This window comes from Stenella coeruleoalba (genome assembly GCF_951394435.1).
Source record: "Stenella coeruleoalba genome assembly, chromosome: 5".
Taxonomy (NCBI): Eukaryota; Metazoa; Chordata; class Mammalia; order Artiodactyla; family Delphinidae; genus Stenella; species Stenella coeruleoalba.
The window spans coordinates 128,502,640-128,574,728 of NC_137150.1; positions in this window are offsets into that span (position 1 = coordinate 128,502,640).

Consider the following 72,089-nt stretch of genomic DNA (forward strand, 5'->3'; position numbering starts at 1 on the left):
CTAGCCTCAGAAGTTCCAGAACATCCCTTCTAATTCATTCTATTGTTTGAGCAAGTCACTTATGGAAATAGTCTTCTTGTTATGATGTGGGTGGTGATAAGGTCTCATTAAAGAAGAACATGAGGTGTGGGAGATAATCTAACAGCCGTCTTTGGAAAATACAATCTTCCATAGAGGGTGGCTTGGAAATATGGTACAGAGCTTGCTTCTATTTTCTACGAAGGGAACTTGGAAGGGAATGAAGAAGGTATCCAGGATTCTGGGAATGGGATAAGATAGGCCCAGTAGGTTATACAGAAGGTAGCATTGGGAAATTCTGAGAGGCCAGCCAAGCCCAGATCCCTGTGGTTCAGCGTGCCTTGGTGTTACAGAAGAGGGAACAAAGGAAGGGAGTATTCATTACCTATAAAAATATGCCAGGGGTGAGGATTGGGGGGGGTGCAGAAGCCCACACTGCACCACTTCCACATGGAGTGAATAGACAGCACAACTATATGTACACATACCCCATGCTGATGACAAAGAACAACACAAATGTTCTCAAACAATCCTTCCTCCTCAGGCATGGGATGGGATGCAGCTGGGAAGTGCCCAGAATGCACACAGACACGAGGGGCAAGAATAAGAGGGAGTTACTGAAAGAGAAAGATTGCCTTTCCTTCTTCTCTACTAAGTTCCTTGAAGTTGGACAGAAGATAGTTACAGAAGACAGTGATTCTTGAATATGAATGAATATGTGCTTCCATGAGACTGAGAGCTTAATAATGAGATTAGAATGCAAAGCACTATTCAAGGCTGAATTTATCAGCATGGATACCTTAATGGTATTTTATACTTTTCTTCTATGTACCTCCTCCCCACCTACCCCCTAAAGGCAGGAACAAGGGGTTGTGAACTTGAAAAATTATAATAACAGCTTAAAAAATCCACTCCATGTTTGAGTACTATAAAAATGCTCAAGCAAACTTTCTATATGCAAATACTTCTTTGAAATAAAAAATTTGACTTACCCTCCAATAAGAAGATCCTGAAAATTAGACCTAATTGTTATGTCAGAGCAGGTTCTCTGGCAAAAAGGATGTGAAATGTGGGGTGTTTTTGGTTCCATAGAGATACCTGTTTCAATCCAGGAATAGTGCCATGTGGTCATTTACAAATGTCTGCCCCTGCCATTAGTCTGTAAGCTCCCTGAGGGCAGGAGACCATCGACTGTATTTCTATCATCCAACATGGTACTTTGCATAGGAAGGTATTCAGTATTTGTTGAGTGAATGATTGAGTTGAATTGAAGAGTCAAAGAGGCACAGAACTCTAAAGGTAAAAGAGACTTTTGAGACCATTTAATTCAACCTTCATCTCCCAAATTATGATTCTGATTCCATAGAGCTTGAAGAACCTACTCACCATAATGATGAATGTTGGTGTCAGAGCAAGGACAGGAATACATGTCTCTTGTCTCTGCATCCTGGGGTTTCCTAACCAAGTACATTTCTTTCTCCACACTGTGGTGACCGAGGAGAACTGGGTATTAATCACATGGGTTCAGTCTGGTTGTGTCTCCAAGTTAATATCAACAATATTTCCTTGCTTTTCCCCTCTCACTTCAAAGGCATATAATTTAATTAAAAGAAAAGGTTCATAAGTAGAAAAAAATGTCCACGAAAACTATACCCATCTAGAAGGAAGAAATAAGGGCAGAAAGGGGGTTCTTGTCTGACCTGATTTAGCAATAAGTACATGGTATATCAAAGAAACAAATCATATCACCTCACTGAAAAATATCTAAATTCAGTTATTCATTCAACCATATCTATTGACCACCTACTATGTGCCAAACACTGTTTTAGGAGTTGAGGAGCAGCAGCAAATAAGACAAAGTCCTTTCTTCAAGTACATTATACTCTAGTTGGGGAGGCAGAAGTAAATACACAAACAGGAGAATTTCTGAGAGTTATGAGTAATCTGAAGTATAGCAATATCATGCTGGGTTATGGGACAACTGCTGGATGAGAGTTTCCTTTGGTGTGGATGGCCAGGAACGACCTATGAAGAGGTGATATTTCATCTGGGATTTAAACAATAAGAAGGAACTTGCCATGCTAAGTGCTGAGGAAATATTGTTTCGAGCCAAAGGAACAGCAAGTACAAAGAAGTAGAGGCAGTATGATTTTGAGGAAAATGAAGAGAGAAATGGAGGCAGGGGAAAGAGCTTGAGAAAAAGCAATATAATAACAATAATAAAATTTTTAGTATGAAAATACATGACATGTTTGGAAACAAGCAATTCTGATGTGGCTGAAATAGGATATGGATGGGAATGAGACTGAAAACAAGGCTGAGAAGCAGTGAAGGGCATTTGAGAGTCTAGACTTTATTCTTCAAATAATAGGAAATAAAGGGATTTGTTGGAATGGATGAAAACAGACACTGGGTGGAAGCATGAAGAGACTAGAGGCAAGGAGTACAGATAAAAGATATTGATTAACATGGTCCAGTTAATACTGGGAAGCAGAAGTAGTAGAGTGGCACTGGTCTAGGAAAGGAGGAGAGAGAATTAAGGGACATTTCAGGGATGGGATTATAATATGTGTAGGTACCAATTAGATGTAAGGGTTGAGGGAGGGGAGGGATCAGAAAACTTTATGGTTTCTGGGTAGTGGTGGAGGGGGAACCAGTAGTTAACATACATAGGAGCAATTATTTGAGATGAGTTCAGTGCAGGTCATATCTAGAGGGTCAGACATCTGTGGAATAGCCAAGGAGAGCTGTCTGGCCAGCTATTGGGAGATGAGGTCTGGTTTTGAGAAGGAAGGGGTAAAGATGCAGTTGTGGATGTCATAGGCATATAAATGAGAGTTAAATCCGTGGGAATGGATGAGGTTACTTAGAAGAGGAAGGGGGTTGAAGAAAGAGAACGTTGAGGAGAAGAGGGCAGTAAAGACGAGTAGAAGAGAACCTTAGGAGACAATTTCATTTAAGGTGTAACCGAGCAAAAAAGAGCCAGTGAAGTGTACTAAAAAGGGATGTAGAGTGGTAGGAGGGAAATCAGAAGAAAGTATTGTGTCAGAAGTAATTGGATGAAAAAAGAAGGGAATCAAAAGTGTCAAAAATACTGTCAAGAAGAGAGTAGACCATAGCTGGAGTTTTATAATTATTATTTCTGTAGATTGACCAAATTCTATCCAGAAGGATAGTTAAGGATACATTGCTATTCTGAAAATAAATATAAATTGTGCCAAAGTGCATAGTTTTCTGCTCCAATGAAAGCTTTGCCCACTTTCAAATATGAGCACTTTTAAATTAAAATAAGGACCAAGTTCACAGTTAGAAGTATTCCTTCCTCCCTCCCTTCCCCAATTGCATGTAAATGATGAATAAATAATGTAGCAATTTAATAAGTAACTGTACTTTGGAACTTACCTTTAATAGGAATCCACCAGAAGAGTGATTTTAAAGAAACACTATAAAAATATTCTGCTTATGTTTAGTCAAATTAAGGCTTTTAGGGAAATAAATGAAGGAGATAAATAAGAGGAGTTTACTAGTTTACTAAAAATAGGGTACTTTGAACAAAATAGAAAGCGGCATGCATGTCTTATGTATACAATTGATACAAAGTAGTGTTATTTAGCTTCTAACCATTGTTACCTGAATGGATGATCATCTATGAATTTTTAATTGCAAGTTGCAATCTGAGCTCAATCAAAATTAATACCTATCAAAACAGTAGATTTCATTTTTGTCTGCACAGTATAATTACCACATTGACGTAGTACCTTGCATGGCATGTTATCATGAAGGTCAGACCATGGTCTTTCAAACACATCATTTTCCTTGGACTCTATCTTAACATCAATCACTTCAGAGGACCTCTGCTAATGTCATTACAGAGACATAGAAAATAAGGTCTGCCACGTTATTAATGTGCCATTATTTTGCAAAAGAGAAAAATCTAACAAGAATTTAAAGAAAAGAGGTAGGTGGGAATGGGAAGAAAAACATATCAAAATGTGAAAATCAAGGAAGACAACTTGTTCAGATTCCAACAGTCCACAACACAGTACATTATACCTGTCTCATAAATTTTCCTTTAGCTTGGGATAGAAAATTAAGTTACCACATTTCTGTGATTTAAGATCTTTGAATTTGATTTGAATAACTGTGTCTCTGAGGTTGTTTCACTACATTTTTTCCTAATAAGGTAAAGCTTTTTTATTATTTCAAGAATTATTCACACCACATTTTTGATCCTCTAAGATCTTAAAATGCAAATAGTGTTTACTGATTTTATTAAAACATTAAAATGAATGCTAGGTAATTGTCATAGATACTGTTGATTACCTACCCAACAAGTCTTCCTTCTTTCCTATAAGAACCATGATTTTATTCAGCCATTCACCCTCCCCTCTTCCTTGGAGAAATCCTAATTAGCCTAGCCTAATGGTGAGCCTATCATTGCCCAGGAAAATGATATTGGTCCCAGGATGAGCCTATGACCTAAGATGGCCCAATCAAACTGGAGAGAAGGCTTATACTCTCCATCTTTCCCCTAATAGACACCAGCAAGGAAAATAATCTCCCAAATGTCACAGAGAGCCATCTTGGTTCCCCTGAGAACCATTCTTCAGATCAAGAATGGCAGAGCAGAGTTACAGAAAAAAAACCTGAATTTTCAATGACTCCATTGAACTACGGTTTATTATACCTGGACCCCACTTAACCCTTTTGATTACCAAAAATGGAAGAAAATAAATGTCCTTTCTGTTTAAATATATTTGGCTTGATATTTTCTGCTATATACAGCCAAAAGCATCTCAAGTAATTTTGTAATTTACCTAAACTCTTAAATTAAAACAACACTGTGTATTCACTTTATTCTTTCCTCACATATTTAGGTGACATATTTTTAATGTATTTGAGGATATAGAGGCATGCTAAAGCCAAATTATGTACCAAATATAATCTAACTAAGTTATGATTAAAATTCCCAGGGCCTAACATGCCAACAACACATATTCCTTTAAGATATGTCATTTCCTTATGGCACCAGTCACAATTTTAGTCTCACAATCAATAAGATTTAACATTCACAAGCATCCCAAACTCCTCTAATTTGCAATATTCCTCTAGTATCACTTTAATCCAAGTTACCATAATAATCCCTCACCTGAATCCCTATAATTATCTTCTAGCTGCTTCTAGTGCTGCTGTCTCTAAAATTTGTATTATACTTCCCACAGCAGCCAGAATGACCTTCCTAAAACATAAACAAGATCATATCACTTATTCAATACCTTCTAATGTCTTCCATCACACTCAGAATAAAACCCAATCCCCTTACCCTGGTTTACAAACACCTAAGTGGTCTGTTCCCTTCCTACCCCTTGGACCATGTCCGAACACTCTTTCCACACTCACTAGACCCCAGCTACACTAGACTTCTTTTCTGTGCCTCAAATGCTCTCCCCTTGTATCCAAGTTAAGGACCTTTGCCATAGATATTCATCGCTCCTGGAAATTTCAACACATAATCTTTTCATAGCTAATGTCTTCTTTTAATTCTGATTTTTTTTAATTTTTTAAAAAATTATTTTTTTATATGGCAAGTTCTTATTAGGCATCCATTTTATACACATCAGTGTATACATGTCAATCTCAATCTCCCAATTCACCACACCATCACCCCCACCCCCACCATTTTCCCTGCCTTGGTGTCCATAGGTTTGTTCTCTACATCTGTGTCTCAACTACTGCCCTGCAAACCAGTTCATCTGTACCACTTTTCTAGGTTCCACATACATGTGTTACTATACGATATTTGTTTATCTCTTTCTGACTTACTTCACTCTGTATGATAATCCCTAGATCCAACCACGTGGCTACAAATGACCCAATTTCATTCCTTTTTATGGCAGAATAATATTCCACTGTATATATGTACCACATCTCCTTTATCCATTTTTCTCTTGATGGGCATTTAGGTTGCTTCCACAATCTGGCTATTGTAAATAGTGCTGCAATGAATATTGGGGTGTTTTTGTCCTTTTGAATTATGGTCTTCTCTGGGTATATGCCCAGTAGTGGGATTGCTGGATCATATGGTAATTTTATTTTTAATTTTTTAAGTAACGTCCATACTATTCTCCATAGTGGCTGTATTAATTTATATACATACCAACAGTGCAAGAGGGTTCCATTTACTCCACACCCTCTCCAGAATTTGTTGTTAGTAGATTTTCTGATGATGCCCATTCTAACTGGTATGAGGTGATAACTCATTGTAGTTTTGATTTGCATTTCTCTAATAATTAGTGATGTTGAGCAGCTTTTCATGTGCTTCTTGGTCATCTGTACGTCTTCTTTGGAGAAATGTCCCTTTAGGTCTTCTGCTCACTTTTGGATGGGGTTGTTTGTTTTTTTTAATATTGAGCTGCATGAGCTGTTTATATATTTTGGATATTTATCCTTTGTCCGTTGATTTGTCAGCAAATATTTTCTCGCATTCTGAAGGTTGTCTTTTCATCTTGTTTATGGTTTCCTTTGCTGTGCAAAACTTTTAAGTTTCATTAGGTCCCATTTGTTTATTTTTGTTTTTATTTCCATTACTCTAGGAGATGGATAAAAAAGATCTTGCTGTGATTTGTCAAAGAGTGTTCTTCCTATGTTTTCCTCTAAGAGTGTTATAGTGTCTGATCTTACATAAGTTCTCTAATCCATTTTGAGTTTATTTTCGTGTATGGTGTTAGGGAGTGTTCTAATTTCTTCTTTTACATGTACCTGTCCAGTTTTCCCAGCACCACTTATTGAAGAGGCTGTCTTTTCTTCATTGTATATACTTGTCTCCTTTGTCATAGATCAGTTGACCACAGGTGTGTGGGTTTATCTCTGGGCTTTCTATCTTGTTCCATTGATCTATATTTCTGTTTTTGTGCCAGTACCATATTGTCTTGATTACTGTAGCTTTTTAGTATAGTCTGAAGTCAGGAAGTCTGATTCCTCCAGCTCTGTTTTCTTCCCTCAAGACTGCCTTGGCTATTCGGGGTCTTTTGTGTCTCCATACAAATAATAAGAATTTTTGTTCTAGTTCTGTAAAAAATACCATTGGTAATATGATAGGGATTGCATTGAATTTGTAGATTGCTTTGGGTAGTATAGTTATTTTCACAATATTGATTCTTCCAATCCAGGAACATGGTTTATCTCTTCAAATGTTGGTATCATCTTTAATTTCTTTCATCAGTGTCTTAGAGTTTTCTGCATACATTTCTTTTTTCTCCCAAGGTAGGTTTATTCCTAGGTATTTTATTCTTTTTGTTGCAATGGTAAATGGGAGGGTTTCATTAATTTCTCTTTCAGATTTTTCATGATTGGTGTACAGGAATGCAAGAGATTTCTGTGCATTAATTTTGTATCATGAAATTTTACCAAATTCACTGATTAGATCTAATAGTTTTCTGGTGGCATCTTTAGGATTCTGTATGTATAGTATCATGTCATCTGCAAACAGTGACAATTTTACTTCTTCTCTTCCAAATTGTATTCCTTATATTTCTTTTTCTTCTCTGATTACCGTGGTTAGGACTGCCAAAACTATGTTGAATAATAGTGGTGAGAGTGGACATCCTTGTCTTGTTCCTGATCTTAGAGGAAAGGCTTTCAGTTATTCACCATTGAGAATGATGTTTGCTGTGGGTTTGTCATGTATAGCCTTTATTATGTTCAGGTAGGTTCCCTCTATGCCCACTTTCTGGAGAGTTTTTAATAATAAATCGGTGATGAATTTTGTCAAAGCCTTCTCTGCATCTATTGGGATGATCATATGGTCTTTATTCTTCAATTGGTTAATATGGTGTATTACATTGATTGATTTGCTTATATTGAAGAATCCTTGCATCCCTGTGATAAATCCCACTTGATCATGGTGTATGATCCTTTTAATGTGTGGTTGGATTCTGTTTGCTAGTATTTTCTTGAGGATTTATGCATCTATATTCATCAGTGATATTAGCCTGTAATTTTCTTTTTTTGTAGTGTCTTTGTCTGCTTTTGGTGTCTGGGTGATGGTGGCCTCATAGATTGAGTTTGGAAGTGTTCCTTCCTCTGCAATTTTTTGGAAGAGTTTGAGAAGGATGGGTGTTAGCTCTTCTCTAAATGTTTAATAGAATTCACCTGTGAAGCCATCTCGTCCTGGGCTTTTGTTTGTTGGAAGATTTTTAATCACAGTTTCAATTCCATTACTTGTGATTGGTCTGTTCATATTTTCTATTTCCTCCTGGTTCAGTCTTGGAAGTTTATACCTTTCTCAGAATTTGTCCATTTCTTCCAGGTTTTCAATTTTATTGGCATAGAGTTGCTTGTAGTAGACTCTTAGGATGCTTTGTATTTCTGCAGTGTCTGTTGTAACTTCTCCTTTTTCATTTCTAATTTTATTGATCTGAGTCCTCTCCCTCGTTTTCTTGATGGGTCTACCTAATGGTTTATCAATTTTGTTTATCTTCTCAAAGGACCAGACTTTAGTTTTATTGATCTTTGTTTTTGTTTTATTTGCTTCTATTTCATTTATTTCTGCTCTGGTCTTTATGATTTCTTTCCTTCTGCTAACTTTTGGTTTTGTTTGTTCTTCTTTCTCTAGTTCTTTTAGGTGTAAGGTTAGATTGTTTATTTGAGATGTTTCTTGTTTCTTGAGGTAGGCTTGTATAGCTATAAACTTCCCCCTTAGAAATGCTTTTGCTGTATCCTATAGGTTTTGGATCATCGTATTTTCATTGTCATTTGTCTCTAGGTATTTTTTGAGTTCCTCTTTGATTTCTTCAGTGATCTCTTGGTTATTTAGTTACGTATTGTTTATCCCCCATATGTTTTTGATTTTTATGTTTTTTTCCCTCTAATTGATTTCTAATCTCATTGCCTTGTGGTCAAAAAAATGCTTGATATGTTTTCAGTTTTCTTAAATTTACTGAGGCTTGCTTTGTGTCCCAAGCTGTGATCTATCCTGAAGAATGTTACGTGTGCACATGAGAAGAAAGTGTAATCTGCTGATTTGGGATGGAATGTCCTATAAATATCAAGTAAATCTAGCTGGTCTATTGTGTCATTTAAAGCTTGTGTTCCCTTATTAATTTTCTCTTTGGCTGATCTGTCCATTGTTGTAAGTGAGGTGTTAAAGTCCTCACTATTACTGTATTACTGTCAATTTCCTCTTTTATAGTTGTTAGCAGTTGCCTTATGTATTGAGGTGCTCCTATGTTGGGTGCATATATATTTATAATTGTTATATCTTCTTCTTGGATTGATCTCTTGATCATTATGTAGTGTCCCTCCTTGTCTCTTGTAACATTCTTTATTTTAAAGTCTATTTTATCTGATATGAGTATAGCTACTCCAGCTTTCTTTTGATTTCCATTTGCATGGAATATCTTTTGCCATCCACTCACTTTCAGTCTGTATGTGTCCCTAGGTCTGAAGTGGTCTCTTGTAGACAACATATATATGGGTCTTGTTTTTGTATCCATTTAACAAGCCTGTGTCTTTTGGTTGGAGCATTAACCCATTCACGTTTAAGGAAACTATCTATATGTATGTACATATTACCATTTTCTTAATTGTTTTGGGTTTGTTTTTGTAGGTCCTTTTCTTCTCTTGTTTTTCCCACTTAGAGAAGTTCCTTTAGCATTTGTTGTAGAGCTGGTTTGGTGGTGCTGAATTCTCTTAGCATTTGCTTGTCTGTAAAGTTTTTAATTTCTCCATCAAATCTGAATTAAGTCCTTGCCAGGTGGAGTAATCTTGATTGTAGTTCCTTCCCTTTCATCACTTTAAGTATATCATGCCACTGCCTTCTGGCTTGTAGAGTTTCTGCTAAGAAATCAGCTGTTAACCTTATGGGAGTTCCCTTGTATGTTATTTGTCATTTTTCCCTTGCTACTTTCAATAATTTTTCTTTGTCTTTAATTTTTGCCAATTTGATTACTATGTGTCTTGGCATGTTTCTCCTTGTATTTATCCTGGATGGGACTTTCTGTGCTTCTTGGACTTGGATGGCTATTTCCTTTCCCATGTTAGGGAAGTTTTCAACTATAATCTCTCAAATATTTTTTCAGGTCCTTTCTCTCTCTCTTCTCCTTCTGGGACCCCTATAATGCAAATGTTGTTGTGTGTAATGTTGTCCCAGAGGTCTCTTAGGCTCTCTTCATTTCTTTTCATTCCTTTTTCTTTATTATGTTCCACAGCAGTGAATTCCACCATTCTGCCTTCCAGGTCACTTATCCGTTCTTCTGCCTCAGTTATTCTGCTATTCATTCCTTCTAGTGTATTTTTCATTTCAGTTATTGTGTTGTTCGTCTCTGTTTGCTTGTTCTTTAATTCTTCTAGGTCTTTGTTAAACATTTCTTGCATATTCTCGATCTTTGCCTCCATTCTTTTTCCGAGGTCTTGGATCGTCTTCACTATCATTATTCTGAATTCTTTTTCTGGAAGGTTGCCTATCTCCACTTCATTTAGTTGTTTTTCTGGGGTTTTATCTTGTTCCTTCGTCTGGTACATAGCCCTCTCCCTTTTCATCTTGTCTATCTTTCTGTGAATGTGGTGTTTGTTCCAGAGGATGCAGTACTGTAGTTCTTCTTGCTTCTGCTGTCTTCTTGCTTCTGTAGTTCTTCTTGCTTCTGTTCTTCTTGCTTCTGCTGTCTTCCCTCTGGTGGATGAAGGCTATCTAAGATGTTTGTGCAAGTCTCCTGTTGGGAGGGACTTGTGGTCCCAATCATTTTTTTTTTTAAATAAAACGTCCTCACAGGGGCCTCCATCAATCACCCAAGCCAAAATAATTTCTCAGCCAACTGTTTATTACTTTGCATAAACCTTCATACCACTTGACAATTTTCTTGTTTGTTTAGTATTTTATTTGACTAAATTAATAAATAAATGAAAGCATCCCTGCTTCAGTATATATCTTAGGCCCAGGTAAATGTACTCTTTTGTGCTTAGTTCAGGCATATGATAATGAGTTTGGAAATCCCAAATGTCATTGGACTCAGTCTAATGTATGTACCAGCAATAGAATCAGATATCATGGGAAAAAATGCCTAAGCCCAAATGATCATTAGAAAATATGTTACCATGATTAACAAAAAAAGAAAAATTAAAAGAAAAAACAAATGTTCAAACTAGCTTATCCCTTGGAGTCATTAGCTTTAAGTCAGAAAGACCAATGAGATAGGATAGCCCCAGACATTGACTTGCATTGGAACTGTGTTCACCAGTTGGAGTTATTGTTGACCAGTGAATGGTATTTGAAAGCCATTAACAAAAATCATGTCATAATTATGGAGTGAGCAGAACGTAGAGCAACCATGAAGAGGAAGATCAGATGAAACTCTGTGAAAATATGTGGGTTTACTTCATAGAAGATTGCAGTGATCTCACTGTCTTACTCTAAGGCAATCAAAACAGGTCCTTATAGTGAAAGAGGATCGAGTTAGCTATCTATCATGATCATTATCTTTATAAGCCATCAATTTAGTAATTTTAAAAAGAGCCAGACATTTTGTGCAAGTAGGAATCATCTCTGCCTGTACACACTCTGAAAAGCAGATATGTCCAGTAACTTTTTCCGTGGTTATCTGCAGCGATTTCTTTCTCTGCTTCACTACTCACTTTGGAAGGGAAGGAGACTGAATGTTATCCTCAGACAAATGAGGATCTTTTTAATAATGGAATATGCATAAAAAATAGAGATCCCTGAAACTATTTTTTTCACCCTCACATCAAGGAAATCCTGAAAATTTTTCCTGAACAGATGGTCTCTCAAGTAGAATTTGTCAGGACCACCTTCCATCCATTTAGAAGAAATAGCTGATTCACTTTGTTATACAACAGCAACTAACACACACAACAATGTAAATCAATTATACTCCAATAAAGATATTTTTTTAAAAAAGGAAAAATATAATATACACTTTTTAACCTACTCTTCTTAACCTTCCATTTTTCTAGAAACCCAGGTTTGCCCAAACCAAAACCTTACCACAAGTTCAGACATATTAGAACAAGTAAATAAAATCTGCTTGCAATTCATAGTTTTAGTATAAAATGCCCAATTTTAGAAAAGTGTTTCTGCATGTTAGGTTGACATTCTAGGTTATATGTTCTTTGCAACAGAATTACTGTAGGTTTCTGAGAACACAAGTTTGGCAGCCTAAAATTCCTTATACCAAGGATATGAAATGCTTAATGTATATAAGCCAATTTCCAACTGCTTACTTCATTATCTACTTGGCCCATATGTAAAAGATATGTACTTGATGAAAACATTGTCTTTTACTCTCATCACTCACCTCATGCTGTATAAATATCTATCTTTAGAGTTTACTGAACTCACCTGGAAGCTAATTCATTTTGAATTCAAACATTTGCCAAAGAACTTCAATCAGTAGACAGATACTACAGAAAAATTACAGGTGTTCCTAAAGCACATTTTGGACCTAATATGCTTTAGAAATATCTTTTTTTCTTTTTTGAAATATTGAGTCAAAATGTTCTATGTTGGGAAATACATAGGTTCTTTGCCTTCCTGTACTTGTCTCCTCTATTTTTCACCCATTTCAGTGAGTACAAAAGTTCTTCACTTGAAATTTGTTTTTGACAAACAAACACAGGGAGGAAAATGAATGAATAAAAACTATTTGGCTAGATGCAATTGCTTGGAAGCAAGATAGTGCCTAAAGGAATAAAAATTTGCTATAAATAAGGAAAAAAGTGAATCTGACCCTAAGTTGTTTTTAAAATAATCCATTTGAATTCATCAAGGAGAGTAGGGGATATGTTTTCTTTTCCAAATCCATTGAATTAAAAATTCTTTGCGGACAGGAAGCAGCTTAGACCAGTGGATAGAACAAATTTGAAAATAGATAAGAATAGTAGCCCAGGTTTTAAACCACCTTGTTAGCTCTGTTATGTAACTTATTCTCTCTGGGCGTGAAGTTCCCATCTGTAAGATAAGGATAATACTATCTATCTGATGAGGGTTTTGGTGTGAATTGAAAATCTAAGCATCTGATTCATGGTAAATTCTCAAGAAGTATTTGCTCTCTATGGATTCCCCAGCTCAGGGTTTTACATAGTTCTTACTCAATGGATGTTTCCTGAACAAAATAAAATTGAAACTATATCCACGCTGTGAAATATGTACTATTACATAAGGAATTATGACAATTACTGGGGCTTTTTTCAACTTTAGATTCTTCTAAACTTTAGATTGCTTCCAGTTTCTCATTTGTACTTATTCTATCTTCCCACTCACTCCTACATCAAAATGGAAAATTAGTGTATCATTACAATCTTTTTAAATGTATGAAAAGTCACATTTTATATACCAATCTTGGTTTAGTCAGAAAAACAAGGTCAACAGCAGCATTACAAGGAAATAAATGAAATATAGAAATTAAGAGTACACAAATATAAAATGATGCAGCATTGAAGGCTTTAGAAGATGGTGGGGAAAGCCATCAATCCCTAGGAAATTTGAGAAGCTGCCACAGCTATGAAGTGGGACCTTGTAGAGAGATCTGGAAACCACTTCCTCTGCCACAACCTAGAGAAATCACAATCTAGAGAAGTCAAAAAAAGTTCCAGAACGACCAAGTGGAAGCTTGTAGAAAGGTCTAGACACCAGCTGCATCTAACCATCAAGACCTTCCCAAGATAAAAGTTTTACTTCACTTATACCTTCCAAATATCACTCAAGTTCCTCTTATTGGTAAATTCTAACCCAGCACCAGGTAAAGGGATTCAGGTCAATGTGTTTCACTGCCTCAGAAGGGGCTGTTAGTGATGGTGCCAAGTTGAAACAACCACAACAAACCCAGCACGGTCCATACAGTATCCTTGTTAACTGATTAACTCATCATCCATCCTATCACTATAACTATCTTAAACTTCCAAATGAAGAAAATGACATCATGCTTCCACCTAAACTAATGCAACTAATCTTCATACAATCAATGACATTCTAATCATCTAATGGAAGAGGAGATAGACAAAAGGTCCACATCACTGCTGATACTTTTTTTAAATTAATTTTTATTAGAATATAGTTGCTTTACAATGTTGTGTTCATTTCTAATGTACAGCAAAATGAATCAACTATACATATACATATGTCCCCTCTTTTTTGGATTTCCTTCCCATTTAGGTCACCACCATGCATTACATGGAGTTCCCTGTGCTATACAGTATGTTCTCATTTGTTACCTATTTTATACATAATATAAATAGTGTATATGTGTCAGTCCCAATCTCTCAATTCCTCCCACCCTCCCCTTTCCCCCTTGGTATCCATATGTTTGTTCTCTACATCTGTGTCTCTATTTCTGCTTTGCAAATAATATCATCTATATCACTTTTATAGATTCCACATATATGCATTAATATACAATATTTGTTTTTCTCTGACTTACTTCACTCTGTATGACAGTCTCTAGGTCCTTCCATGTCTCTACAAATAATCCAATTTCATCCCTTTTTATAGCTGAATAATATTCCATTGCATATATGTACCACATCTTCTTTATCCATTCATCCGTTGATGGACATTTAGGCTGCTTCCATGTCCTTGCTATTGTAAATAGTGCTGCAATGAATATTGGGGTGCATGTGTCTTTTTGAATTATGATTTTCTCAGGGTATGCACCCAGTAGTGGAATTGCTGGGTCATATGATAGTTCTATTTTTGGTTTTTTAAGGAACATCCATACTGTTCTCCATACTGGCTGTATCAATTTACATTCCCACCAAGAGTGCAGGAAGGTTCCCTTTTCTCCACAACCTCTCCAGCACTTATTGTTTGTAGATTTTTTTGATGATTGCCATTCTGACCACTGTGGCTACCTAACTACCTATGAAAACTACCTCACTGTAGTTTTGATTTGCATTTCTCTAATAATTAGTAAAGTTGAGCATCTTTTTGTGTGTTTGTTGGCCATCTGTATGTCTTTTTTTTTTTTTCTTTTTTTTTTTCTTTTTTTTTTATTTGAAGTGGGCCTCTCACTGTTGTGGCCTCTCCCGTTGTGGAGCATAGGCTCCGGACGCGCAGGCTCAGCGGCCATGGCTCATGGGCCCAGCCGCTCCGCGGCATGTGGGATCTTCCCGTACCAGGGCACGAACCCGTGTCCGCTGCATCGGCAGGCAGACTTTCAACTACTGCGCCACCAGAGAAGCCCTGTATGTCTTTTTTGAAGAGATGTCTATTTAGATCTTCTGCCCATTTTTTGATTAGGTTGCTTGTTTTTTTGATATTGAGCTGCATGAGTGGCTTGTATATTTTGGAGGTAAATTCTTTGTCAGTTGCTTCATTTGCAAATATTTTCTCCCATTCTGAGGGTTGTCTTTTGGTTTTGTTTATAGTTTCCTTTGTTGTGCAAAAGCTTTTAAGTTTCATTAGGTACCATGTGTTTATCTTTGTTTTTATTTCCATTTCTCTAGGAGGTGGGTCAAAAAAGATCTCTCTGCAATTTATGTCAAAGAGTGTTCTGCTTATGTTTTCCTCTAAGAATTTTATAGTGTCTGGCTTTACATTTAGGTCTTTAATCCATTTTCAGTTTATTTTTGTGTGTGGTGCTAGGGAGTGTTCTAATTTCATTCTTTTGAAATACAAAGTAGAGGCAATGTAAAGCAAGGACTTCTGTGTAAGAAAGACTTTTTAAGTTCAAATCCTGGCACTCCTTTTTGACCATTGTGTGACCTCTGATAAATTTTGTACCTCTCGGAGCCTTAACTTCTCCAGCTGAAAACTTAGAAAACCTATTTTCTAAGACTACTGTATTATCAAACATGAAATGTCTAGCTCATAATAAGTGCTCAGCAAGTATTAGCTCTTATCAATATTTAAGTGGCATGGATAAGTAAACGTTTCTCGCTGATAACATTTCCTGATGCTCAACAGTATATTAAATTGTTTTCATACCCAACTATGTATATGTTTGCATATTGCATAAACTTTCTAAAAGAAACATTTGATGAAATTTCCAAAATTAAATGATCAATTTCTTGTTCCTGGTTAGGTAGTCTAAATATAAAGATACAGAAGAGTGTGATTAAACAGTCAAGAGTTGGCAGCAAAATCTAAGAAAAGGAAAGGCTAAAGATCTGAATCATATACAAATTGCAAGATCAGCTCCTGAATAATAAGAAATTAACTGTTTACCCAAAAAATCAGCAGTCCTATTGTATCTAAATTATGGCAAGGGTGACTTCAGGGAGGAATCAACTTTCCCTACTACAAAGATCTAACCCATAGGTTTGTAACTTAATGCTCTGACTTCATGTCAGAGGAGAAAAATCTCAACTCAATTATCCTACCAGAAAACACAAATTTGTTTACACTGGCAGGCTACAACATCATGAAAAATTATAACTGGAGAAAAAGACCAAAAAAAAAATCTGTGGCAATCAGAATATTTGAGATGTATCTCTTCATAGCTTGGATGGTTATTCTTTTATTTGGACAAAGCATACTGAAGGTTTTTCAATGTTTGTACTGCAACTCATCCATACTTATGATATAATATCCAAAAAAGCAGCCAGCAATCCCAACTTCTAAGGCTGCCAACCACAAAAAAATTACTTAGCACAACAAAGATCTTTCTTAACCATAAATGACATTATCTTAGGCCAAACTTCCTAGACAGACTTGGATTGAAACAGTTCTTTACCCTAGGGCTATTGACTGTGTAACAGGCATACTGAGGGGGGAAAGGCAAACACAAAATGTAAGTGAATTAGATTAAGTCTTCAAATACCTCAAATTTTGAATAAATGAGGACATGGACTTTTTGAACAGCAGTTCTTTGAGTTAAGCCATTTCTTGCTATGTGTGCTCTGTGTGCAAAAATCCTGGAAAGTGTAGAATGCTTAAAATCATGTTTATCGTTCAAAAAAAATCAAGGTTGCAAAAATATAAACTGTATAAATAAATATCACCTAACCTCAATATGGCATTTGGCTCTAACATTAAAATAACAGGACTTATGAGAAAAATAATATTAACCCAAACACTTTGAAACCAGAGTTTCTCCTATGGTAACCGAAACCCTTTCATTTTAGGACATTTCTAATGGCTGCAAACTTTTCCATCCATAGCAAAGACATACATATCTACCCACCACTGTTTCTAATTTTACTTCCTGGAAAACTGAATAAAAGTACTTTTCTATTTGATAAGAACTCCCGAAATGACACCATGTCTTCTTTCATCTAAACTAAATGCATGCAATTTTTCTTAATATTATTTAGGTTTCAAATCCTTTCTTTATTCTGCATGCCTTTCCTTGAAAAACTTTCAGTTTATCAGTATCACCTTCCCAATGTGGCATCCAAATAGTGTGACAAACGATGTGAGATATAGTTAGTGGGTTATTATTACTCTACCTGTCACCTCCTTGTCACTGTGGCTACCTAACTACCTATGAAATCTAAGGTTGAATTAGGTTTTAGGCAGACCCATTACATTATTGACTTATGAGTTCATGGCTGACAAAAAACCCTCAGTCCTTTTCATAGAAATTAATGTTAAGGTACATCTTGGCTAGTCTATATTTGTTCAGTTGATTCTGAAATCATTGTAACATCTTTCTTTAATCCTATTACATTTCATCTTGTTAAACCTGGTCCTTTATTTCAACCTGATTCGGGATCCCGATTCTGTCATCCAATATAATAGCTAAACCTCCAAAGTCCATGTTAACTTCGTGTTTCCTAAGCACATCCACAATATTGAGTAGGCAGAGTCTTAAAAACCTGTGGCATGTAACCAGAGACTGACTCTGACATTCAAAGATACTGATTACTTTTCATAGGTCAACCTAGTATTTAAAGATCCTGACCACATTTTTCTTTTTTGTCCACAAAGGTATTATCTCTAAACCATAACAAGCTGGTATATCTGTAATATTTATTTATTTATTTTTGGCTGCGTTGGGTTTTCGTTGCTGGGCACGGGCTTTCCCTAGTTGCGGCGAGCAGGGGTTACTCTTTGTTGTAGTGCACGGGTTTCTCATTGTGGTGGCTTCTCTTGCTGTGGAGCACTGGCTCTAGGTGCATGGGCTTCAGTAGTTGTGGCACACAGGCTTCAGTAGTTGTGGTTCACGGACTCTAGAGTGCAGGCTCAGTAGTTTTGGTGCATGGACTTAGTTGCTCAGTGACATGTGGGATCTTCCCAGACCAGGGCTCAAACCCGTGTCCCCTGCATTGGCAGGAGGATTTTTAACTACTGTGCCACCAGGGATATCCTTATCTGTAACATTTTCTTCCTCATTAATCAACCTATAAGCTTTATTAAAAAAATGACTTTTGGATATTTGAAAGGCTTATTCTAAGTGAATTCATAATCACTTGTAGCAAGTACTTCCGGTTTTCCAAAGGGCTCAAAAGAAATCTTTGAGTTAATCTGTTGGAATATTTTGTCCCAAATTGATAATCAAGCTCATCAGTCCATAGTGTTCAAAATCTATTTGTTTTCATTTCAGGATGTTAGTATCTATTTTGTCAGCGTTCACTCATTTCTAGTTTTTTAGCACCTCTATCATTGTCCAAGACATTTCACAAAATGCCAGAAGTTGGAATATAAAAAACTTAGTCATGGTATAATGTATTGCTAGATTTGGTTAGTGATTATATTGTCTAGGATTTTTGGTCATTTGTTAGTGTAAAATTGTACTGTACATTTTCATCCTTTGACTGGTTTGGTAACAAGGTTTGGAAAACTTCCATAAAATGAGATAGTTTCCCCATTACTATTTTTTGGAAGGATTTGTGAATGATTGCAACTAAGTCTTTTTTAAATATTTGACAGAAATAGGGAAGCCATGTGAGCCTGGAGTTGTCTTTGATGGAAAAAAAGTATAATTCTGAGTCAAGTGTTTAATAGTTAAAAGACCATTCATATTTTCTACTTTTTTAGGATTAGTTTTAGTAAATTGTTTTTTCTAGGAATAGGCCGATTTCATCTAAATTCTCAAGATTATTGATCTTGATATACTCAAAATATTTTTATTGCCTTTCTAATGTCTGATGGATCTATAGTAATATTTTCTTGTTCTTATATGACATTTATTATTTGTGTCTTCTCTAATTTTTCCTGATAAATCTTCTGAGGGATTTACCAACTTTATTAATCTTGTCACAAAAACTAACTCATGACTTTCTTAGTTTTCTCTATTATATTTCTATGTGATTAATTTCTGTTCTTATCTGGTTTTTTTTTTTTGGAATTTCTACCATCTTTGCCTTTTACTTGCTGTTCTCTTTCTAGCTTCTTGAGATGATGCTTAATTTATTAATTTTCATATTTTCTTCTTTTCTAAAATATTTAGTTGTCTCTACATATGCCACTAATAACCTTCAATTTAGATATGAAATGTTTCATTATAATTTCATTATCATATCATTCACTTTCAAATATATGATGGTTTTCTATTTTTTTATTGGTTTTTAAGTTAATTGCATTGTGATCAGAGAATCTCTATTTTTCAGTCTTTCTTGAGAAGAGCTCATCCTCAGTATCTTCCAGTTATTTCCTGTTTCTAAAGAAGATCTTCCATTCATGTTTCCCCTCTACTTTGAGGACCCCTTATTTCTCTAGCCCAGCACTACCCAAGAGAACTTCCTGTGATGACAGAAATGTTCTATATCTGCACTGTACAATGCAGCAACCAGTAGCCTCATGTGGCTATTGAACACTTGAAATGTGCCTAATAAATCTGAGAAACTGTGTTTTTAATTATATTTATTTTTAAATTAATTAAATTTACATTTACGTAATTAAGGTGACTAGTGGCTACCATATTGGGTTGCACACCCAATCAACTTTTTTTCTGTCTGTTAGTTAGGATCCAGTCAGGAAGGAGTTATCTGAACAGAGAGAAAGTAGCATAAATAATTAACTATAAATTTGTTAAGTAGAGAAAGAGAGAGAACTCTAAGGCAACAAAATTAGCAACTGCAGGAAGCAGCTTCCATTCCTTACAACTGAGGGAGCAACAAAAACAACAAAAAGACTCCAGAATATGTAAACTTAGAAGTTTGGAGGAGAGGCCCCCATGAACTAAGACTTAGACTTCTGAAGAGGGAATAGGGGTGGGCATAAGGGGACCACATGATGAAACTGGTTTGGCAAGTATGGGAAAAACTTCAAATCGTATTCCGCTGTCATGTCATGAAGGAAGTGCTGCTGCCAGGGTGAAGGAGTGTTGCTTAGGCCATGCTCAAAAGAACTTCAAGCAAACAGGAAACTGGCGGGAACCAACAAGAAGAAAACCTCTTCAGCCTCCTCCAGCCTTGTGGTCCCTCTTGTGTCCCTCTTTGTGCTATCTGCTGGCAAAGCCTAACAGCACAAGCAAAAGGTGGCTTGCAGAGTCCAGGTCCCAACATCACCAAGCCTAGCCTACTATAGGGGAGGGTAGTTTCCAAGCTGAGAGCCAAAACTGGCACACTCTCTTATTTGCTTCTCCCTTCTCCTTGTCTCTCTTACTTTCCGCAAGCCCAATCTTATATAGCCTTTGAGAGAAAAAGCAAACCAGCAAATATGCCTCTGCGAAACTTTCAGTACTTAAACTAATCAACAGTTTCTTAAATCTTTGTTTCAATTCCAGTGAGAGATAGGGGAGAGAAATTAGCCCTCAATGGAGGTGAGAGAAAAGGAGAAGAGAATCCACAAAGAACAACCTGACTTAAATACTGCCATATTTTTACATACATTTAAAAAAAATTTTATTGGGGTATAGTTGATTTACAATGTTGTGTTAGTTTCAGTTGTACCATACATTTTATACAGATACCAGTAGAGAGAAATGTTTTCTACTGAAAAAGAAACAGAGTGAGTTCAGTAAGTGGGGACTGACACCTGACACCTAAAGTGTTAGGAAGCAGCAGGAATTGGTGGGGACCATGGAAAGTACATGCCCGTCTAAAGGGGGCAGTAGCTGCCCAACCAGCCAGGGACTGCAATGTGGTAATATGAGTCCATTTCCCAGATATCCTAATTTTCTGAGAGATGCCAGAAATCTGGATTTTTATGTGAAAGCTTCCAATTTCAAAATGTTGGCTCACAGAAGTTTTAAACACTGTATAAGCCAAATGAAACACTGAGATGGGCCAAATCTAGCCTGTGGCTGTGGTTTGGGACTTCTGCAGTGCAGCATGCAGACGAAAGGGGATCTGCGGGAATATAGGGACCTCAAGTATCACATCACATGGCCCACAGGAAAGAACAGCCTAGTTCAACATTATGTGATAACCCAAATTTTAATGCAATGTTGGCTTCTCATGTAAGGTTTTTTCTGTTCTTTCTTTTGTTTCCTTTCCTTTATTTTTTTGGTTATGGTCATTGATGACGTTAAGACCAAGTCAACCTAACCTATCACTGTCGACCACTAAGATGATCACTCCCTTCAAAGTGGAGTTAATTTAAAATGAACACTCTGGGAGAAATAAACTGTATAAATCAAATATTTAATCATTATTCTGAAGTTTGGGAATTTACTTCAAGAGAGTTAGCACCTCTTTAGTTTCACCATGAGAGAAATGGTCAATCATTGGGATATCTAGTAGGCTATGTAAACTGGAGACAAATTGAAATAAACATCAATATATATACACATATACATGTATGTGTTCTACATATAGTATAATAATCCATTAAATCCCATGGTCTTTGGCAGAAACTTCTGTACAGCTCTATTACAAAATGACAAAGTATATTGCAAAATAAAATATGTAGACATTAAAACTAGAATTCAGAGTGCTGTGATATTTGTCAAATGTTTCAGTAGGTTCTTTGATGGTTGATTCTTTTTGTTTGAGTGTCAGAAAATCTTTTTTTACCCATATGGAAGCTGTACACATTTTCCTAAGCCACATGGAATAGACGCTTTGACTTGTATGCAAAAAATCTGTGGTCTTTGGAAAGCCATTGTATTTTCTTGTGTGGTGCAGATGAAGCCATAAATAAATATATGTACATACATTGTATAAATTGTCATATGTTTTTGAATATCTTACTTGCTCTTATTCATCAGGAATAAATCACTACATAGACCCACATTTTGAAGGAACTGTAAACAGTGGATTTCATCAAATACAATATTTCTCTTCTGGTTTTACTTCCAACCAATTCAAGTAAGTACGTTACCTACATTAACTATCATCAACTTTACCTGCACAGCAGTTTGTACTTGTAAAAGAGGAACATTAGAGAGTATTGAAAACATGATTTTTTCCTCCTAAAATTTGTCTTTTTTTAAATTTATTTTTGTAAGCTAAAGAGAGGAGATTATCACTCTGCTAGAAACCTAGAAGACTGCATCTTCAGGTTTTCCTCTATTATGCTCTACATTTTAGTAGATCCTTCATGTTTAAGTCTCTAATAATAATCATTTCAAAGGCTTAAATGCTCAGAAAGGAAAAAAAAGTAGACCTTTAGATTATAGTAAGATTTACATATTGAATGGGAGATTTTGATACCCCAAAAAGATAAACTTATTTTCAAAAGTATACTTAAGTTTTAAATATTAATATTTACTTATTAGAGTAAAATAAATTCAAAAACCTAATTCCTTCTTATACCTTTAAATTCAACATAAAAGGCTTATTACTCCATTCATAACTCCAAAAAAAATTAAGTCACTTTTAAAGAGACTGAGATTAATTTATAATCACATTTTTTAATTTACTTAGATTTCTTTAAATATTTCTTAGTTGCATTTGTATATTTAGGTACCTAATTTTCCAATTTATAGAAAAAAAACTTTCTAAACGTTTAAGTAATTCTTCTGTATGTAACAAATTAAACTTATACATATTATGGATATCAAGTTCTTTTAAATTTTCCAATATTATCAATAAACTCTAAACTTTGACCTGAAAATCACAAGTCTAAATTGATTATGCTGATTGCACATTTTAAATTAGAATTACTTAAAGAAACTGTGGTTTCTTTAAAAAGAAATGCAATTTATTTATTTTTTCTCTCTTTTTTCTTGTTTTCTCCCATTTCTTCTGAGCAGTGTGGCTGACAGGGTCTTGGTGCTCTGGCAAGGTGTCAGGCTTATGTCTCTAAGAGTTCAGGACATTGGTCCACCAGAGACCTCCCAGCTCCATGTAACATCAAGTGGCAAAAGCTCTCCCAGAGATCTCTATCTCACGGCTAAGATCGAAATCCACTCAACAACGATCAAGCTACAATGCTGGAAAACTTATGCCAAACAACGAGCAAGAGAGGAACACAAACCCACCCATCAGCAGAGAGGCTACCTAAAATCAAACTAAGGTCACATGCACCCCAGAAAAAACCACCAGATGTGATCCTGCCCACTGGAAAGACAAGATCGAGACTCATCCACCAGAACACAGGCACGAGTCCCCTACACCAGGAAGCTTACACAATCCACTGAACCAGACTTACCCACTGGGGGCAGACACCAAAAACAATGGAAACTAAGAACCTGTAGCCTGTGAAAAGGAGATGCCAAACACAGTAAGTTAAGAAAATGAGAAGGCAGAGAAACACACAGCAGATGAAGGAGCAAGGTAAAAACCCATCAGACCAAACTAATGAAGAGGAAATAGACAGTCTACCTGAAAAAGAATTCAGAATAATGACAGAAAAGAAATTCCCAAATCTTGGAAATAGAATGGAGAAAATAAAAGAAATGTTTAACAAGGACCTAGAAGAACTAAAGAGCAAAGAAACAATGATGAACAATACAATAAATGAAATTAAAAATTCTCTAGAGGGAATCAATTGTAGAATAACAAAGGCAGAAGAAAGGATAAGTGACCTGGAAGATAAAATAGTGGAAATAAAGACCACAGAGCAGAATGAACAGAAAAGAAGGAAAAGAATTGAAGACAGTCTCAGAGACTTCTGGGAAAACATTAAAAGCACCAACATTCGAATTACAAGTGTCCCAGAAGAAGAAGAGAAAAAGAAAGAGACTGAGAAAATATTTCAAGAGATTATAGTTTAAAATTTCCCTAATACAGGAAAGGAAATAGTCAATCAAGTCCAGGAAACACAGAGAGTCCCATACAGGATAAATCCAATGAGAAACACACCAAGACACATCTTAATCAAACCATCAAAAATTAGATACGAAGAAAAAATATTAAAAGCAGCAAGGGAAAAGCAACAAATAACATGCAAGGGAATCCCCATAAGATTAACAGCTGATCTTTCAGCAGAAACTCTGCAAGCCAGAAGCGAGTGGTAGGACATATTTAAAGTGATGAAAGGGAAAAACCTACAACCAAGATTATTCTACCCAGCAAGGATCTGATTCAGATTTGATGGAGTAATTAAAACCTTTACAGAAAAGCAAAAGCTAAGAGAATTCAGCACCACCAAAACAGCTTTACAACAAATGATAAAGGAAATTCTCTAGGCAGAAAACACAAGATAAGGAAAAGACCTATGATAACAAACCAAAAACAATTGAGAAAATGGGAATAGGAACATACATATCGATGACTAACTTAAAGGCAAATGGATTAAATGCTTGAACCAAAAGACATAGACAGGCTGAATGGATACAAAAACAAGACCTGTATATATGCTGTCTACAAGACACCCATTTCAGACCTAGGAACACACACAGACTGAGGGGATGGAAAAAGATATTCCATGCAAATGCAAATCAAAAGAAAGATGGAGTAGTAATTCTCATATCAGACAAAACAGACTTTAAAATAAAAACTATTACAAGAGACAGAAAGGACAATAATAATGATCAAGGGATCAATCCAAGAATAAGATATAAAAATTAAAAATTTATGCACCCAACATAGGACCACCTTAATAAATAAGGCAAATGCTAACAGCCATAAAAGGGGAAATTGACAGTAACATAGTCATAGTAGTGGATTTAACACCCCATTTTCACCAATGGATGTATCATCCAAAATGAAAATAAATAAGGAAACACAAGCTTTAAATGATACATTAACAAGATGGACTTAATTGATATTTATAAGACATTCCATGCAAAAACAACAGAATACACTTTCTTCTCAAGTGCTCATGGAACATGCTCCAGGATAGATCATATCATTGATCATAAGTCAAGCCTTGGTAAATTTAAGAAAATTGAAATCGTATCAAGCATCTTTTCTGACCACAATTCTGTGAGACTAGATATCAATTACAGGAATAAAACAGTAAAAAATACATGGAGGTTAAATGATACACTACTAACTAACCAAGAGATCACTGAATAAATCAAAAAATACCTAGAAACATATGACAATGAAAATATGATGATCCAAAACCTATGGGATGCAGCAAATGCAGTTCTAAGAGGGAAGTTTATAGCTATACAATCCGAACCCAAGAAACAAGAAACACCTCAAATAAACAACCTAACCTTACACCTAAAGCAATTAACAAAGAACAACAACAAAAAAAAAAAACCCAAAGTTAGCAGAAGGAAAGAAATCATAAAGATCAGATCACAAATAATGAAAAAGAAATGAAGTAAACAATCACAAAGATCAATAAAACTAAAAGCTGGTTCTTTGAGAAGATAAACAAAATTGATAAACCATTAGCCAGACTCATCAAGAAAAAAGGGAGAAGACTCAAATCAATAGAATTACAAATGAAAAAGAAGTAACAACTGACACTCACAAATAGAAACAGTCATGAGAGATGACTACAAGCAACTATATGCCAATAAAATGGACAACCTGGAAGAAATGGTCTAATTCTTAGGAAACCACAATATTCCAAGACTGAACCAGTAATAAATAGAAAATATAAACAGACAAATCACAGGCACTGAAATTGAAACTGTGACTAAAAATCGTCCAGCAAAAAAAGCCCAGGACCAGATGGCTTCACAGACGAATTCTACTTAACATTTAGAGAAGAGCTAACACCTATCCTTCTGAAACACTTCCAAAATATAGCAGAGGGAGGAACACTCCGAAACTCATTCTACAAGGCCACCATCACCCTGATACCAAATCCAAAGATGTCAAAATGGAAGAAAACTACAGGCCAATATCACTGATGAATATAGATGCAAAAATGCTCAACAAAATATTAGCAAACAGAATCCAACAGCACATTAAAATGATCATACACCATGATCAAGTGGGGTTTATCCCAGGAATGAAAGGATTCTTTGATATATGCAAATCAATCAATGTGAAAAACCATATTAATAAATTGAAGGATAAAAATCATGTGATCATCTCAATAGATGCAGAGAAAGCTTTTGACAAAATTCAACACCCATTTATGATAAAAACCTTCCACAAACTAAGCATAGAGGGAACTTACCTCAATATGATAAAGACCATATATGACACACCTACAGCCAACAGTGTTCTTAGTGGTGAAAAACTGAAACGTTTCCACTAAGATCAGGAACAAGACAAGGTTGCCATCTCTCACCACTATTATTCAACATAGTTTTGGAAGTTTTAGCCACAGCAATCAGAGAAGAAAAAGAAATAAAAAGAATCCAAATTGGAAAAAAGAACTAAAGCTGTCATGGTTTGCAGAGGACATGATACTATACATAAAGAATCCTAAAGATGCTACCAGAAAACTACTAGAGCTAATCAATGAATTTGATAAAGTAGCAGGATACAAAAATAATGCACAGAAATCTCCTGCATTTCTATACACTAATGATCAAAACTCTGAAAGAGAAATTAAGAAAACACTCCCATTTACCATGGCAACTGAAAGATTAAATACTTGGGAAAAAAACCTACCTAAGGAGACAAAAGACCTGCTTGCAGAAAACTATAAGACAGTGATGAAAGCAATTAAAGATAATACAAACAGATGGAGAGATATACCATGTTCTTGGATTGGAAGAATCAACATTTTGAAAATGACTCTACTACCCAAAGCAATCTACAGATTCAATGCAAGGCCTATCAAACTACCAATGACATTTTTCACAGAACTAGAACAAAAATTTTCACAATTTGTATGGAAACAGAAAAGACCCCGAATAGCCAAAGAAATCTTAAGAAGGAAAAATGGAGCTAGAGGAACCAGGCTCCTGGATTTCAGACTATACTACAAAGCTACAGTAATCAAGACAGTATGGTACTGGCACAAAAACAGAAATATAGATCAATTGAACAGTATAGAAAGCCCAGAGATAAACCCACGCACATATGGTCACCTTATTTTTGATAAAGGAGGCAAGAATATCCAATGGAGAAAGGACAGCCTCTTCAATATGTGGTGCTGGAAAAACTGGACAGCTACATGTAAAAGAATGAAATTAGAACACTCCCTAACACCATACACAAAAATAAACTCAAAATGGATTAAAGACCTAAATGTAAGGCCAGACACTATAAAACTCTTAGAGGAAAACATAGGCAGAACACTCTGTGACATAAATCACAGCAAGATCCTTTTTGACCCACCTTTGAGAGAAATGGATATAAAAGCAAAAATAAACAAATGGGACCTAATGAAACTTAAAAGCTTTTGCACAGCAAAGGAAACCATAAACAAGATGAAAAGACAATGCTCAGAATGGGAGAAAATATCTGCAAATGAAGCAACTGACAAAGGATTAATCTCCAAAATATACAAGCCACTCATGCAGCTCAATATCAAATAAAAACAGACAACACAACCCAAAAGTGGCAGAAGACCTAAAAAGACATTTCTCCAAAGAAGATATACAGATTGCCAACAAACACATGAAAGGATGCTCAACATCACTAATCATTAGATAAATGCAAGTCAAAACTACAATGAGGCATCACGTCACAGCAGCCAGAATGGCCATCATCAAAAAATCTACAAACAATAAATGCTGGAGAGGGTGTGGTGAAAAGGAAATCCTCTTGCACTGTTGGTGGGAATGTAAATTGATACAGCCACTATGGAGAACAGTATGGAAGTTCCTTTAAAAAATAAAAATAGAACTACCGTATGACACAGCAATCCCACTACTGGGCATATACCCTGAGAACACCATAATTCAAAAAGAGTCATGTACCATGATGTTCATTGCAGCTCTATTTACAATAGCCAGGTCATGGAAGCAACCAAAGTGCCCACTGACAGATGAATGGATAAAGAAGATGTGGCACATATATACAGTGGATTATTACTCAGCCGGAAAAATAAATGAAATTGAGTTATTTGTAGTGATGCGGATGTGGATGGACCCAACATCTGTCATACAGAGTGAAGTGAGTCAGGAAGAGAGAAACAAATACCGTATGCTAACACATATATATGGAATCTACAAAAACAAAAACTGTTTCTGAAGAACGTAGGGGCAGGCCAGGAATAAAAATGCAGACATAGAGAATGGACTTGAAGACATGGGGAGGGGGAAGAGTAAGCTCAAACGAAGTGATAGAGTGGCATGGGCATATGTACACTACCAAATGTAAAATAGATAGCTAGTGGGAAGCAACCGCATAGCACAGGTAAATGAGCTCGGTGCTTTGTGATCACCTACAGGGGTGGGATAGGAAGTGTGGGAGGGAGACACAAGAGGGAGGAGATATGGGGATATATGTATACATATAGCTGATTCACTTTGTTGTAAAGCAGAAACTAACACACCATTATAAAGCAATTATACTCCAATAAAGATGTTTAAAAAAAAAAAGGCCAAGCTCATAGAATTAGAAAGTAGAATGGTAGTTGTGAAGGGCCAGGAAGGTGGGAGAAATGGCACATGTTGGCCAAAGTGTACAAACTTCCAGCTATAAGGTGAATAATTTATGGGATCTAATATACGGCATGGTGGCTATAGTTAAGAATACTGAATTATATACTTGAAAGTTACTAAGAAAGTTAACCTTAAGTATTCTCACCACAAAAGTGCTAATTTTGTGAGGTGATGAAGGCGTAAACTAATCTTTTTGTTGTAATCATTTTACAATATATATGTGTATCAAATCATCACACTGTCCACTTTAAACTTACACAATGTTATATGTAAACTGTATTTCAGTGAAACTGGAATAAATTAAACTTTATAAAAGTGTATTTTCCTACATATCGTTGAGGATTTGAGAGTTATTTGTTATCATAGCATAACCACACCTATCCTGAGTAATATATAGACCAAATTCTCTTAACTATTATAAATACTTATAATACCAATGTAACAGTCTTCTCAAGTGCAATATTTACTGTAGACTTGGCCCTATTAAACATTTCTATACTTAATTCTAAATTTTTCTTAGCCTGAAAGGTGTTTGCCCACTGAATAACTAATCATCTCAAAATTTTTTGAAGTTATCTCCTGCAGTAATATTTCAGGATATCTTCTCAGCTTACTGTGATTTCTTAACCTGAGAAAGAAAGAAGGACTGGATCCTCTTTATGTCCACTGAGATGGTAAATTTAATGTGACTGCTTGGCTGAACCACAGGGTGACCAGATATTTGGCTGAACATTATTCTAGATGTTTCTATGAGGATGTTTTAGATGAGATTAAGTCAGCAGACTCTGAGTAAAGCAGATTGCTCTCCTTAGTGTGGGTGGACCTCATCCAATCAGTTGAAAGCCTGAATAAAACAAAAGACTGGTTCTGCCCCACTCCACTCCTCAAGAAAGAATTTCTCCATCAGACCGCCTTTGAAATTTGTCTACAACTTCAGCTCTTCCTGATTCTACTGCACACTGCCTTTGAACTCAGAATGGAACTCTACTGGGTCACCAGCCTGTTGGCCCAGCCTGCAGATTTTAGACTTGCCAGCCTCCATAATAACATGATCCAATTCCATATCATAAGTCTCTTTCTCTATATATACACATCCTGATCGCCCTGGTTTTCTGAAGAACTGATACACCCATGTTTTTCCCCCTATGGCCCTGGATCTTTGAGGTTGTTTCCATTTGTCTGAGCTTTGAATAGAAACAGATTGGAAATCAATTTCTTCTTACTCTGCCTCCCATCTATCTTTTTTTTTTTAATATGTAGGAAAATGTGTGATTTTTGTGAGAAAATTATAGAATACACTTTCTGCATTTAACTGTTCTATTCCCTTCAGAGTATAATATGAAGATTCTTCAAAGAAACTTTTTTCAAGCAATTTTTATTGTGCTCTTTATACCAGAAAAAGAGTTGAGGTTGCTAATATATGTCTTTGAATAATCTGGTATGCAAACATAAAAGGATTCTCTTCTAGGGATATTGTCTTCTTACAATGTTAGTGTGATAGGTAAACAGATTTAGGAACAATTTTGTAGATCAAACAACTGTTCTACACTGTGTTAAATAGAGACATGAAATGATAAGATCAGCTAGAGGAGATAGCTAAGAATCTGTCCTCCACTTAACCATTAAGGGAAGCAGAGAACAGATTGCCCCACAGATGTAGAATAGATTTGCCCAGGATGTAACAAAAATTAAATGGGCAGTAAAAAGCAGAGCAGGATTTTTTTTGCTTTTTGATTTTGTTTTTAGGAATGGGAGCTCTCGCTGTATTTAAATCCTGTTTACCACTCATCTAATAATAATGTGTACTCAGGAGAGATTATATTTATTAGTACTCATTCAATCAATTGATCTTGCTATGTAGAAAAGAGACTGAGATCTAAATCCATTTCAGAGATTTAAATAGTATGAGAATAAATCGGAAAAATTAGTTTTTATGCAGTAATTTAAGGGTTTTAAAAATAGTATTTCTTCAAAGTAAGAGAAGTGATGAGGTGTGGAGACCAGACAACACAATTTGTCATCATAAAAATCTGTCTCCACTGTTGTTCCATTACATAGCTCTGTGATTTTATTAAGATTCAACTTCCTTGCCCACAAAAGAAGATAATCATAATTTATCTGCAGGTTTGTTATTAGAAGTAAAGCTAATATCTGGAAAATGTCTCTGAGTAAGTCCTAAATAAACAGATGCTATTATTTTACACAATTTTTAAATCGTAACTTTACCCTGTGCAAGTTGCATCTCATTGACATGAACTCATGGAATATGTAAAAATGTGTTGTTTTGTTGAATTTTTATTCTAATGAAGTGCTTTGCTGGAAATTGTATAATCTGCCTTCAGGTTTCTTGGTTAAAATGAAATGAAAAGCCATAATTTCTGTTTCCCTGATGAGGGAATTAGAAAGTGGAAAAAGAAATATTCTAGACCAAAACGGGGGTGGCAGTGGAATAAAGAACAAATATTGCAACAGATAGTCTTCTCTCAAGGAAATGTTGTACCCACATTTTACTGCTGACATCTGAAATCTTTCTGTTCTAGATGGAGATTAGGCAACTTGCTTTTCTAGGAGGAGCATTAATGTGGTTTTAAATAAAAAATGGTAGCATGTGTTGAAAACTTATAGGGGCAACAACAAAGTGGTCAAGAGAATAGTTTCTGAAGTTAGACTTCTCAGAGCTATGTCGTCTGGCTGTGTGGTCAATGTGAGCCCAGCTCTTCATCCATGAAATGAGGATAATAATAGTCTCTACTTCACAGAGTTGTTGGAGAATTAAATGAATTAATACATGGAAAGTAATTAGGATGGCACTTGGCATATACTAACATTTATTATTAGTTGTTATTATTGTTGATCAAACAAACAGAAAAAGTGCAAAACCTCCTACTCTGTCTGGGGAAAACACATAGAGACCCTAAGGAAGAAAATTCAGAATCAAGACCAATTCTGAGAGTGTTCTAGATCCTGACTAAATCTCTTTATAAGCCAATTTTCTCCTTCTCTAGCATTTTCATGTAAGTTAAGTCAAAATAAAACAAACACTAAAGATAGCCTCGAATAAGTCTTCAAAAGGCATTTAAAAATCTGAGAGTAGTATGTTTTTGTCCCAGTTTAATATATGCCTCATTTACCTTGTTTGGTTGATTTGTATTTGTCAGTTTTTGCTGCAATAATATTGTATAAGATACAGTCCCAAAATCTCACTGCCTTATAACAACTAACAGTTATTTTTCACATATGAGTCTATGAGGCAGCTGCAGTGACTATGTTCCAGAATATACATCTGGTTCCCTCATTCTAGATGTACAACATCCTTCACAGGCTGATGCACCCATAACTGCCTGGGATAAGTTCTTCTCATGGCAGAGGGCAGGAACACAAGAGATAAAGTCTAACAATATAAACAAAGTTAAAACCTTACTTGAACAGGAAGTATGTCATCCCATTGGCCAAAATCAATATTATAACTACATCCAACAACTTTGGAACAAGGAAGTAATCACCTCCTGTGCAGAGGATGTAGTATTTGCTGAACAATAATGAAGTCTATCACATTTGCCGAACTGCTAGGGTTCCATCAAGTTCAAGACCCAGACTGACCACTTCAATTAACCTTATTATACCGATGTGAGTCTCAAAAGTCAAAATGCATCAAAATCACAGAGGAACTCATTAAAAATATAAATGACTTGGCCCTGCCACCACCTGTTATGATTTAATAAATTTGAAAACGGGACTCAGGATCTGCATTGTTACCAACCTCACCAGTAATCACATCATACACCAAAGTTTGAGAATCCCAGGGAAAGCTGTACATGGAGATCAGAGCAAGTCATGACTGACTGAAGTTGCCTCCCTCTTATGTCTTGCTGCCCCAGTGGAGAAGGAAGGATAACACAATGGCAACATTCCCACCTGCAGAGAAAAGAGACTGAATTGGGGTTTCTGATGGATTGAATTATTGGCTTCCAATTCTTCTCCTCTCTGTTTCCCCCACCCTGCCACTTGACTTTGCAGTTCCTCCTACTAAGTTTTCCCACCTTGTTGATGTAGGACTTAGCCATGTGACCTACTTTGGGCAGTGATATACGGGTAACAGAGTGCCAGTTTGGGCGGTGATATTTATTGAATCCAGGGATTGCATGTTGATTTTGAAACATTCATACATTTGAATCATTGTAATTATTTTTTTCCCTGAAGTGCTCGATGTAAAAAATATAATAAAAAATATTTTAAAATTTTTAAAAAATAACAAAGTGTCATTTCCAAATTTAAGTCATGTCCCTCCTTGCCCATCTGAATTTCATGCTGGAGAAGAGCATCCCCCGGTAGCTGTTATCTCTCCAGACTGAACCCCAGAATTAGCACTCATTGACAGACTAAGCCCAAGCAAGAACCCAAGCCCATCTGAACCCAAAATGAATCAGAGCTGCCTAGACAAGTCAGATCCACCAACCTCCACCTGAAAATCATAGGTGTGCAAGAAAAAAATGATTGCTATTTTGAGCCAGTGCATGTTGGAGTGGTTTGTTACTCAGAAAAATTTAATTCACACAGAGTTTAAGAGTCACTTTCTGACACTGCGTCTCTCTTCCCAATTCCAAAGTCATTTGGGTAGCAGTAGTGGGAATCATGCCTCTCTATATTGAAATGAAGCTCAGACTATAAGCTAAATATTTTTTCTCTAAAACATTAAAGATGTATAGAACCAGGAAACATTTTCTTCTGAATTCATATTATGCCATTTATTTATTTGAATATACCTGAAGAAGAAAGCACGTGAATGTAGAACAGTGAAATAAGAGGGGGGGAAAGGAATATTTAGGTCATACAACAGCACCACATATTTTTTCAAAATAGAAACAGATTGTTGTACAGAATCCAGCAATTCTGGTGGAAATACTCTGCAATGGAAGCATGTTTTCCATTAACTTAAATACTGTGTTAACCTCAATCAAAAATACACTTTCTTAAACTGAATACAGAATTTATAGTCTTGAGAAACCGTGCCTGCCATCTAAATGTGCAAAAGTCTGATGCAAATGACTTGGTCCCACATGATTTTTAAAAATTATTTTGTTAAAAAGAAATAAAAACCTAAAGCAGCATTTATTCCCCCACCCAACCTAGCACTTTTGCCAAAAGTGGGATACACAACCTGGCACTTTTGCCAAAAGTGGGATACCTTTTAAAACTCCCAAGTGTATTTTCCTTTCTTGCTGTTGTCTAATAGCTTCAGGTCTTAAGATTTCTCTCTATTCAATAAAACTACTCATGAAAAACTTCTCAAATATAGACAGGTTTTTATCACCCCAAAATTCATGGAAGCTGACATTATATTGTGATGATCTTTCTACTAAGCTAGTGAGTCCAGTAAGTGTGATGGAAAATCTCTCTTGTTAGAAGGTGACGTAACCAGTTGCCGTTTGTGTCTGAGCTTCTCTCTGGACTTTTGGGGTTTGTGGGAGCACCTCGCTATGGAGGAGGGAGAAGCATCATCATATGGACCAAGGTGGAACCTTCATGAAGAGACTGAGGCCTCAGGGGTTGCAGCCAGCTTGGGTCTTGCCAGTGATTCATGTATTTCTCCTGTGCTTCACCTTTGCCCTTTGAGGGGCCCACCAGAATGTGGGAATTATTAAGCACATCTTGGAAAGAAATGAAAACAGGCAGTGGAGGGAAATAAAGGACTGGAGTAAGGGAAAGAGGGAGGGAAATAGAGGGCTGGAGTAAAGAAGAATAAAGGTCTAAACAGATCCTGTCTCAAAACTCAAGGCAAAATGTGAGCCCTAATTATGAGTGGAAGGCAGCAGGTTAATTATAGCACTTTTCCTCCCTTTGCAGTCAAACTCTTCCTCTGGTAACTGGAAAAGGAAGAATCTCCTGTAGGTGCCCAGCCCTGGAGGTAACAAAGACCAACTCTGTATTCATTCTACATGAAATCAACAATTTATGGGATTAGATGAAGATATTTCCCAATCTGAAATGCTGTGGTGATAAATACCACCTAAATCAGCCGTCCCCAACATTTTTGGCACCAGGGACCGGTTTCATGGAAGACAATTTTTCCTTGGACGTTGGGGGTGGGGGTTCAGCCTGTAATGTGAGCAATGGGGAGCAGTGGGGAGCAATGGGGAGCGGCAGATGAAGCTTCACTTGCTCACCCGCTGCTCACCTCCTGCTGTGCAGCCCAATTCCTAACAGGACACAGACCACTACTGGTCCGTGCCGCTGCCCCGATGTTAGGGACCCCTGACCTAGAAGACTGGCAGTGGGGGGAAGAAGGTGACTTACCTACTGTTTACAATGTCCTTAGAAGACTCAGAGTGCTTAATGCTATTTCCCAAAAGGCTAAGTTTGGTACAGCAGTGCCAGGGACATCATCATTTCATAAATCTCATTTATGCCCTTAGTCACTAGGACCCTTGGCTTCTTTAATTACATATGACAGCTGCTTCCACAATCATAAACATGATCCTCTGAATCATTTCCACTCTCTGAAGATGTTGGTTTTAATGTCACACAAATTTGGTCTTAGTACTAATATTTATAATTTAATTTGCAAAATCTTTAAGCCAATAGATGGTTTTTCTATCATTTCACTGGAAATCAGAAAATTGCTCAAGTCTGTGACTTACTCATTCTACAGTGGACCATAAAAACTCTAGGTCCATCAATCATATGAGCAGTCATATCCATTTTTCATTTTTGTAACTGAAGTATAGTTGATTTACAATGTTGTGTTAGTTCCAGGTACACAGCAAAGTGATTCAGTTATATATATATTTATATTTATATTTTTATATATAGTTTTATATATATATATATATATATATATATATATATATATATATTCCTTTTCAGATTTTTTCCCTTATAGGTTGTTACAAAATATTGAGTATAGTTCCCTGTGCTATACAGCAGGTCCTTGTTCGTTATCTATTTTACATACAGTAGTGTGTGTATGTTAATTCCAAACTCCTAGTTTATCCCCCGCTCCTTTCCTCTTTGGTAACAATAAATTTGTTTTCTATGTCTTTGGGTCTATTTCTGTTTTGTGTATATAAGTTCATCTATATCATACGATATTGCTTATATGTTGAATCTTTAAAAAAATGATTCACATCCATTTTTCAAGGTGCACATTGTTTTTCAAAGAGCAGAGCACAGACATTAGAGTAGTCCCTCTTGCAAAGCAAACTCCCAAGATGGAAGCAGAAGCTCAAATTATTACCATTCTTATTACTATTACATTTTAAACATTTTCTAGTTCTCTTTCACTCTTTAAAACAAATTTTAAATCATTTGGAACTTCCTTTCCTCGAGTCCTGTCCTCCACAAAGTCTCTTCATCTGGCTTTCTCCCACCTTCAGCCTCACTCAGATTGACAAGTGCCCCATGTAGCAATCTATAGGAGATGCTATAAATCACTGAGACACTAAATCTCCACTAGAAATTTCAGAAGATGGAAAAAACAGCATTTTCCAAGGAGAGGACTGCGTATGTTTAGATGAACTGTATTATTTGTGGCCAAGAAGGCTCTAGGTGAGTCCTAGAATTAGACATAGGTGCTGTCAACTGAAAAAAAAAATGCACAGCCTAAAAGTTGAGAGTTATGTTTTATTTAGCAGACATTCTTAGGACTTCAAACCCAGGAGACAGAGTCTCAAATAACTTTGAGAAGCTGCTCCAAAGAGGAAGGGATCAGGATATATAGGAGTTTTTGCAACAAAACCAGGTAGTCAAAAGATTACTATTAATAAAAGGATATCATAGGGCTTCCCTGGTGGCTCAGTGATTGAGAATCTGCCTGCTAATGCAGGGGACACGGGTTCGAGCCCTGGTTTGGGAGGATCCCACATGCTGCAGAGCAACTAGGCCCGTGAGCCACAACCATTGAGCCTGCGTGTCTGGAGGCTGTGCTCCACAGCAAGAGAGACCGCGATAGTGGGAGGCCCGTGCACCGCGAAGAAGAGTGGCCCCCGCTTGCCACAACTAGAGAAAGCCCTCGCACAGAAACGAAGACGCAACACAGCAAAAATAAATTAATTAATTAATAAACTCCTACCCCCAACATCTTCTTTAAAAAAAAAAAGAATATCGTATATCTCTCAAGTTAAGGAATTTAGCACTTTTCTGTGTTTGGGAAGATGCAAGAGTCTGGGCTCACTGAAATCATTCTTTTGATATGCACCTCAGCTATCTGAGGGCAGTATCTTGTGTTTTCTCATCCTGAGTCCCTTTCGGGGGGCACCGTTGGGGATGGCTGCAGTGGCTGACTGCCAGATGGGCTTGGCAGTGGACAGCCCATTTATCTCTATCCTGAGCTCTCTCAGGGCTCACCATCCAGGTGGCTGTAATATGATGGCTTGATGACTGCAACATCCTTTGTTTATTGACATGGCAGGCAATATTTCAGTTCTCAGTGCTTATTCAACTGTGCCCCAGGCGGTGCAGGGTTCTCGTTTGGTAGAGGAGGACAAAGAAGTTTGGGGCCAGAGTTAAATCCCCTACCAATAGAGAAAAGAGTGAGCTCTGCCACGAGGTAGCCCTCCTCCTCTGTCGTCCCCCAAGCAGTATTCAGCCCCTCCTCTAAAATAAATATAGGACAAATATTTAAAGATGAGTGGTGCAAGGTGACACATTACCAGCCTGTCCAGGGCACCCAGGTGGTTCAAGGCACCAGGATGTCCTGTTTTATTTTTTCTCTCCTTGGCTCCTGCTCTCTCTTTCCATTTCTCCCTGTTTTTTTTAATTAAAGAAATTAAAACCCCAAAGCTTCTCTCACAGATGTGTACTAAATCTCAGCTGTTCCCTTAATCTCACATTTCCTGATTCAACTGAGCAAACAAAGCTATCTCCTTTATAACTAGTTGACCCTGGCTCTTTTATTGCTCCTTCCACACACTAAAGGCAAAGAAGAAGGAATAGGAGGAGGAGGGGAAAAAAAGAAAAAAGAAAAGGGAAGAAAAGAAAAAATAAAGATCATCTAAGTGTTTTACCATTTAAGTCAGATCCCTCATTACTATTTTCTCCAATCAGAAATTTGTCTGGCACTATTTCTCTATTGTTGTTGTAAGTGGATTTAAATCCCCTTTCTCACTCCAAAAATGAATTTAAGATACACTGCTACCCTCAGCACCAGCCCTAACTCAAACGCTTAGCTCAGATACAAACCATTTATATCACTTAAAGAAACTAGATAAGCGGAAAAAAAATATGAAAATGCAAGGTGTCTCTTGCATCATGATTGCTAATGTCTTTCAAGACTTGAAGAGAAAACCTTCATTAGCCTTACCCACTCAGATAACTTGAAGGATACCTCTGACCAGTGACCTCAAATGTGTAGGATTCACAGGAGCCTAACTCATTCAGGTAGGAGAACAGAATGATTCTCTGAGTAAGATTGTCAGGCCCCTCTAGAGATAAACAAGAGGCTCATCTACCATGTAGCTCCTTGTTTACCCACTTACATTTTTGGAGTCTTTTTTATCACCAGATTTCAGCACTTGAGAATTCTTTACGATACCCAGTAACTCTGAATGAGTCACTAACAACATAGGGCCCTGGGAACTAGACTGCATTGATAAATTATAGGAAGCTTACACTCTATGTGTGATTTTAGCCTGTTTATCGAGTGCTTCAAAACAATTGGCTGCTCCTCCATGTCTTCCACGTGTAAGAGGATAGAACAGGTGGTTACTCTAGTTTTATAGGCAAGGTTCACAGAAGTTAAATAGTAAACTTTTACTGCCATAACCAATATATTTCTCTAAATGTGATGTTCCAGACAGAAAATTGATAGGTCCCAAATTGGCAGATGTACAAATTATGTCAGGAAGACCATAGTCTGATTCATCCCACCCCAGGGTCCATCTTTCAGAAAACCTATGTTTTATTTAGCTGTTTTTCAGTGTCTTGAAAATCCAAAGTGACTGCCAACAAAATTGTCAGTGGTGGGGGCAAGGTATCCATCACTGACAAAGAACAGAGAGCAAGCTGAACAGAAATACTACAAAACAGAAACAGACGTAATACATTCCCAATCTCGCTCTGGACGTGACTTTACAATTATAAGGATGGCCCAGTGGTTAAGACTCGTGGTCCAGTGGTTAAGACTCCATGCTTCCACTGCAGGGGTTCGGGTGCGATCCCTGGTCGGGGTACTAAGATCCCGCATGCTGCGCTGCGCAGGCAAAAAGGAAAAAGAAAAAAAGGATTAAAACGATTGATGATGCATTTTAAAGGAAGTAGGTATATATAACTTTCTCCTCCCAATCTCAGTATCAATTTGGGGTTTATTTATGGCTTGCTTTCCAACTAATAGGGTTGATTTTCAGGGATGGATAATCTAGTTCAGAGCCAGAAAAGGCACAAACCTTGGACATAAGTCCATCCTTGGGGACTGACAACAGAAAGTTGAATACTCATCTTATTTCTGTGGTATTGGAACATGTGTTTTTAACTTGGAGCCAGAGAGAGTTTTCCTCACCTGCAGAGAGGAGAATAAAAATAATACAGAATGTTACATCTCTATTAGCAGTTCCTTGCAGGGCCTGGAGCTGCAGCGGGAAGTTTCTCATTTGCGAGTCTGAAGTGCCTTTTTTTCCAAAGCCAGCTCCTCCTGCAGGGTCGGCTGGACACTACACTGCCTTCTGGAACTCACTCTAACACAAAATGGAATGTTACAACGCTTAACCCCAATTCCAGTGTGTGAGCTTTCAGAGTCAGGTCCGAAGCAGCAGCAACAGATCAAGGAGAGGATTCAGGCAGGTAGAATCGGGAACAAACTTACCTGTTGCATTCGTTTTCTAGGGTTGCCTTAACAAAGTACCACAGACTCCATGGCTTCATCCAAAGAAATTTATTGTCTCACCATTCTGGAGGCTGGAAGTCCAAGATCAAGATGTCAGCAGGGTTGGTTTCTTCTGAGGCCTCTCTCCTTGGCTTGTAATGTTTGCCTTCTCCTGGTGTCTTTCTACGGTCTTCTCTGTATAACTGTCTGTGTCCTAATCTCTTCTTGTAAGAATATCAGTCATATTGGACCATGGCCCACCCTACTGACCTCATTTTAACTAAGTTATCCCTTTAAAGACTCTATCTCCAAAACAGTCACATTCTGAGGTACTGTTAGGACTTCAAGATACGAATTTTGCGAGAACACAATTCAGCCCATAGCACTTGGAATCTCCAGTGGGCCACTAACTCACCAGAGCTCTAAGTCCCCAGGTCAACTTCCCTCCCCACCCCGATGACAAACTACCTGTGGATCTGACTCAATTCTACAAGGAATGGTGCTGGGAACTTGACTGGTCATGGCCTTTGTGTCCCAAAAGCAATTGTACCAGCAAGGGAAGGAAGTTGAAGGACAACAAAATCAATCACTTCCCAGGAAGTCACAAAGAGCCAGAGAGGAAACTCCCACTTTCTTGTAAATTTAGCAAAACGCTGTGGTAAAAGGAAGAAGGAAAAAATATACTAAGGGAGCAGAAGACTTAAGAACCCACTGACTCTCAAAATTAGGCATCACCTGTAGTTGCAAACTTACTTAAGCTAGTTAGGTCCTGCACTCTTAGATTCTTGGATACAAAAGAAGGCTGAAACAGCAAGAGTATACTATTCTCTCACACCTGGCTATGCGATTTTTAATTTTTTTTGTCGGGGGGGTACACTACTCAGCATGCGGGATCTTAATTCCCCGACCAGGGATCAAACCCTTGCCCCCTGCAGTGGAAGTGCAGAGTGTTAACCACTGGGCCGCCAGGGAAGTCCCATGGCTATGTGATTTTAATGAAAACAAATCTCAGTCCAAATTCCGTCATACAGACAGACATCTATTAATAAATACTTACCAACAGAAAGTGTAAAAGAGTTTATACAACTTGTTCTACACACTGGATAAAGCCCTTTTAGTGGTCATACTATGAAAAGTTCACCTGAAGCAGACTCAGCAAGATTTGGAGGCAGGATTTTAGGTCCAGAGGGCACCATACAGTCAGAAGTCCTCCTAAACCAGTGTCTGGACTGAGAACCCATTAAGGAATCAGACATGATTGTCATCCCAAAAAGACTAGTGCAGACATCTATGGAGGCTTATACCCTGTTCAAAAGAGTGGAAGCCAATCCATATGTTCAAAATATGTTTGATTTCATCCGTGAGAACTAAAGTCTATTTCTGACAAACATCATGCTAATGAACAAACACAGGACTCAGCAATGAAAACCCAAATTTGGAAACAATGTGCTAATTCATAAAGCATCCACAGTTAATCAAAAGGATATAGAACAAACCGGAGGGTAAGACAGGGGTGGGATAAATTGGGAGATTGTGATTGACATATACACACTACTATATATAAAATAGATAACTAATAAGGACCTACTGTATAGCTCTACTACTCAATACTCTATAACGGCCTATATGGGAAAAGAATCTAAAAAATAGTGGATATATGTATATGCTTAACTGATTCACTTTGTTGTCCACCAGAATCCAACACAACACGGTAAATCAGCTATACTCCAAAAAAAATTTTTTTAAATCATTTACAGATTATTTTTTTAAAAAGGATATAGAACAAAAGGGTGTATAGAAGCTGCTTCCAGAGTGGATCCACTCTCACATAACACCACCTGTCACTATGGATATCCTTCTAGCAGTGTACCTGACCACAGGGCTAAAGTTAAAAGCTAACTAACTGGCACATACCAAATTCAAGAATGGTAAATACTTTAAAGTAAATTACAGAGATTGTAATGCTTATTAATGCAAATTCATGCCATAGCAATAGAGAATGCACTGCACCAGGGCGTAGGCCCCCTGGGTCTGATTTCAGAGCTGCCACATTGGATGCACCATCTCTTTGGGCTTCTATTTCTTATGCAGAAAAATAAAGGAATTGATAGATTGAATGTCTCAGATTTGTCCTACAGGACCTTAGGGTTTTATGGAGGAGCTCCAGGAATTCTATAAACTTGTGATTCATATTTTCATGTAGTTTAGCTATTTGTAATATATTTTTTAAGAAAGAAAGAAAAGAAAATACTATGTGTCCACAAGCATGTACACATCCACCAAAATTAAACAGAGTAGAAACTAGTGCTACCAGAATAACTTGTTTTTATCCAGATCTTAGAATAAAGTTTCTCTAACCATATCTGTAAATGATATATAAATATATTGTAAACGTGATTGAGGAGATAAGTCGTAGCTCAACATTTTTTTTAATTTAGAACTATGCATGTTAACTCATGTAAGAGTACGTTAGGAAGGACATGACTGCAGAACACATGTAATTCACTCAGATGCCAGGAAAGGCTTAAGGATAGAGAGGGTATCACCACAGCATAACTGTCAGTTATGCAAGAGAAAGTGAATGCCCAACACTTTGGCACTTGCTGTAAGTTCTAGCTAAAGTTTGACTTTTTATTTTCATTATAGAGTTATTAAAAGTCTTGGGGTCTTCCTAGTGAACTTTTTCTTTTCCCCAGGTAAGAAGAATAAATTCCTCTAAAACCAAAAATGGATATGCATCACCAGCTAAAAATAAAAGTTATTGATGGCTATGATAAATTGATGACTCTCAAGTTAAACTGTCCACATGTCCAATTAACACCAGCTGATTCTTCAACTAGGGTTGGTTTCAATCACAGCAGTATGTCCAATGAAAGAAGCATCTCTCAAATTTATACAATACATCTTGAAGACAACAAAGTGTGATGGTACATTGCCCAGGACTTCAGTGGGTGTTACACAGTAAAATTTTGCAAAATAATTTTGAATCCTAACGTGCTCCAGAATAAATCTGAAACAAAGTACAGTGAACATATAAAATAGAGTCTCAGATTTTCTTCTTCTTTTTCTTTTTTTAATTGAAGTATCATTGATCTACAATGTTGTTAGTTTCAGATGTATAGCAGTGATTCAGTTATATATAACTGAATATATATTTTCTTTTTCAGATTATTTTCCCTTATAGGTTATTACAAAATATTGAGTATAATTCCCTGTGCTATACAGTACATCCTTGTTGGCTATCTAGCTTATATATATAGTAGTGTGTTTATGTTAATCCCAAGCTCCTAATTTATCCCTTCCCCCCTTTCCCTTTGGGTAACCATAAATTTATTTTCTATGTCTGTGGGTCTATTTCTGCTTTGTATATAAGTTCATTCATACCATTTTTTTTTTAGATTCCACATATCAGCAATATCATGAGATATTTTTCTTTCTCTGTTTGGCTTACTTCACTTAGCATGAAATCTCTAGGTCCATTCATGTTGCTGCAAATGGTATTATTTCATTCTTTTTTATGGCTGAGTAATATTCCATTGTGTGTGTGTGTGTGTGTGTGTGTGTGTGTGTGTGTGTGTGTATCTCTCATCTTCTTTATCCATTCATCTGTTGATGGACATTTAGGTTGCTTCCATGTCTTGACTATTGTAAATAGCGCTGCAATGAACACTGGGGTGCACAGATATTTTTCAACATTAATTGAATAGTCAATTTATAGAAGAGCATAGGCAAACAATATTTTTTTAAATTTTTTATAAATTTATTTATTTATCTATTTATTTTTTATTTTTGACTGTGTTGGCTCTTTGTTGCTGTGCACTGGCTTTCTCTAGTTGCAGAGAGTGGGGGCTACTCTTCATTTCAGTGTGCAGGCTTCGCATTGTGGTGGCTTCTCTTATTGCGGAGCAAGGGCTCTAGGCACGCGGGCTTCAGTAGTTGTGGCACATGGGCTCAGTAGTTGTGGCACATGGGCTTAGTTGCTCCGTGGCACATGGGATCTTCACAGACCAGGGCTCAAACCCGTGTCCCTTGCATTGGCAGGCAGATTCTTAACCACTGCATCACCAGAGAGGTCCTACAAACAATATTTAAATACAATAATAAAAGTGTGTTAACATTTGTATTCACATACAGCTCTATTGCAAGTCGGGGAGAAACTATTAAAAACTGTTAGCTTATTATATCCTGGACTCTTGACATTATCAACATCAGGCCAACTAGAATGCTGATGGTAGGGACTTTGGTTAACTGCTTATCTCCAGCAGCTAGAATAGTGCCTGGCACATAGCATATGCTCAATAAATATTTGTTAAATGGATTAATGAATAAGAAGTTTGATACAAATATACTTAGCTTTATTATCAAATCTCAGAGAAGAATCCAGATATGTGCATTACACATACTCGTAAAACTTGTTCTAAGACTGAAATCTTTATGCTACAATTAAAGGAAAATATAGGTTTTTGTGGCTGCCTCTATTTTGTTTATTTTTGTCTGATATACTCATACAAATGAATACAGTGAAAATAATCTCACTAGCAAAATACTGAACACACACACACACACCAGGGCTCTGCCAACTATGGCTCATGGGCCAAATCCAGCTATGCCCATTAATTTAGGTATCATCTGTGTTCTTTTGGGCTACAGTGACAGAATTGAATATGGAGGTGATATGGCCTACAAAAATGAAGTAGTTACTATCTGTCCTTTAAAAAAAAAACAAAGTTTACCCACCTGTAGTGTAGATCAACTTTGATATACCAATTAAGTTAGCAAAAAATGTAATGGTAACTATACCAAAAGGTAATTATAAAATGGCAGGAAAACCAGAGTATCAGTTGTTATAAAAGCTCTTGCCAAAGTGGATTCAAGCAGTCATATCCTAAGAATCCATAACCCACTATAAAGAATGCACCTTTAAAACCACTCTTAATTACTCCAAATCATGTTTTATTAAGACATGATCTTCTATTGCAGATGTTTTAGAGTCACTTACATTAATAAAAGCAGCAAATTCCAGAATTTACTTTTCCATATCTACATGTTTTACTATTCTTAGACAAAGTGAAAGTTCAAATTATTTCTGCTAAGAAAAAATATATATTTTTTTGTTTTTTCTCTAAAGAAAGGTAAACATTTTTGGTATCTTTCTAATATCACAAGAAGGCTCCAGTTTGCCTGTCTCAATGACTCATTAGCCTTTATATTTGTAAAATAAAAGACAAATACAAAAAAACTACACAGAACAAATGTATAAGGTAAAAACACCTGTGCAGGCAGAATTCTAAAGATATCCTTCCAGGATTCTGGTCCCCTAGTTATTCAGTCAAATACCAATCTAGGTGCTGCTGTGACTTTGGAGATGGAATTAAGTTTCCTCATCAGCTGACCTTAAAATAGGGAGCTTATCCTGGATTATCAAGGTGAGACCAATATAATCATATGAGCCCTTAAAAACAGAAGAGGAAAGTGGAAGAGTTGCAGGGGAAGGAGAAATCAGAGCGATTCAAAGTGTAAAAAGAATGCAACCCACTCTTACTGTTTGAAGATGGAGGGGACAATGGAATAAGGAAAGGGGGTAGCCTTGAGAAGTTGAGAGGGTCCCATGGTTGATGGCCAGAAAAGAAACAGGATCCTCAGTCCTGCAGCCACAAGGAACTGAATTCTGCCAAAAGTGTGAATCAGCTTGGAGACCTCAGATAAGAGCACAGCTGGCCAAGAACTTGATTTCAGCCTTGTGACCCATAGCAGAGAATCCAGTCAAGTTCACCTGGACTTCTGACCTACAGAACTGTTAGATAATAAGTTTTGTTGTTTTAAGCTACTAATTTTTTTTTTTTTTTGGTAATTTGCTATGGCAACAATCGGAAACTAATACAATTCTTGAAACCCTCACTTGAGTCAAGAAATAGAGCTTTGCCAGCCATCTAAAAGCCCCTCCATGTGGCCCAACCCAAACACAGCCACCTCTCTCTTGCCTTTACAGTAATTGCCTCCTTGCATTTTAGAGTCTTATCATGAACGTGATAAGTTCTAAATATTTTCTATAGTTTAGTCTTAGCAAATTTTTTTAAAAACCAACATATCTGCTAAGTCACTTCCAATCTACAGTGTCCCTCTTCATCCTCTTCTTCTCCTTTCAGTTTATCTGTGAAGAACACAGGTACTTTAACCTGCAGAGTTTCCCTCAGTCTGAATTATGTTGATTGCGTATTCACAGTGCAGTTCACCAAGCTTCTCTGCCCTCTACTTCCTGCAAATTAGCAGCGGGGTCCAGAGCCCTGATCAAACTCAGATTCGAGCCATTTGGCAAGACTATAGGTGGTGATGAATTCTTTCATCAGAAGGTCTGTCATGTCTGGCTTTCTCTCTTGTGACAGCAACTCAATGCTTAGATCTGTATTTCATATGTGTTGCTAACTGGTGATAATTCTATCAGTTCTTTTTGTTTTTTCACTGAATACACTTTATAAAGAGATGCTTCTCATCTACTATTTGTTATCGAGTGGAACACTTCATGTGGTAAAAACAATAAATGCTTGATCCTTCCCTTTTTTAAACGAGTTTTCAAGACAACGAATTGATTCTCTATTATCTTCCAAAAATGACCAATTTTTTTTAATTATGAATTTAAGGATTGAAATATTTTGATGAGGTTCACTCTATGGCAATTTAAACCTTTATTAAAGCTCAGATTGTCTCATCCTTTACTAGTGAGGTGGCCTCTTCAAGTTGGCTCCTGGTGGTCTCTGGCCCTGGTGGTCCCTGATGGCTTCCTTGAATTTGGCACAAGTTGGCTAATTTTGTGCATATCCTGCCTCAGAACCTGGAATCATCTATTCCTCCAAGAAGCCCTAGATTCCTAAAGTGAGAAGTAGGATTTCAATACCACAATCTAGGTGCTGGGATTAATGATATTTTTTAAAAATTGTAACAAGTTCAACTTGGCAATATACAGTTAGTGATGTTACTGTGATTCAATAATAGATAAAGTGTCAACAGTGATGTTAGAATATGAAGTTTGAACCCAACATACAAAACAAATACATTTTGCTTTTATGAAACAACCTGTGAATATCTGACAAGACAACATTGGAGGTGGCTGAGATTTTTTAATGACTTTGTTGAACATTTCATACTTTTAAAAAATAATATTTATTTTTACCAATGTAGTTTTAAATTTGCAAAAAAAAAAATCATTCATCAACTCTCTCCAAGTTTCAAATTTTATCATACAGGAATCCAGGATGTTGCTAAACATTACTCATGATCTGACTTAGGAGCAAATTTCCTATTACTCTTCTTTCAGTCTTCCCAAATGGTTTAATCAAAGAACATAGTATAGAGGTTAAATATGCAAATTAAAAAGTCAAAATTATAGTCACTAGTTAAATCCACTTTTAACTCAAAAAGCATATCATCCATATTATTCATAGTACCAGATGACCCCTAAGACTCTTTTCAAACCTGAAATTCTATAACTCCATATATATTTTAAATTCATTTCAGTAAACATTTGAGAGACTACTACTTTAGATGATACTTGCTAGGTACTAGTGGAAGGAGAAAAAGGGATGAAGAATAAAGCAAAGTAACTGCCCTCAAGAACTGCAGTTATAGGGGCTTCCCTGGTGGAGCAGTGGTTGAGAATCTGCCTGCCAATACAGGGGACACGGGTTCGAGCCCTGGTCTGGGAAGATCCCACATGCCGCGGAGCAACTGGGCCCGTGAGCCACAACTACTGAGCCTGCGTTTCTGGAGTCTGTGCTCCACAACAAGAAAGGCCACAACAGTGAGAGGTCTGCCCACAGCAATGAAGACTGGCTCCCGCTTGCTGCAACTAGAGAAAGCCCTCGCACAGAAACGAAGACCCAACACAGCCAAAAATAAAAAAATTAATGAATTAATTTTAAAAAAATTAAAAAAGAATTGCAGTTATAATGTACAGAAAGATAACCTAATATTTAAAATAAAATATAGAGATATATATAATTATTAAAAATTCTATCTTAGAAATATATATACCATACATACTTTACTATAGGGAAAGTAAAGTAAAGATAGTAGAATATCAAACAGTATGCATATTTTGTTACTAAATTGGCTTTTTTAAACAAAGCCATCATAAAAGTAACCAGAGAAGTCTAAAAGATAAACCAAAATGTTAACAGTATGTTTTTATGTACTTTAAATATTTTAATGTTGAATTAATTCTTTAATAAATTTTTAAATGTGAATAATGTTTTAATTTTAATAAACTATACTTAAATGTATAAAAATAAATATTAAAAGTAAATATTTCATTCTAATACAATATATTTAAATATATCACATGTTCCACACAAGAACTTGTACATGAATGTTTATAGCATTCATATTATGCAGCATAATGCATAATAGTCAAAAGGTGCAAACTACCTAAATATCCATCGACTGATGAATGAATAAATAAAATGGGTATATCCATACCATAGAATGTTATTCTACAATAAAAAACAATGAAATACTGATACACGTTACAACCTAATGAACTTTGAAAACATTATGCTAAGTGAAAGAAGGTAGTCACAAAGGCCACATTTTACATACCTCTATGTATGTGAAATGTCCAGAATAGGCAAATCCGTAGAGGTAGAAAGTAGACTGGTGATTGCCAGGGGCTGGGGAGGAAGAGGGCTGGGGAGTGAGTGCTCATGGGTACTGGGTTTCTTTGTGGGGTGATGAAAATATGCTGGAATTATATAGTGGTGATGATTGCACAACTTTGTGCAAACACTAAAAACCATTGAAATGTACACTGATTTTATGGTAGTGAATTATATCTCTCCATTAAAAATGAAAAGATATGCATATCATATTTACTGTGAGCAGTAAATAAGTCATTCAACAAATGTGTAGTTTTTATAGAGATCTATACAAATGAGAAGTTGGAAGGAATCTACAAAGTATACAGAGAAGGTGGCATTTGTGAGGGCTCTTCAATGTGAAAGCATGGCAACAGCTCCCCAAATTTTAGCAAGCATGGCAAATTACTAAAGCTAATGTCATAATAGCAATAAGGACTTGGCTAATATGATTTGTAACATTTTTAACCTAAGAAGGATTCACTTTTAAGCCAACCCAACTCGAGGCTAAAACTTTCTGCCAAATATCAGGTATTGATAAGCCCCCCCAAGAAATGAGGAATTTTGTACATTTTATGTCTGTTTCTTAACCCAAATCTCTGGTTCTCCTTCTAAATTTCCATTGCACAGAAGTAATGTCAAAATGATACCCAGGCATGCCAAAGCCTGCCGAGTGTAAATGCATTTTTATCTTTTGGAAATCACATCATTTTGTCTTAGCAGAACGTGCAGAAAAGCATGCCTTCTTTATCATGTAAAGCACAGTGAGCCTTCAGCAGTCCACTTGGTTTACATAATGGAATTTGCCTTGAGCATGGCTGCCACATGTTTGCAATCTCATCCATCTCGGATGCACATGTATCAATCACTTTTCATACGCTATTAGAAAGAATGAAGAAAAGCTCTAATTTTGTCTCTTTTAATCGGTGTTTGTCTCAAGTAAAATTCAACATGGACTTTTCACTTCTTCATCCACACAATCAAAAGTGAAATGTTTTTCAAAATATTTTCAGAAAGTGTGCCCATTTAAAAATTGACTTACAAACCTAGAGGTAGTAGATGGTATGAACAAAACATTGAATTGTTACCAAAAATACAACTTCTCAGCTATTACGATGCAGTTACAAATGTATTTCCAAAGGTAGATTTTTCAACAAAGGATGCACTTTTTCAGCCGTCGGCCTGGTCAACAATTTCTTGAGTAATTCCATTCCTCAAGCCTGTTGAACATTTATACCAGGTATGTGCTGTGGTTCATTTTCTGTTTTCTTTCCATTCTTTTGATGGTTAATGTACATCTTTGCCTTGAATTGTAGACTGTCCAACCTCCAAAATTTGCTTTGACCTAGCTTGCAGGGATGTCTTAGGTCTCTGTGCCACCATATTGTTTAACTAGCATACACTTCATCCTTGAATACTCTAAGTACTATCAGAAAACAACAATGAAAGGTACAGGAGATCTTTTAAGATGGCACTAAGAAGTCATCCAGGCTTCCCTGGTGGTGCAGTGGTTGAGAATCTGCCTGCTAATGCAGGGGACACGGGTTCGAGCCCTGGTCTGGGAAGATCCCAGATGCCGCAAAGCAACTAGGCCCGTGAGCCACAACTACTGAGCCTGCGCGTCTGGAGCCTGTGCTCCACAACAAGAGAGGCCACGACAGTGAGAGGCCCGCGCACCGCGATGAAGAGTGGCCCCCGCTTGCCACAACTAGAGAAAGCCCTGGCACAGAAACGAAGACCCAACACAGCCAAAAATAAATAAACAAATGTGGGGTTTAAAAAAAAAAGAAGTCATCCACATTATAAGCTCTTCTTAAAATTCTCCAGAGCCTCCCTCCACCACTTCTGGTTAGTCTTAAATCCTTAGCATGGTTCAAACCAGCGATCCTCTGGCCTCTGCTTAGCTTTCTTGTCCTCGTGTCACTTTACTTGACACACTCTAGAATGTAGTTGTACTCACATTTCTCAAATGTTTAATCTCCCTTCTCTAATTTTTTAATATTTTCTTCTCTCTGCTGGGACATCTATCTCTTCCCGGTTCTCTGAGTAATTCTTTCTTGCTCAAGATGCAACATTGGAAAACTTCATTCATCTTTCTTTCCTAATTAGCTGGTCTGAGTCAGATATGAAGGCCAATACCACAATCTTTTCTCTTATCTTTCCTTTGCTCAAGATACTGCTTGTGCTTAATATTTCTTCTAATTGAATGAATAATGAACTAACAAACATATATTCAGTAGCATATGTAGTTTTAGTGGCAGCATGGGCTCTGGAACCAACTGAACTTAAATGCTTACTAGCTGTGCTGTTAGAACAGGTTTCTTCACCTCTCTTTGACTCAATTTTCTCATTTATAAACTGGAGATAATATAAATTGACTGTCTCATGGCTTTAAATAAGTTTAAATGAGAAATTGCTCAAAGTTATGCTGAGCACATTATAAATAATTCATAAATGTTAGTCTTATTGGTATTGTAATTATAATTACTAGTATTGTAAGGTGTGTACCAGGAATATGAAGACTTGGTTTCATCTCCTCAAGGAACTTAAAATTCTTGTAAAAAAAAGAAAAAGGAAGACAAAAACAAATGAGGAATGATTATAAAATGTTGTAACTAATACAGGAAATGAACCAAAAGCTGTAAGTAGGATCCAAAAATTGCAAGCTCACAAAAACTAAGATTGAATTATTGCAAAGTTAATGAAAACCAATTTTTCCACTTTATCTTCTAGTAACCATTTGAACAAAAATATTTTTATTTTATTAGATGTGTCATAAACAGACCAATTATTTTTTAAGGCACTGAATCTTATATACTTATACCAACCAAACCCCACCCCATGGGTGGAGAATGAGAGGCCCTAGCCAAAACTTACTGTCTCGTGGTTTTGCTGTATTCTTTATAAAGTCAACCAAAGTGTAAGTATCCAAGTGAGTTTTTTTACCTCTGAAGTGTTCACCACCTAATATTAGGCACATATTTTAATCCATACAACCATTGCTCAGAATATTGTTGGAATTCATTTTTTGAAACGGCCTTCAGTATAACTTTATAAACAACAGAAGAAAATCTAAAATTTTAGTTAAAATGAACTATTTAATAAAATAGCATATGATACATCCTATACTCTTGAGAAGTTAAAGCTTGAAAAAAAAATTTTAAGCTTGACTAACAGACACGTACCAAATGTCACAAAGGCAGTAAGTACTTTAAAGTAAATTACACAGATTGACTAGAAATGAGTGCTAGGCATTTCCAAATTTCAAACCACCCTCAAAGGACTGAGACTACAAATAATGTTCACAGACCTTTGAATAATGTTGGAGAAGTTGAAAAAATTGTCAAAAAGACATCTGTTACTCAGAGAGTAAAAATATAGATAAAATTGTTTTAAGGAAAATCGTGCTCATTACTTTACACCCACACTGTTTGTAAATGTTATCCGTGTATATATATATAAGGAGATATTAACAAGCATTAGAGAGTGCATTGAACTACTTTTTCAAAATACTTGCTGCTCTTCATCCAGTTCCTTCCTACTGGCTCCCTCCCTATTGGTCTTCTCCTTGGGGGAGGATTGCACTACTCATTCTATGGACATCAGGCTTAGCCATGTGACTTGCAATGGCCAATGAAATGTGAGTGTAAGTAACATGGTTCACTTCTGAACAAATCCTTTCAATGCCATTGCGTGGTTCTGCCATTGGTCTATGCTCTCTGCTCCTTCAGAATGAAGACATGGGACAGAGCTATAACCAAGCCACATCCAATATGTTAAACAACTGAGGAATACCTCTTTGTTATTGTAAGCCTCTGAGATTTTAGGTTTGTTTGTTACTGCTTTATAACATGGTCTAAACTGACCAAAATGCTACTTTTTGAGCCGGGGGAAAAAAGAACTAAAGTGAATGGATAATTTGAAAGTGAAACCAATTCATTATAACTTCAATATTTAGGATTCATGCCACTCCTCTCTCTTTGACTCCAGGGAACAATTCTTCTTATTATTTATACAGAACATTTTATCTCTATGTGGTAGAATATACACTAGTCCTCTCAATGGATAAGCAGGTAACTAAAGGCAGATGATATATCATCACCATAATAACCTGAGTCATGGGGAGTGGAAAGTAAAAACAAACACCCAGCTCTATCAGGATCAGTGATGTAATTGTGCTGTGAAGCATTTTCAGTCTAAATGGAAGAGTGAATCAACAGATCTCAGATAAATTGAATTCAAGAAAGTACACACACTCACAAGGAGTACGCTTACTCTAGTGTTGGAAATGTTCTTTTAAAATTCATTTCTCAAAGCTGAAAGAAACTTATGAAGTCAAAGTCAATGGATGTTTACCACAGAGAATCCTGAAACACAGTGAAATAAAAAAAGATTATGATGGCTGTGGCTGACCCTACAACCACCTTTAGGAAAAATATGAAATACAAAAAATTTCTCCAAGGAAGATTCTGAAGGTAATAAATTGGCCAGAATTTACAGCTAAGTGGATAAGCCTGCTGAGTTTGAGTATTTTTTAGAAGGATTTATATGTACCAAACAAAAATAAGAAAAGAATGAATGTTTAAGTACCATTAACATTTTGAGGTTTGAGAAAGGTAAAAATAAAATTGCATACACTGAACTTTAGTCCTGTTTCAGGTCTTATCAAATTTCAGAGAAATCTGTCTGCCAAAAAGATATCATCAGTAAAAGGATGGAGAGCCAAAGGCAGGCATGTAAGTTTTTCGTTAAATGTATTGAAGGAAAAGTTTGCAAGCACAAACACATCTGTCCTCTTTTCAAGTCTGAGGTTGCTCACACTGTGCAGGAACAGATAGGTCAGATAGGGTTTGTCATGCCCAGTGAAACAGGAACTGTAAACACTTGGTTCATGTGCCAGGGATCCTCACTCAAATTAATTTCATAGAATCTTCCTGCTACATCCCTAAAATACTAAGCAGGTTCTCCATGTTATTTAACTGTATTTAATAGGTTAATACCAGTTTCTTTCCCCCAAAACATCTAAATGCTAAATTAACCAGTCATTGATCCTTAAAGTGAGAAAGAAGTAGTGCCACCAGCTCCTGGCCACTAAACTGTTCAAGCCTGAGAAAAACATCATGGAGGAGAAGGTTGTCCCTAGGGTGTCTGTAGCCCTTTTCCATCTCCTCCCACCGGAGGAGCAGCGTCACCTCCAGGGTGTACCTTTTCCTGACCTATTCCTCCTTTGCCCCTGACTTTGTTCTCTCAACTCTTCCACTGTTAAGACAACTGTCCTCATTATGATCAATCGTATTTGAAGTGTTGATTATATTTAGCTTTCTCAAAAAAAAAAAAAGAAAGAAAAAAAAAAGTGGGCATGGGGGGAATTACCCTGAAGAATCTCTGGCTGAACAGAGGGAGTGCCTAGGGTAAGGTATAAAATATGCATTATTATCCTTGTTTTCTAGATTAAGGCTAAAGGAAGAGGAAAGCCCACCTCATTAAGCACCAGTGTGTCAGGTATCATATTGGATGTCTTGCTTTCTGTTTCTAATATAGTCTTTACAATAATCCTAAGTGTTGGTGTTACTGACACCACATTACAGAGGAAGAAGCCCAGTGAGGAATTAAGTACCTTACTCATCTTTCAGCTAGGAATGAAGAAAAGCTGACATCCAAACCTCCTGACTTCTGTTTTATTGCTCTATCCATGGGTCCAAGCTAAAGACAGCTCTTTTCTGTGGCAATTTCCGCTACACTGCACTTCTTACATTCCCCACCCCCTGCATTTTAGTCAGCATCCTCCTGCACAGAACAAACATGGTTTTTATAGAAGTACATTCACCCTGTGTAAAATTTACTGGATACTCTGATTCAGAGCTAGTTACATTAAAAAAAAATCACAGTGTAATAACATTATATTTAATGAGGTGTTACATCTTTTTCATCCTTCTCTTGTTATTTCAGGCATTATTCTCCTAGGTCAGGACATCGGTATTTTACCCCATGTTCATGGGTCAGTGGATTATTTGGTCATGGTTAATGGTAATTGACATCATGAATCTATGAAACAGTGTCTGCCAATGTCACCTTACAGTAAAAATACTCTCCAAAGTATTATTTGGGTCTTTAAGAGACAGAAGAAAAAGAACCCTCCACATACAAACGTCACCTGGAGGACTGAACTCATGGAAGCTTCTCATGTCTTGGAAATTAACTAAGTTAACGGAATCTTCCTAGAACAGTAGAAGGAAGACAGGACTATGTTAAAATGCTGACTTTCTATAAGCTAAACCTAGTTGGGGAGTATAATTCAGACCACATAGAAATTCTTTTCCTTCCTGTTCTGGTTCTTTGTCAGTCCTCCAAATTGATCCCTCTTGCAATTAAACCTCCTTATACACATGAGGCAATTTCTAAGTGCCCTGAGACTTCAAATACAATATGCAGCTTCTTAAAGTTTTTGCTTTCCTTGCAAAATTTATATTGGAAATTTATATTGCATCTGGGACACCATCTGGATAACACAATTGATTAGGGATGTAGCTCTAAACTCCTTGCTTAGCAATTTTACTACATGTTATATTCCTTTTACCATGATGTTCAGCATGTTCTAGGAGGTTTTGGCAAATAATTATTCCCTTTCCACTACAGTTATGAAATGCAAGTAGGCTTTGAATGGACACAGTGGGGAAAAGTTGTCTAAAAAATCAAATTCTTTCAGGTAAGCCTTATTTTCCCCCCACTTCCAGCTGTCATCTCCTAGGAAAACTCTTGGCCCTAAGAGGCACTAAAAATTACTCTTAAGTAATGAATGCCAATCATTTAAAATAAATGGCTTTAAATAAAAGTCAGTGACAAAGTATACAAAGTTTCAAAATAAAAATGTTAAATGTAAACATTATCCTGGTCCCCATACCAGGTGGAACATGTAAAGGCAGTAAGCACTGATGTTTTCAAATCTTGGCAAACTTCATGGCTGGCTTCAAACTGCTTTGGTACTTCTAATTTTACACCCAGAGTCATTGCCTTATTCCCTGTTCACTGCTGCTACCATTTGTATGTTCTGGTCTTCTCTTAGGCATCTTTGGCCCTAAGGGTAAAGAAAAAGAAACAGCTCTTCTCTCTCCAAGCAGCTTAGAAATTGCTGTTTCTTTTCTTTTTTCGTGTCCCACCTTGACCTTTCCTCTACCACTGTCCTACTATGGGGCCAAAGCTTTAAAATTAGCAAATAATTTTTAATATTTCTTCAGATCCATTCTCCTCTGTAAACTAAATTTTTTTAATTGAAGGATAGTTGATTTACAATGTTGTGTTAGTTTAAGGTGTACCCAAAGTGATTCAGATATATATATATATATATATATATATATACACACACACACACACACACACACATATACATATATAAGAATATATATTGTTTCTCAGATTCTTTTCCATTATAGGTTATTACAAGATATTTAATATAGTTCCATGTGCTATACAGTAGGACCTTGTTGTTTATCTATTTTATATATAGTAGTGTGTATATGTTAATCCCAAACTCCTAATTTATCCCTTCCCCTCCCTTCCCCATTGGTAATCATAAGCTTGGTTTTTATGTCTGTTTTGTAAATAAGTTCATTTACATCTTTTTTTTAGGTTCCACATAGAAGTGATATCATATAATATTGTCTTTCTTTGTCTGACTTCACTTACTATGATAATATCCAGGTCCTTCCATGTCACTGCAGTCCTTCCATGTCACTGCAGATGGTATTATTTCATGGTATTTATTTCATTCTTTTTTATGGCTAAGTAATATTCCATTGTATATATGCCACATCTTCTTTATCCATTCATCTGCTGATGGACATTTAGGTTGCTTCCATGTCTTGGCTATTGTGAATAGTGCTGCAAAGAATATTGGGGTGCATGTATCTTTTACAGTTAGAGTTTTTGTCTTTTCTATATATATGCCCAAGAGTGGGATTGCTGGATCATATGGTAACTTTATTTTTTGTAAACTAATATTTATTATATCTTGATCTTAAATAACCACAATAAATTATTTAGTTGATATAAGTAATTTTTAAGACTTCTCATTACTTCTCTTCCCTTTTTCCACCAAAAGAAAGGCACAAATTTAGAATGATTTTCCCATAAGACTGATTTTCTTCTTCACTCACTCTGATATAGACTTAAAAATTGGTTCCAAAGAGGACTTCATGAAAGAAATAGAAAGGCAACATGTGTCTCTCTGACCTCCTATTTTATTATTTGGACAGCTGATTTAGATGGAATATTATTAGCCCACACAATAGTGTATCTGAAGAGAAAATAAAGAGCTGGTGGTTAGGTTATCAATTTCAATCTTGCTATGTTCATTTTCCACTGTAAAAAATTACTATAAAGTTAGGTCTAAGGCAACACAAAGTATTATCTAGCATTTCTTACATTAGAAGTCCAATCAGCAACAAAATCAAGGTGTCTGCAGACCTGCATTTCTTTCTGGAGGCTCTAGAGATAAATCCATTCCTCACCTTTTCCAGCTCCTAGAGGCCACCTGTATTCCATCACTCATGGTCCTTTCCTCCATCTTCAAAGCCAGCAATATTGCATCTCTAACCATTCTGCTGTAGCCACATCTCTGTTGCTTTGACCAGAGCCAGGAAAGATTCTCTGCTTTTAAAAACTTGTGTGAATGCAGCCACTATGGAAAACAGTATGGAAATTCCTCAAAAATCTAAACATAAAACTACCATATGATCCAGCTCCTGGGTATATATCTGAAGAAAATAAAAGCACTACTTTGAAAAGATATATGCAAAACAATGTTCATAGCAGCATTATTTACAATTGCCAAGATATGGAAGCAACCAAGTGTCCATCAACAGATAAATGGATAAAGAAGATGTGGTGTATATATATATATATATATATATATATATATATATATACACACCATATCTATCTATCTATCTAGACCTGGAGGGTATTGTGCTTAGTGGAATAAGTCAGATAGAGAGAGACAAATACTGTATGTTATCACTTATATGTGGAATCAAGAAAATAAAACAAATGAATGAATATAACAAAACTGAAACAGACTTGCAGATATAGAGAACAAACTAGTGGTTACCAGCCGGTACTGGGAAGGGGGAAGGGGCCCGATAGGAGGAAGGGATTAAGAGGTACAAACTACTATGTATAAAATAAATAAGCTACAAGGATATATTGTACAACACAGGGAATATAGCCAATATTTTATAATAACTTTAAATTGAGTATTATCCATAAAAATTTTGAATAACTATGTTGTATCTGAAACTAATATTGTAAGTCAACTATACTTCAATAACAAAAAATAAATTCTTTAATATATGCAAATCAATGTGATACACCATATTAACAAACTGAAGAATAAAAACCATATGATCATCTCAACAGATGCAAAAAAAGCTTTTCACAAAATTCAACACTAATTTATGATAAAAAAAAAAACTCTCCAGAAAGTAGGCATAGAGAGAAGCTACCTCATCATTATAAAGGCCATATATGACAAACCCACAGCAAACATCATTCACAATGGTGAAAAACTGAAAGAATCTCCTCTAAGATCAGGAACGAGACAAGGATGTTCACTCTTGCCACTCTCATTCAACATAGTTTTGGAAGTCCTAGCCACAACAATCAGAGAAGAAAAAGAAATAAGAGGAATACAAATTGGAAAAGAAGAAGTAAAACTGTCACTGCTTGCAGATGACATGATATTATACACAGAGAATCCTGAAGATGCCACCAGACAACTACTAGAGCTAATCAATGAATCTGGAAAAGTTGCAGGATACAAAATTAATGCACAGAAATTTCTTGCATTCCTATACACTAACAACAAAAGATAAGAAAGAGAAATCAAGGAAACAATCCCATTCACCATTGCAACAAAAAAAATAAAATACCTAGGAATAAACCTACCTAAGGAAGTAAAAGACCTGTACTCAGAAAATTATAAGACACTGATGAAAGAATCAAAGATGACACAAACAGATGGGGAGATATACCATGTTCTTGGTTAGGAAGAATCATTATTGTGAAAATGACTATACTACCCAAAGCAGTCTACAGATTCAATGCAATCCCTATCAAACTACCACTGGCATTTTTCACAGAACTAGAACAAAAAATTTCACAATTTGTATGGAAACACAAAAGACCCCGAATAGCCAAAGGAATCTTGAGAAGGAAAAATGGAGCTAGAGGAACCAGGCTCCTGGATTTCAGACTATACTACAAAACTACAGTAATCAAGACAATATGGTACTGGCACAAAAACAGAAATATAGATCAATGGAACAGGATAGAAAGCCCAGAGATAAGCCCATGCACCTATGGTCAACTAAGCTATGACAAAGGAGGCAAGTATATACAATGGAGAAAAGACAGTCTCTTCAATAAGTGGTGCAGAGAAAACTGGACAGCTACATGTAAAAGAATGAAATGAGAGCACTCCCTAACACCACACACGAAAATAGACTCAAAATGGATTAGACACCTAAATGTAAGACTGAACACTATAAAACTCTTAGGGGAAAACATAGGAAGAACACTCTTTGACATAAATCACAGTGAGATCTTTTTTGACCCACCTCCTAGAGTAATGGAAATAAAAATTTTTAAATGGGACCTAATTAAACTTAAAAGCTTTTGCACAGCAAAGGAAGCCATAAACAAGACAACCATCAGAATGGGAGAAAATATTTGCAGAAATATCAACAGACAAAGGATTAATCTCCAAAATATATAAACAGATCATGCAGCTCAATACCAAAAACACAAACAACCCAATCACATATGGGCCGAATGCCTAAATAGACATTTCTCCAAAGAAGACATACAGATGGCCAACAAATACATGAAAAGATGCTCAACATCACTAATTATTAGAGAAATGCAAATCAAAACTACAATGAGATATCATCTCACACCAGTCAGAATGGCCAGTCTCAAAAAAATCTACAAACAATAAATGTTGGAGAGGGTGTGGAGAAAAGGGAACCTTCTTCCACTGTTGGCAGGAATGTAAATTAATACAGCCTCTATGGAGAACAGTATGGAGGTTCCTTAAAAAACTAAAAATAGAATTACCATATGACCCAGCAATTCCACTACTGGGCATATACCCAGAGAAAACCATAATTCAAAAAGACATGTGCACCCTAATGTTCATCACAGCACTTTTTACAATAGCTTGGTCATGGAAGCAACCTAAATGTCCATCATCAGGTGAATGGATAAAGAAGATGTGGTATATATATACAATGGAATATTACTCAGCCATAAAAAGGAACAAAATTGGGTCATTTGTAGAGATGTGGATGGACCTAGAGACTATCATACTGAGTGAAGTAAGTCAGAAAGAGAAAAACAAATATTGTATATTTACCCATATATGTGGAATCTAGAAAAATGGTACAGATGAACCAGTTTGCAAGGCAGAAATAGAGACAGAGATGCAGAGAATAAACATATGGACACCAAGGGGGGCAGGGAAGGGGGTTGGGATGAATTGGGAGATTGAGACTGATATACACTAATATGTATAAAATAGATAACTAATGAGAACCCGCAATATAGCACAGGGAACTCCACTTTGCTGTACAGTAGAAACTAACACAACATTGTAAAACAACTATACCCCAATAAAAAAATAATAATAAATAAAAAATAGTAAAAGTGTAAATAAAAATATAAAACAAAAAAACAGCCCTAATTAATTATAATTTTAAACCTATTAATTAAAATTAATTAATTTTTTAGAAACATTAGCTTAGGCCCACTTGGATAATCCAAGATAAATTCCCCGTCTGAAAATCCTTAATATCACATCCGCAAAGGTTTTTTGGTTTCTTCTTGTTGTTGTTATTTTATGCCGTGTAAGGTAACATATTCACAGGTTCTTTCTGGATATTAGGATATAGATATGTTTGGGAGGCTGTTATTCTGCTTATCACACCAGCTATCAGTGCTTCATTCCCTACAGGCAAAGTCATAGGTTAATTGTTTTACTTTGCAGTAAATCTAACTTTTCATAGGAAATCTCAAATCTGTCTCTAAATGCCATCTATTTTCACATAGAAGAGTTCCTTGGGGTATACCTTTGAGCATTCAAAAGCAGGCAGTTGCAACCACAATAACATTTAACCTGTTATGCAATGTTTGGTTTCCACTTGAAAAATATCTAAAGACTGCAGGAACTGGTTGTATTTCTGAGAAATTGCTGGTGCTTTCTAGTTCTCAATCACGTGCTGCTCATGTCTTACCTCATGCATAGACTGAAGAGAGGTACATATTGTTGGGGAAGCTAGTAAAGTAGTCTTGTTCAGGCTTCAGAGGTGGCACCAAGCCTCTCTCTGACCAGACAATGACGCTAAAGCTGGCTGCATGCCAAACTGCTGAGCTACACCCAGGCCAGCAAGGGATGGTGCCAGCACACATATATACAATAGAATATTAGCCATAAAAAGGAATGAAATTGGGTCATTTGTAGAGATGTGGATGGACCTAGAGACTGTCATACAGAGTGAAGTACGTCAGAAAGAGAAAAACAAATATTGTATGTTAACCCATGTATGTGGAATCTAGCAAAATGGTACAGATGAAGCGGTTTGCAAGGCAGAAATAGAGACACAGATGTAGAGAACAAACGTGTGGACACCACTAGATAAAATGCTAGATAAGATAGAGAGTCAGTCATGGGACTTCTTGCACCTTGAGGGTCTGGCCAGACCCCAGAGATCAAGAACATTCCAAAGCTTACGAGTTAAAACCAAGGCATTTATGACAACAACCAGAGCTGCAAACTTGCAAGTAGGCTGATTGTTATCAGCCTGCAGCCTGGTGCTAAAACCCGGCCTCCTTCGAATGTCAAACTGAAGTCTCACCCATGGGATGGACGCACAGCCCAGGACCTTCCCAACTGGGACTCCAGGTTGCCGTTCAAGGGAATTCCCAGCACTGCTTGGATCTGGATGTAGGTGATTCCCCAATTCAGTGATGTATAATAAACCTCTGTCTTTACTATTCTTTCTCAGTTAGTTATACTATTTTCTTAATTATTACAGTATTCTGTTATCTTTGTTAATTCAATAAACTCTCTCTAAATTCTTGTTTAACTGAGTGTAGAGTGGTTATTTTGCCAGCAAATCTTACGAATCTTGAAATGGAAAGCAAGGCTTTCAGCAAAATACATGTACAATTTGGCCATCAGATGTCTCCACGGTTGTCAATTTTACTCATCCTGGAAGCAGGAAAATTTAGCTACTTTCATAAATTTTCTTTCTTACACTGTTAAATTTTCTCTAAAATTTTGAGGTCTCATTCATCTTTGAAAGTTCAGAATTTTCTAAACTTTTTAAGAACTAGATGACTTTCCCAGACTTCACACTATTTTTTTCTCTTTATGGCCATTACCACCACACAAAAAGAAAGGTTTGTATTTTAAGGATAATTAGCCCAGCTTAAAAAATTATTATTTGGTGGCTAAATACTGAATTTTTAGATACTTATCCTGAACCACAAATGTTAAAATTGACATTACTCTTTGTACCATACTATTACTACTGTATTTTCTTGCTGTTATATGTACCCTATTCTACCTTGGAACTCTAAGCCTGTAGGAAATTACTCTATGCTCTAAAATAAATATAAATACCCCAGTGAGTGAAGGAAATATAACACAACCCTTGGAAGAAGTTATTAATCACGTGCACAAAGAATGTAGAATGATATCTGGATTCTCCGAAGTCCAACACTTCTTAAACTTTTTGGCCTCAGCATCCCTTTACACTCTCAAAAATCACTGAAGATCTCAAGGGGTTTTTGTTTATATGGGTTATGTTAATTGATATTCCTTGTATTAGAAATTTAAGTTGAGAATTTTTAATATATATTTATTCATTTAAAAATAATAATAAACTCATTAAATGTTAACACACATGATATTTTATGAAAATAACTATAGTTTTCAAGAACATATATTGAGAAGAGTAACATAGTTTTACATTTTTGCAAATCTCTTTAATGCATGGCTTAACAGAAAGCAACTATATTCATATCTGCTGCTGCATTCAATTTGCTGCAATCTGTTGTTTTGGTTAAAATATGCAAAGAAAATTCAGTCTCACGCAGAGATGTAATTGGAAATGGGAGGAATATTTTAGTACCTTTTCAGATAACCGTGGATATTCTTCTTTGTTACTACACCAAAACTCAGCAAGTGTATTTTTCAAAGGTTAGTTGCAATGAACTTTGCATACTCTGTGCACTCATGAGAGAATGTAAACCAAAAAAAGGTAAATAATGTCTTAGTATTATTATGAAAATAGTTTTGACCTCCCAGACCCTCTGAATTTCTCTCAAGAACCCCTGGAGTTCCCAGACCACCCTTTAAATCCCACTTCTATAGTCTGCTAGCTTCAGTGGTTTGATAAGCAAACTCAAACTTTCATTTTGTGACTCTTCCTTAAGTCAAAATAAGTCAGGACAGCGTGAAGGAGAATCACTCCATGTAAATAAAGATTTCTTCCTATATTACCCCCCCCCCAAAAAAAAGCATATGGACACAAAGAAACTTTTGGAGTTGATGGGTATGCTTGTTACCTTAAGTTTGGTGATGATCTCATGGGTACATGCATATGTCCGATTCATCAAATTGCATACATTAAAGATGTGCAGTTTTTGTATATCAATTATATCTCAATAAATCTGTAAAGGAAAATTTACAAAACAAAGAAGAGTTACAGAATAAACTTGATATAACCCATAATAAAATAAAGATATTAGTCCTTTGAGAATCTATAACAACAAAAATAATTCTGGAATTATCAAAAAAGGATGCTGGGACTTCCCTGGTGGTCCAGTGGTTAAGAATCCGTGCTTCCAGTGCAGGGGGGCACGGGTTCGATCCCTGGTCGGGGAACTAAGATTCCGCATGCCGCACTGCACAGTGGGAAAAAAAATGGCCAAAATATTTTTAAAAGGGGGGGTGGAATGCTAAAAGTAAGTCATAGAAATCTGTCGTTCCTCATACAAAACTGGCTCATACACCTGGAATATTGTGAGCAATTCTGAAAACTGCCCTATAAAAAGGGTTCTAGATTTACCTAGTCTGTTTTCCTCTTTTCAGCTCTCTAAGGAGCTCTCACTTTTACTAAACTGATTCTTTAGGGCTTTCTTTAGACAGAATCAGGTGAGTGGCATGGGAGAAGAGCATGGGAAATTGGAGTGTCTGGGGCTAGGGGAGGAGTTTTCCCAGGTGAAGGACATTTGAAAAATAAAGGCCGATGCATCATGGATGGGAGAAGGGTGGGAAAAGGAATTTTAAAAAGCATTGGTTTCCAGAGATGTAAGGGATTTAAGTTACTTTGGAGTTAATTTTGGTTTTGGTACTGTGTTCTTTTGACCACAATATGCCTCAGACATAACCAACCACATTTTACAAACATTCTCCCTGTGGGCTCATCCAATAATGCCCCTTGGGATTCCTTGTTAAAACACCTAGAATTCTTGGTTAATATTCCTGCTCTACCACACGACACTTTTCAGTAGAAAGTGGTTAAATTAAACTCTTTGGAGAGCCTCATAAGTTAGGTAACTGGAGCACAAGGAAGAATCTGTCATCAGATGCCTTTCACTAAGTTAATTATAGATAAAACAAACATGAAGTGGTTAGAAACAGAGGTTAAAATTTCACTCACTTGGACTTTGCATAATAATGAATTAAACTGCTGGTCTGGATTGGCATTCTGCTGGGAATATGATTTGGAAACAGGAAAACCAGCCAATGAGTGGTCTGATTTTGTTCTTGAAAGTAATATAAAGTAACACAAGTCAACCAAGACTTTCACCTCCCTTTGCTTTTAAAATGTTACTTGTGATAGGAACCATGCAAACAAATAAGAGAATCTATATATGTTTTCTCCATATGTGTATGGATGACAAATCACCTAAATACTTTATACTGGTTTGGCCGAAAATTTCATTCAGGTTTTTCCATAACATCTTATGAAAAACCTGAAGGAACTTTTTGACCACCCCAATAATTTGGACACTGTGCAATTCCATACTGATTCGTTTCCTGAAAAATTAATATACTTTGCAAATCCAGAAATCACATCACCTTAAAAAGCAGTCAGTACCAGGGAGGAGGAATAAGAGTAGGAGTGAAGAGGGGCTTCCCTGGTGGCACAGTGGTTGAGAGTCCACCTGCCGATGCAGGGGACACGGGTTCATGCCCCGGTCCGGGAAGATCCCACATGCCACGGAGCGGCTGGGCCCGTAAGCCATGGCCGCTGAGCCTGCGCATCCGGAGCCTGTGCTCCGTAGCGGGAGAGACCGCGGCAGTGAGAGGCCCACATTGCCGGAAAAAAAAAAAAAAAGAGTAGGAGTGAAGAGAGAACACAATGGAAAAGAATCAGAGGATAGTGAGTGCTACAAACATATGGAAAATGGAATGAAAAGAACCAGTTTTCTCTTTTTTTCTGCTGGGAAAAAATCAAATAAGCTTGCTTCCATGTGTATCCTTCACACAAAATACATTTGCTATTTTTTAAGGCTTTCAGATAACACATTCCTAAACCAAAGCCATATCCAAATTCCAAGTTCTTCATTAAACAGGCTTTATGTTATATTGTTCATGAGAAAATTCTCCTTTCTTAACCTTTTTTAAACTATGTGGTTAATGCTTCCCATACTTCATGATAAGATTTTATAACCCCTTCCTTGTGCTGGTGGCACTTTCACACTAAAAACACTCAGACTCCAGAGCCTTGTTATTTTTCACTTTTCTTCTGCAGCCACTATAAACTCTAGACCCTAATTTTTAATATGTTCATATTCAAATATATTAGCTAAAAACGCTAGGTACATTTAATTTAAAAAAAGAAAGAAAAAACAGGTGCTTACTACTCTTCCCTCTGTAGTAGCCTCTTTTCCTTCTCAGATACATGTCCTCTTAATTGTTTCAGGGGAGAAGGGAGAAGCTTTCACTGTTGCATATGACTTAGAAGTAAGAAAATATTCCATGTATATACAGAGGGCATTGCAGATGTCATCAGTGCCTTCAACACTCACTTTTCCCTATTCACCAACTGCAAATATCTGCAACTTCTGTATGAGGGGTCCTCTGGCTGCTGGAGTGTATTTGGCCCAGAAGCAGAGCAGGCCAGAGCAGAAGCACTGGGGAGTCAAGGTCCCTTAGAGCTGTCTTCAACCAACCACTGACTAACTGACATTAGAGGAAAATCTCTCCAGCATCCTTGCCTTCAGGTTCAATAGCCCTGAGAACTGTTCTGCACCAGCGGTCCCCAAATTTTTGACACCAGGGACCAGTTTCGTGGAAGGCAATTTTTCTACTAACCGGTGGGGGGGGAGGGGGAGGGGGGATGGTTCAGGCGGTAATGTGGGTGATGGGGAGAGGCTCACCTCCTGCTGTGCAGCCCGGTTCCTAACAGGCCATGGACAGGTCCATGGCCCGGGGGTTGGGGACCCCTTCTCTACACAGCTTCTCGGAGGTCCCAGAGAGAAGGAGCCCTGGGTGCCTGCAGGGGTTACCTGTTCAGTAACATACCTCATACCAGCTTTCTTCCCTTCCCTGTCTCCATTCCCCACTCCATTCCCTCCCGAAATAGATCACTTGCACTCAGATCCTCATCTCAGGATCTGCTTCTGGGACAGCCGAACTTAAATCAGAAAGTATCATCCAAATAGTGTTAGAAACTATTGACCTAAAGGAGAAGACTGATAGGAACGACTTCACTTTAATGCAAGTCTGTCTATGAGATAAACTTACACCAGAACGAGGCAGGTTAGAAACAATATGACAGGGATCCAGAAAAGCTTCAGAGGGAAGGTAATGTTTCAAAGAGGGCTTGAAGGATGAAGATGAGTTCAGCTGGGGCAGAAGTGTTTAGAGGACATTCGAGGCAGAAGGACCAACAGAATAAAAACAAACAAATAAAAAAATACAATACACCCAGGGTGAGAAGGAAAATAATGAACATGAGGCAGGAAAGTGGTTCAGAATCTTGAATATGATGCTAAATCCTCAAAACATAAATTTCACTGTCTGGGGAGAAAAATAACTGTTTGACCAGGGGATTAATACATTGCAGTTCTTTAGAAACCTAAGAGCAAAACATACAAAACAGATTTTCAGAAGTAATATAGTGTAAAATTTTCACCTTTCTTAAATTTATAATACAGCTAAATGAAGGTTTGGGCTAGTATAGACCAGTTGTGGCAAAGCTAATATTTTTGTGTATGTGTTTGCATAGATACATGTATACTGTTGTTCAAGAATCAACAGTATTTGTTAATACTTACTTTAACAAAAGTAAGTTGTTAGGCAAAATGTACATTATGTTAGGCAAAATGTACATTGTGTTTTCAGATTTGTGAACTATGTCTGCTTGTAAATAAGCAGGTTACTCTATAAATCTGGTACTTTTCTGGTATTGCCCACTGAAATGAATGGCACCACCACATATGCAGTTTCTAGTCGGAAGACCAGAACTCATCCTTAACATCTCCCTCTTCCTCAGTGGCCACACCAAGCCCATCAAAGTCCTGTCAGTTTCACCTCCCAGATCTCTCCATTTTTCTCAATTGTACATGTCACCATTCGGTTCAGCCACCATCAATCAGCTTTCACTGTAAGGACAGAAGGAGCAAACATTCACCCTTGCCCCTCTTTCACTCTGTTCTCACAGCCCATCATGTCTCCCTTCCCAGCTCACAGTCCTTCATTGGCTCCCCACTGCTCTGAGGATAAAGGTCCAACTTGATGTGGCTTCTGCCCACCTATTCAGGCTCATCTCTTTCAATGCCATCTAGCCACACTGGCCAACTTTCAATTCCCCAGAAAAACCCTTGATCCCCCAGTGCCTCGAGGGCTTTGCCTGTACAGCTGGCCCAGTTGAGGATCATATGTGTCATTGTCAAGCCACTATGGGACCTAATCATGGCCCATATCAAAGTGGTGTATTCTTGTTGACAGTTCATTTCCTGCAGACTACCCCTTCAAACCACCTAAGGTTGCATTTACAGTAAGAATGTACCATCCAAATATTAAAAATAATGGCAGCAGTTGTCTTGCTAGTCTAAAATCACAGTGATCTCCTGCTTTAACTATTTGTAAAGTTCTTTTCTTAAAAAACATCTTTATTAGAGTATAATTGTTTACATTGTTGTGTTAGTTTCTGCTGCATAACAAAGAGAATTAGCTATGTATATACATATATCCCCATATCCCCTCCCTCCTGAGTCTCCCTCCCACTCTCCCTATCCCACCCTTCTAGGTGGTCACAAAGCACCGAGCTGATCTCCCTGTGCTATGCGGCTGCTTCCCACTAGCTATCTATTTTACATTTGGTAGTGTATATATGTCAATGCCACTCTCTCACTTCGTCCCAACTTATGTTTCCCCCTCCCCATGTCTTCAAGTCCATTCTCTACATCTGCATCTTTATTCTTGTGCTGCCCCTAGGTTCATCAGACCCATTTGTTTTTCTTTTTAGATTCCATATATATATATGTGTTAGCATATAGTATTTGTTTTTCTCTTTCTGACTTACTTCACTCTGTATGACAGACTCTAGGTCCATCCACCTCACTACAAATAACTAAATTTCGTTCCTTTTTATGGCTGAGTAATATTCCATTGTATATATGTGCCACATCTTCTTTATCCATTCATCTGTTGATGCACATCTTGGTTGCGTCCATGTCCTGGCTATTGTAAATAGAGCTGCAATGAACATTGTGGTACATGACTCTTTTTGAATTATGGTTTTCTCAGGGTATATGCCCAGGAGTGGGGTTGCTGGGTCATATGGTAGTTCTATTTTTAGTTTTTTAAGGAACCTCCATACTGTTCTCCATAGTGGCTGTACGAATTTACATTCCTACCAACAGTGCAAGAGGGTTCCCTTTTCAGCACACCCTCTCCAGCATTTATTGTTTGTAGATTTTTTGATGATGGCCATTCTGACTGTTGTGAAGTGATATCTCATTGTAGTTTTAATTTACATTTCTCAAATGATTAGTGATGTTGAGCGTCCTTTCATGTGTTTGTTGGCAATCTGTGTATCTTCTTTGGGGAAATGTCTGTTTAGGTCTTCTGCCCATTTTTGAATTGGGTTGTTTGTTTTTTTGATATTGAGCTGCATGAGCTGCTTGTATATTTTGGAGATTAATTCTTTGTCAGTTGCTTCTTTTGCAAATATTTTCTCCCATTCTGAGGGTTGTCTTTTCGTCTTGTTTATGGTTTCCTATGCTGTGCAGAAACTTTTAAGTTTCATTAGTTCTCATTTGTGTATTTTTGTCATTATTTCCATTTCTCTAGCAGGTGAGTCAAAAAGGATCTATATATTCATTTCTTCACTGCTTTGTGATCCAAACCCAGATTACTCCCTAGGGCCAGAAATTACACAGATCTATAAAACAGAGATAAGTACAACAGTAATTCAAGAATGAACTCAGAAAGTTGCCATGTGATGCTACATTAAAATCAGATTAACCTGAATTAGATCTGGAATAAACTTTAAATTATTGTTGATATATACATCCCACATGCCCCTCCTTCTTTCCTTATTTAACCCCCAATTGTTCTCTACTTCTCAGCCCAACATCACTTTCTCAGGAAACCTTCTCTGGCCCCCCAGATCAGGCCAGATCCCTCTGTCAGTTGCTCTCCTAACATTCTGTATTTTTCCTTTTCCATCTGCCATTACCTATGTGTGTGTATTTGATTGCCTGCCTCCCTCTCTTGACCATAAGTTCTATGAAGATGGTACATAGCAGAGGCTTAAGAAATATGTGTTTAAAAAATTATTTTAATAAGTTAATTTGCCCCAGGTATCTTGTTAATCATTTTAGATGCTTTATTTATGCCCATATACAGCTAAGAAAACTAAAGCTGAGAGACTCTTAAATAATTTTTTCAGTCAGTAATGATGGACCTGAAATTTATTCTCAAGTCTGTCTGACTGCAGCTGACACTCCTAGCCACCACCCTATACTGCAAGGCGGAATAGTAGGTAACTATAATATGATATAACTTCTATGTGGAATCTAAAAAAAAATGATATAAATGAACTTATATACAAAACAGAAATAGGCCCACAGACATAGAAATCAAACTTATGGTTACCAAAGGGGAAAGGGGGTGGGAGGGATAAATTAGAAGTTTGGGATTAACAGATACTACTACCAACTACTACTACTACCAATAGATAACCAACAAGGATCCACTATATAGCACATGGAACTATACTCATTATTTTGTAATAACCTATAAGGGAAAAGAATCTGAAAAAGAATAACTGAATCACTTTGCTGTATACCTGAAACTAACACAACATTGTAAATCAACTATACTTCAATTTAAAAAAAATAGAATAATAGGTAACATTTATGGAGTTGTGTTAGTATTGAGTTATTGGATCGTTTTTCTATTTCTCGAAATTTTCCATTATATCATTGTCCTGACGCCTCTTCAACAAAACTGTTTCTACTTGATGGATAAGTTTCCTAAGCTTTATCTTATCCAGATTTTAGTTTATTGATTAATTTCCTAGCATCCTTTTCCAACTTGGTTATTTGGCTTCCCACTGTACCATATTATGTCATTCCAGATACATTTTTCCTATTCTTTGCTTATGTGATCTCCTAATTTTTACAAAGCTGAAATAAAGTAGGAAAAAAAAAAAAAAAACCCTAAGCCTTGTCAGTTTTGTTCAAAATATATTTTCCTGGACAGGTAGGGTGTGGAGAGTGTTTTGGAATAAGGGCAGGAAGAGGTGATGTGATGAGGCTGAACTTTATGTAGAATAAAGACTAGGAAAAATCAGTTCCAGTTTGGAAACAATGAAACCAGATAATATTCCTAGTTGAAAGAACAAACATGGTTAAAGAATGTCTACTATGACATGGGACTGAGTAATACACAAGAGGCTAAACACAATCTTTATTTTAGAAAAGAAAATAAATTATTTGAGAAGACTTACCCAAAAGAGAGTTCCATATAATGGATAAACTTGTATAATAACAGAATCACTATATATTTTAAATGTGCTGCTGTTTTCTTGATGAACTTAGAATCACTTACAATATGTACATATACTTTGTTTGTTTCAAACAAAAGGTGGTTTGAAGCTACAAAGAGTGAGGGTCCAGTAAATTAAGAAAATCAGGTCAACTTGATTAATGATGAGACAAAAGAGTAGATGGAAATACCAACACTTCTTGCATAATCTGTCACTGACTATGTACAGTAAGCTTAGGTGTGAGCCAGGGTACTGTGCTCACTCAATGCCCTGTGTCTTTATCCCAGAGAAATTTACTTATGCCCCACATAGCTGGTTCCCCAAAAAAGGCAACTCTAGACATCCCATCCTTACTCACCCAAGAGTCCTGACATTTTCATCTCACTTTCTCTTATGGCCTCCTCATCAGTTGACTTTATCTCCCACCTCTGCCCTTGCTTTGCTCTTGAAGATCACTAGACTTGGGGCTCCTGTGTTTTTACCTTTTCCCAAGGTGCAGCTCTGCTCATTCTCTGGCTCTATTTGCTTGTAGCTGACTCTGCCCAATCAAGCCCCAGGGTACTCTCACTTAGGAGCTGCTCCACTCCCTGGGAGTGGGCAGTTCACCATGTATGAGCCCTCATCCATGTAATGAAGTTTGAAGGAACACCATAGCTTCCCAACTGCCCACCCACATCCACTAGAAGCATCTCTGAAAATGCAGATGCTGTCAAAAAAGGAATACAGCCAATCTCAATTATTCCCAAATTTGCCCATGCACTAAAATTTATTTGTAACATCAAAATCAATATTCGTGGAACTTTTGTGGCCATTCATGGATATGCACAGAGCAGCAAAAAATTTGAGTTTCCCCACATATACCTTCCCAACTGAGGTCAATCAAGACAATACTCTGCCTTCTTGTTTAAGCTCTCATACTATAAAACAAGTGTCCTTTCACAGTCTAGTTACTACCATACTATAAAACAAGTGTCCTTTCGCAGTCTAGTTACTGCCATGTTTTTTGTATTTTTGTGCTTTTGGTTGGTGATTTCACCATTTAAAATGAAATGTACAGCATAGGGAATATAGTCAATAATAATGTAATCTTTGTATGGTAACTAGGCTTACCATGGTGATCATTTTGAAATGTATAGAAACTTCAAATCACTATGTTGTGCACGAGGAACTAACATAATGTTGTAAGTCAATTATACTTCAAATAACAAACAAACAACTCATAGAAAAAGAGAATAGATTTATAGTTACCGGAGGTGGGGAAGGGGGTGTGGGGGATTAGGAATATTGGATGAAGTTGGTCAAAAGGTACATAATTCCAGTTATAAGGAAAATAAGTACTAGGAATATAATTTATTACATGATAAATATAATTAACACTGCCATATGTTATATATGAAAGTCAAGAGAATAAATCCTAAGAACTCTCATCACAAGGAAAATTTTTTTTCTATTTCTTTAATTTGTATCTATATGAGATGGCGGATGTTCACTAAATTTACTGTGGTCATCATTTCATGATATATATAAGTCAAATGATTATGCTGTATACCTTAAATTTTATACAGTGCTGTAGGTCAATTATATATCAATAAAACTGAAATCAGTCAATCAATAAATATATAGAATGGATCCCCAAGTTTAGTACTGATGTATTGTGTAGTATGTGTATTGAATAAATTTCATTTAAGCATGAGTTATAGTGCTGTTGGCCATGAGTTCAATGTTCAAGAATCAACAATATATGGTAAATAAGGTATACTTAAACAGAAATACATTTTAAAAGGTTATATGTTGGATGGTTGATGAAAATATGGTGACCAGAGGTCCAAGAACTTAACCCTGTTCGTCCCCAGGAGCAACACTTTAGTATTTGCTAATCCGGTGTTCTCAG